Source organism: Balearica regulorum, chromosome 21, assembly GCF_011004875.1.
Source record: "Balearica regulorum gibbericeps isolate bBalReg1 chromosome 21, bBalReg1.pri, whole genome shotgun sequence".
NCBI classification, from domain to species: Eukaryota; Metazoa; Chordata; class Aves; order Gruiformes; family Gruidae; genus Balearica; species Balearica regulorum.
In genome coordinates this window covers 8,695,955-8,766,562 of record NC_046204.1, presented here as the reverse complement: position 1 = coordinate 8,766,562, position 70,608 = coordinate 8,695,955, and the positions used below count along the sequence as shown (strand labels likewise).

The following is a 70,608-nucleotide window of genomic DNA, read 5'->3' as shown; positions in this document are numbered from 1 at the left end:
GGCTGGAGGATGAGGCGCAGTGCATCTCCCAGAGCGACGCTGCCAGCAGAGCTGCTGTTGAGGTCCAGCCAAAACCTAAAGCCGCCTTCCCCAGCTGGGAGTCACACAGCTCCCCTTCCTCCCTCCCTCCCGCCCCGTCCCCCAACACCCGGCTGCAGCTGCCTCTCCCGACACTGAAGGGCGCTCTCTGAAGCCCCGGCTGGTGCAGTGCCGCTGGGAGGATGACGAAAGGGCTTGGAAACCCCCAGCCAGCTCTCACAGCGCCTGTGTGTTTGCCCGCACGTACCCTGGCCGACGTGGGGCTGCATCCATGGGAATGCCTCGGCGGTGGGGGTATCTGCAGGCCAGCTTTAAGATGGAGTCTCATCCTTCTAGGAGGTTTTTCAGCTGGGAGGAAACTGCGTTAGTGGCCATTTCCTTCCAAATCTCCCTTTTCCCTGGAAGCCAGATGTTCCCCTGCAGCTCCCAAAGGCACAGGAGCTGCAGGTCTTTCTCATTCCCTCTTTCCCCACCAGTTGATCCTGTTTCCCCATTTTTTCCCTCATGTCCCATCCCTGTGATGATGATGGATGGGGAGACTGCAAGAGTGAGACGAGGTTTGGTGAGAGGGGGTAGAGCATGGCGGGCAACCCTGGGAAAAGGCAAGTGATGGAGACCATGGGGGAAGGGCAGGGAGCAGGAGAGGAGGAGGATGGGGCAGGGGAGGGCTGCATTTTTCGATTCACTGCTCCACTAACCCCGTAACTAGAGACACTCTGGCCTGGACAGGATGGACAGCTGGAGGTTAAAAAGCACCTTCTCCTCCCCCAGCCAGGGGACAGCAGGGGGGAGGCAGCTGGGGAGCCCTGGCTGTCCGAAAACCCAGCCGCCCCATGCCGCCCCAGCACCATCAATCCTGGGAGCAGCCCACGTGTGCCCATGTCCATCACATTTGTTATGGGGCATGGTCTGCAACCCTCCAGCCCTCTCAGATCAGCTTGCTGTCAGCGTGGGTTGGAGCACCGAGCATGGTGCAGGATTGGGCCCTTTCCCTAGGCTTTGCAGGATCAAGGTCCTGCCGTTTTGAACAGGTAGGGTTTCAGCATCACCCAAGCCATGGTTTGATTGGGTGGGAGGTGGTGGTACATGCTCCCTGCAGCAGATCATGGTACAACAGGGACCACATTGTGCATGGCCAAGGAGATCCCATCTCTGTGGTTCTTGCAGGGTGAGGGCTTCGTCCCATCCAGTCCCACCCTTCTGGACTTAACCTACTTACAGCACAACAAGAAGGTTGGTTTTAGGAAAGCATTCAGAGCTGTCATGCCACAGAGAACAGTCAAAACAGGACATACTCTTCCCCCTGACACCCCAGCGGTAAAAGTAGAAGGACAATGGGACCACTGCTGTAACTTGAACTGAATTTGGAGCTCGACTTCATCTCAGCCCAAGAGATGTTGGAGCAAAATCCTTCTGGACATCTGTGAAGGGGAAAGAAGACTTTTTTTTTTTTTTTAATTATTATTTTAATGAAGCGGCTGCCCTGGCTCATCCTGTGCATGTCCACAGCATGCTTTGGGGCCAGAGCAGAGCATCCCACTGGTGCTGGTAACACCAACCTTGCAGGCTGCAGCCTTTGGTGAACATGTCTCCATGAGACCTTTCTTTTTGTTCTTGTTGTTTTCAAACCCAGAGTTATTTGCTCCAGGGAGCAGCTGGGAACAGCCACGTGGGCAGGCTCCACAGTTCATGTTAACAAGCAAAAAGGGACCTTGCATGGCATCGCCTTGGCATGGGTACCAGGGCAGCCTCTCTCCTACTCTTACACCCACTGGGTCAGAATCTGACAGAGGAGCTAATGCTGGTGCCCCTAATCAGGGAAAAAGCTGAAGAACTGAACAAGAAGGAAAATTTACACCTTGTTCCTTGTATAGCATCTGTAGAAAAACTGGTCAGAAATAATCCGCCAAAGGGAGATTTTCAAGACACAATCAGGTTTTCATCTCAATGCATTCTTTTCATTAAAACATCTGCTTTCAGAGGAAATTTTCAGCATTTCATATTAAAGAAAAAGCATTGAATTTGAAAAGACCACAGCAACATCTCCCAGCAAAGGGAAAGCTGGGTATAGTCTGCTGACTATCTGAATAGCAAAAAGCCAAAACATCTGAAGGGCAAACATCCCTGTATATCTGAAAGGAGTCTGCCCTCCCCAATAGCCAGATTGTCATTTTTTTGCCAAATAGCTCAAATATTCCATAAAAACAAATGTCCTGAACGTGCTCACGTGCCACTGGCCTTTGAACTGTTATGGGCCTGGCAGCACTGACCGAGGTGCAACTAGCAGAGCTCTGATAATTACTCCTATACATGAGGCCACTCTGCAAGAACTTTTTAAGACATAGTAGCATGGAAATAAGCAAGGCCGGGGCATCCAGGGAGAGCGGCTCGCTCAGCATCCCAGCCCAACCATCGCACAAAGCATCTCGCCATCCCCCCCAGCGCTGGGGTCCCACAGCCTCTGCCCCTCAACTCAACAAAAGCTCCCTGGCATGTAACTCGTTAACACGGCACAAAGCTCAGCCCCAAGGCCTGGCGGGGACCCAGGGTGTAAAAGCAAGACCCTGCGACATGCACCAGAAGGACAATCCTGGCTGACAGCACCTGGGGCTTGGCTGGGACCCAGAGATGCTGCTCCAGCCGACGTCCCCAGCAGCCGCCCCAGCAAGACCAGGTTGGGCGCCGCGAGATGCGGTTTGCATGGAGTTATTGTTCCATGGGAAACTGGCTGTCTTCCTGCTCTTCATCTGTCAGCAGGATTTTCAGAGAATATGCTCCCAAATATGAAGTGAATGTGGTAGGCTGGGCTGGAGCCCTTTGCTAGAAAACCTGGACGTCAGAGTGTGTCCGGTTTAATCCCAGAGTCTGTGAGAATCAGTGTAAAGTAGCATATCAAGTGAACTTTTCACTCTGTGGCAGGAGGGATTACCACATCCCCTTTGTTTGTTGTGCACTGCGTAACCGAAAACACTTTAACCCTTTCTTGCAGCTCTTCGGCACTAAGTACCCATGAAAATTCCTAGGAAAACTGCAGCTGTTTTGCTCTCCGCTGGGTGGGGGGTGATGGGTACATTCATTTTCCACAAGCCGTCGATCCTGGGCTCCCTCTCAGCTAGAGAAATGGGTCCTGCTTTAAAATGCATTGCCACCAGACTCCCTGTGAAGGTTTTGCACTGGGCAGTGCAGGCAGCCCCAGCTGCTCCTGACTTCTGCATAACCCTGGCCTTGCAAAGCCTCCACTGGTTACATGTACAAGTGAATTTTGCAGCTACAAAGCAGCAGCTTCAGCACTTTCAGCACCCACACAGCTCGCCGGTCCGTCATCTTTTACAGCCCAGCGTTAGCGCAGTTCCAAGGAGAAAAAATACACAAGGAAATCCTGCCAAAATATTAAAATGAGATCATTTCTATTAGAAAATGTTCCCTGTGGGGAGGCAAATTTTGATGTGAAGCAAATCAGAAAAGTTATTTTGCTTCAAAATGAATGAAAATGTAAATTCTGGTCTCTGAAAAGTTTATTTCTGATAAATCACCAGTTTCAGTCCTTCCTCCTCCTTTCTTGGTTCTTTTCCACTTAAAATGTCTCAAAATTTCAGCAGTGCTGGGGAAGTCACCAGGTGACAAGGTGTCACGGTTTTAATGTTCCTTTTCCTACTTGATAACTTTCCTGCAGTTGGAGAAAATGAAAGGGAAATAAAATGGGGAAAAGGCAGGGAAGAAGAACTCCAGGACATGAGTCATCTCGTTGCCCTCAGCAGCAAACTGAGATGAAAGAGGGAAAATCCTCCTGTTTCCAGTTTCAAAAGAAAGGCTTTGAAACTCAAAAGCTGAGTTTGAAACACAATTGGACTTTCCACCTCATCCAGCAATTTCCCACTGGCAACTGGAGAAAAAAAAAAAATATTTTTCCTGGGGAAAAAAGCATTCAAAGAAAGCTTTCTTGGTGGGGGACTTTGTCCTTTAGGAAGTTGGTGGTGTCTCGTCTGCAGTGGCTTCTCAGCAATCTTGAGCTCACTGTGTTAGCCCCACGATGCACCAATCCGCTCCCCAGAATGCATTTTCAGCTCTCTCCATCCTGCACTGAGGCCATCACCTCCAGTCACCCCTCACCCTGTGCTCAACAATGACATGCCCTCCTGGTCACAAGTAGTCCTCCCTCCAACTCCCTCCTCTGGAGATGCTCACGGGAAAGCAGCTGGGCAACCCCCCCACTCACTCACTGAAAAAAATATCTTTCAGGACAGCTCATGCTAGGAGAGTTTTCAGGGGACATTTTTAGTTATTTCATCCTGATGTTCATGTCCAGCAGTACAAGTGGGTGCTTTCAGGCCAGGCTTCTGGTCCAGCCCAGCACCCAAGCTCTCTAGATAGTGTCTATCTCTGAAGAGCAGTTCAAAAAACTACATGGGGCACCTGCTTCTCCATGGAGCTTAACAGTTTGGGTTATCCCTGCTTCAGGCAAAGGCAAGCCCATCTGTGGGACTGCTTTTGCTCAGGGACCAGGGTGCATTTGGTGGGTGATGAGAAAGGATGGGGAAGTCCGGTGTGTACCCCAAGGGGATTTGATTTTGGGTGAAAATAGCCAATAAATTAAATTGTATGATGTTAATAGCTATATACTGTATCAATGGTATGACCATAAGAATCACCCAAAACTAATGAAGGATGGACTTTGAAACTGAACAAAGTGCCGCGATGATGGAACTAGAACTGCCTTCAACTGGTGCCCAGAAACTTCATCAAAAATCACATCTTTGACATCCTGATTGTGAGCATGGACCATACCAGATAAACCAGCCGTGAAAACTCCAGATGCAGTGTGCAACAATCCAGCAGCACGCACCATTGCTCCTGCTCTGAGAGACTGTAATGGCAGATGGAACCCAAAGCCATGGACTAAATGGACTCGACAGACATTTTAGAGCGATGGCCCATGGAGTAAGGCAATGAGTTCTGTAAAATAATCTGGGCATGATGTAGATGGTATGGAATAAGGGGTGGATAATGTCCTGCTTCTGGCAAGGATAGAGTTAATTTCACAAGGAGCCAGGACAGGTGAGCCAAGCTGGCCGGGGGGGCTATTCCATACCATGTCACGTCATGCTCACCATAAAAGGGGGCTAGTCGGGTAGGGGCGGTTTCAGCGTGGCTCTGGGATGGGCTGAATGTTAAGTCAGTCTCGTTGGATTGGTAAATTGTTCTCTGTTATCACCCATTGTTAATATCTGTTATCAGCACTGTTGTTGATTGTTTCCCTCTCCCTTGCTGTCCCAGCAAACTGCCCTTATCCCAGCCCTTGAGGCTTTGCCGTTGTTTTTCCATTCTCCTCCCCATCCCTCTGGGGGAGGGGTGAGCAAGCGGCACGTGGCGCTCAGCTGCCGGCTGGGGCTAAACCACGTCAGTCCTTTTTAGAGCTTAACAGCCTCTAATGCTGCCTTCAGACTCCCCAACTCTGCTAGGAGGTGCCTAGGACCAGGTCATCCAGAAGGTGCCTCCATCCAGACAAGTGCCTGCAGCCAAACAGGCACGTGTCCTCACATCTTCCCCACCACAACATGGCTGCAGAGTATATTCTCTCCAGCATATGGAGAAATGCATCACTAAGTGGTTCCTACAGCCATCTGCTTCCCAGCTTTCCGGAGCCCAAGCTAGCATCCAAGAGTCCTCGCTGCAGCTGAATCCCCTGCCTAACACAGGTTCTAGGGTAGGTGGATCTTTCTTCTGAAGGACTCAATGTGGGTCCTTTTTCTGAATAGAAGGGAGACAAAAGGGAATTGAGATACCAATTCTGGCTGCAACAGAGGATGGGGAGCTGGCAAGGCAACCCAATGAAGACATGCAGCTGTGGTCTCTGAGAGGTTTAATCAAGTCTGAACATACCCTAGCATTAGGACTCCACTAAATTCCCTGATCCAGAGAGTTTCTGACTCTGCTTAGCATCACCATCAGCTGCTCTCTCCTCTGCCCCAGCCCAAGCACTGCTGACCGGGCTCTGGAGGTTGGCTTTCTCTCAGTGGGGAATGCATATCATTTCCCATGCGCCCTTCAGTAGGCATCAGCCTCACACTGGCTCTTGCTCTGCAGGTTTCATACTGCCGGGGTTGCCACAGGAGTGGAGCAACCAGGTGGGAAGGTGGGGAAAGGAAAGCATCCATCACTGTGAGCTTCCCTTGGAGGGTGAGAGATCAGCAAATGCCTCTGCTGTCCATCCTCATACCTCAGGGAGAAGGTAAGCAAGCCCACCCCGAAAGCGATGTGAGGATGCAGCAATGAGGCCAAGTCAGGCTGTCTCAGACTATAACAATTTTCCTGTCACTGAGACATTAATGTTTAGAGAATTTCATGTAAAAACCACACCAGGCTGGACCCAGGGTGGGGATAAAGTGAGGGACAGCCTGGCCTCCACTGTGCTGGAGGGTCCCTGAATCCCTCAGCGGATTGTTGCTGTGGTTAATCCCCTGGGTGATAACATCTCTTCCTCATTTCTAGTCAGATTTTGATAAGCTTCAATTTCAAGTTGCAAGGTCCTGATATACCCTCTTTCTTTCTTTCTTTCTTTCTTTTTCTTTCTTTCTTTCTCTCTTTCTTTCTCTCTTTCTCTCTTTCTTTCTTTCTCTTTTTTTTTTTTAATAGGATTAAACAATCATCCCCCAGCAGGAATCTCTTCCCTTCAGAGGTGTGACTTGAATTTCAGAGATATCATTTCTTTAACAGCTCCTGCTGTTATGGGTCCTGCTGCTGTTTGGTGGTCTCCTTTTGGGAGGTGGCGGTGGCACCATTGGCACCCACAGTGTGCCCACTCACAGAACACACCGAAGCTGCAGCCATCCCTCCCTCCCTCCCTCATCAACACTCAGTCAGTCCATTTGCCTTTCAAAAAGATTCATGAGAAACTCTTTTACCTTCACAGATCTTCCCCTCTGTTTCAACTAGCTCTGGTTGGTGGACAGCTTGGTTGTTTTTAGGAAGGTCTCAGTTCTCTCTCCCTGTTTATGTTTCTCCCATTCTCCTCTTCTGGAAAAGAGGATATCGTGTTCACACATGGCAAGCGCGGCTGGTCAATAACAGCAGGCACAAGGGCGAGGGGCGAGATCTTGCATGGGTCTATTCCGAGTTAGCAGCAGTATGGGCTCAGCTGACTTCTGGAGGGCTTATTCCTCCATGCCCAGTCAGAGGACACTTCTCACACCCCTGTGGTTTGGTGTTTTAACAAAATCCTACTACTTTTGTCTACTCCATGCTTTTCTGCTTCTCCTTATCCTAAGGGTGACTGTGCCCTGGACCCTCTGGGTCTTCACATCTTCCTGGCAGGATGAAGGGGCACTGGATACCAGGCAATGAATGTTGCCCATGGGCCACTAACTACATCCATCCTCATCTCCCTATTAGCTGGGACCTCAGCAGCCACTGCCAGGCACTGCAGCTAGTGGGTCAGCCTCATGGAGATAGTACCACTCCAAGAAATCAAGTGGCCCCAAGTGTTCCCAGAGATGCTCAAGCCTACGGGACCACAGTGATGCCCTCTGCTCCTAGTTACCCCAGGGGTACTAAAAGGAGTGCCAGACTGCAACAGTGCTAGCAGATTTGTCAGAGGAAGCAGACGGTGGCAGCTCAGCCATTTCCACTGAAGGCTTCTTTACACTGAGATGATACCAAGCCCAGATGTCTTCATGGGTCCTTGTAGTGGGTACCTGCTCAAGCTGTGCAAACTGCTTCTGAGAAAGGATTTGAGCCTCATATGTTGACTCTGGAGCACCACTTCCAAGGTGTAGTTCTCAGTGGGTCCAGCATGCCTAACACACTTAACAAAGAGTGATGGAAGAATGGCATCAGAGAAATGACCTGAGCCCACAGACTACAACAAGAGCAGGCTGACCTTGCAGAGATGAGCCAGTATTTGGTGCAGAGCAGGTGAGGAGGGTGATGAGACTGTGATGGGCAGGCTGTGAGCGCACATGTGAGTTTACGTGAGACATGCATGCATGGGGATGGGTGCAGACATGTCCAAGCCCAGTGGGGTTTACATGATAAAGAACATGTGCATGAGAGCGCACATCAATGGGTTGCACATAAAGTGTGTTAGGCCATGGGGACAGATGTGCAAGAAGTGCACAGTAACTTGGGTGAGCACTGCTTGCAGCATTGCATATGCCTTAGGATATAGGGGTGTGGGATGCGCATGGAGGGGCATATGTCCAAGAGGGTTGTGATGGTGTGAGCTTGTCAGGCAGGACATGAACACACACAAGTGAGCCGAGTATGGGAGCACACGTGTGGGGGCAGCAGGGGGAGAGGAAGAGGATGCCGCACACAGATAGTGCTCGGAGACATTGTGGATTACTGCTGCTAATACCTCTAGTAAGAACAGAAGTTTGCTGGCTGGGAGCGGGAGCTGAAAGCTGAGCCCCTTGTTATGTTTCCCTGTTCCCGCCTGCACTAATCCCTTTGAGCCCCAGGAAAAAACTGCAGCGAAATCAAACGGGCTGTTCATGCTGCCCCAGCGTCCCTGGGATTAATTAATTTGGGATTTGTGGGGAGTCACAAGGTCACGCTCCCCCCACTGGCAGAGCTGGCTCTGCAAGGCAATGGCAGGGCTGAGCTCTGGGTCTCCCCATCATACCGCATCTGCAGCAGGTCCCTCAGATGGCCACCCTGGGCAGGTGCTGTGCAGGGGGGCTGACCCGGGGTGCCAGGGCAAGGAAAAGCACCAAGGGAGGGGGGAACTGACAGGCAAGAAGCGTGTCCACATCCCACGGAGATCAGCCACCAGCTAGAGGCAGCCACTTGGATGGGATCCTGCCTGGGTCTGGCCAGGCACTCGTTGTCGCATCATTCACATGCATGGCCTCCTGTTTGGGCCAGCACTGAAGCAGAAACACACCAAAGGAGGACAGACACTCCAAAGAGATGGCTTCATCCCAGGTGTTACCCTTGCCATCCTATGGGACAAGAGGATGGGGCGAGAGGGGCTGAGGACCAGGTCTGGGGTGAGGAAGGCTGTTTGCCCCGTTTAGCCCGTCCAAGCAGAGAGCTCTGATCGCCTTTTGAAGATAGTGTCTTAGATGCCAGATCCCCAGTTCCCACCATCAGTGGTTATTTAAATGATTCAGAAATTTGTTTTCAGGGAGCAATTGAGCTTTCTATGTGGGTTTTCTGAGTGTTTGCCTAGGAAAGCTCATTCTCAAGACAGCATATTGGCACAAATGCATTTCAAACTGTAATTGAATATTTGTGGTCATTTATTTAGGCAGTATCTGCCCAGCATTTGCAGGGAGCCTTCATTCATTCCCACTCGAAAGTATTTTGGGATCCAGGACCAACATTTGTCCCAGCTGTGTTGAGGACTATGCCTAGATCTGGATGCTTTGCAGCCTCTGGGTACCAGGAAGGCACAGAGGTATGAGCACTAGGCCCCCAGCCATGAAGGAACCATGGAGGAAAGAAAAGAAGGTGATTTCTAGCACCTGCAAAGAAATGTGGGAAGCCTGAGGCCTTACTTTGGTCCCAGGGTTGGAGGGATCTTTAACTCAGTCCTTCAGCTACTAACACTGAAATGAAGAACACAAAAGAGTATCATGAACAGGAACCAAAACTGGTCCAGCAGCCAGGCCTGGTCCTCATCCCCTACTGAACAGCTACTTGCCACAGTAGTACTGAATTTGCTCCAGCAAATTCCTCCTGAAGCTTTCGCATCCAGGCTGCCAGGCTGAAGAGGTCTGCACAAACCTGAACCTTATCCCTCCAAACTGAGACATCCAGCCTTGCAATCACCCATCCCCCTGGCTCCCAAGTCTGTGCTTCCTTCTGTCCCACCTCTGCTCCAAGCCTCCATGAAGCAGCTCAAAATTCATTTTCAGCCAAGCATGGGCTGGCTGCATGGACAGGACGGCAGCTCCTTGCCCAGGTCCAAGGAGTTTTGAGTCAGGCATGGCTCTGGTGGCAGGGGAGAGCCCTCATCAAACAATGACAGTCCTTGATCAATGAGATCCCTGTCCCTGACTTTCGGTTCCATCCAGCCTGGCAGCATCTGCAACCATGATGACTACGGCCATCCAACCATTCCTTGGGGTTATTGCAAAGTGAAATGGTGCTGTATGGTGGGATTGGAAAAATTAGCCAAGACTTGGTGCAGACAGCATCTCTTTTGTTTAGGGTCAGTACAGATTGATAACCCTGTGGGACAGAGGCATATCAGCTTCCCTCTAGCTGTCTTCCCTGCTTTGATGCAATGTGTCCTCCTAAAACCAAAGATCTTGCTTTCCAGTGGTCACAGAGATGTGTCTTTTCTCTAGTCTGACTGAGCTAGAGTGAAAGCTGAGAACATCAAGACCCACAAACTGATGTGTTCCACACCTGGGTTGAGGGGATGATGTATAAAGCCCTTCATTTCTGCTTGGCGTGAGCAGCTCCCGTGAGGTACATCTGCCCAGAGTCAGAAGAATGCCTCAAGTGCAGATGGACAGGCAGCAGCTCTGAAACACAGAGCTCAGTGAGCCACAACTTCAGCCCTCAGCTCAGTGTCAGCCTGCTTATGTGTACATGGTACACCCCGGGTCTGGGTCTCCGTGTCTGGGACCAGCTAGCATAGTTAATTATTTGTGCAAATTGCTCATGTGAAATGGACCAGACACAGGGGAGTGCTTGTAGGTAACTCCATTCTAGTGACTAGTTTGGGGGTGATGGGGAGACATAAAGGCTTGAAGTAACAGAATATTCAGTTCTCCAAGGTTCCAGGCTCCCCATGCCAATCCGGACTTGGATCAATGTGGCCTCATGCTGCTAGTCCACATCTCTGATCACACTCAGCCTTTCTCTGGGCCTTTTTTAGTTCTCCTCCATTCTTTGTAAGACTAAATAATCAACACCCTACACAGCAACAGTGGATTTTCTGCAGAGCTATAATACATCCCATTTATTTTACATTGCACAAAGCTATTGACCTGGTCATTCAAACCTGAATCCATCCCTCCTGAGGCTGCCACAACAGATGCTAAGGGTGTGTTATAGGAAGGGTCTTGTGCAGTATCTAAAGGTGAGGGATGAAACTTGGTGGAGTTCTAAGCCATGACACCAGCAGGTATGTGCCCCACTGCTCCAGACTCTACGGAAACCTGGGCTCACAGGGTCTGCACATTGAACGTGGCAAAATGCATCTAGGAAGGATGACTGGGGGTGACACAAGACAGGGTCTTTTCCCTTGGAAAGCGGCAACACTGAAAGGACCTTAGTCAATTGTGGAAACAACATGAGCTGAGCATAAGCTCCCAGGACAAAAGGGGGCTTAGCTGGCAAACAGTCTTACGGGCTTTAGCAAAGGGGCAGTGAATAGAGGGGAAGCAGCCTATCTCCGTGCATGGCGGGAGCAAGTCCATCACTGCGATATGGGCACAGCTCTGTTGTCTGCACTTCAAAGCAGTTGTTGACAACGTGGAGGAAATGCAGGAGAGGGGCACAGGCACGATTCAAGGTCTAGAAAAGCTGCCTCCAAGCAAAAGGCAGCAGTGGCTTTGGGTTGTCCGAGTGATGCTCGAGGTGCAGCTCAACCTACACACCTTCAAGGAGGCTTTTGAGAGCAGACGGGTTTCAGTTCTGCAGAGACCAGATGGTGAAATGCAGCAGACACACATGCTTGCAGCAGGGAAAGCAATAAAATACAAGAACAAGTGAGCTGGGGACCTGGTTGCTCACTGCTTCTCTGTGCTCAAGGCTGGCCATCTTGCTTTCAAAGTCCTGTCCCAGGTTTTGCCATGGATCTGGGCTGGACACACACTTCTTCAGCAAGGTCCTGGCTGAAGGGAAGACCTGAAGATCAGAACTGTCCCTCCGTGCCACGTTCTCTGCCTTGCACAGCTCAATGGAACAGAAAACTCAGGAGGGTGTGCAAGGCACACACTCATTTTTTTGGACAGAGTCTTAGATAAAGAGCAGGGCCAGGATTAACGCAGCTGCTGCCCCCAGGCCAACTGCTCTACAAGCTTGTCTGCCGGAGTAGAGCAGGGTGAAGCACTCAAACCTGCTCACCTTTGTCTGGCAACTGATTCAGAGGCTCGTCCCTCCCCAGATACGTGGCCCCCCTGGCCCAGCCTGCTTGCGTGTCTTCTACAGCGCCTGCTTTTCAGCTGAGCGTGTCTCTGATGGCTGGTTTTGGGTGTCTGGAAGCCCTCCTGGTATGGCAGTGTCTGGGGCTGGTATTCTGACCCTGCGGCCATCTCCCCTATACTGTTATCAACCCAGCGTGTCCTCGGGTTTCGCAGGGGCCAGTGCTGTCCATCACGGTTTGCCAGGGAAGGAATTGCTGGGGCAGCAGCACTGCCAGTGCTGGAGGGGCATGCATCCTCCACGACATCCTTCCTCACCCCCATGGGACCCCCAGCCCTGCAGGAGCTGAGCCACTGTGTTGTCATGCTTGAGCTCTTCCAGAGGCTCTGTGAGGACCATACCAGCCTGCTCCCATCATCTGCCCACGCATATCCCCTGCCCTGACCCACAGCCACTCAAGTAGCTGAGAGATGCCTCTGCATCCAGCCAAGGACTCAGGCTTGAGCAAAAGGGTCTTTGAGAAAGAGATGCCAAGAAAAGCCCAAGGAATATCAGAATGCAACAACTGCTGGGTTGGGGGAGCACAAAAAAAATCAAGCTCACTTACTCCATCCCACCCCTTCACAGCCAGTAAGATATGATATGGGTCAGCATAAATCGCAGAAATGGAAATACATGTCCCGGCTGTGCTTCAGACAGTGGATGCTGGATGAATCTGGCCCCCATGGCTTTATCTGCTTGCTTTTCAGAGCTTTTAATGAACTTGGCATTCACAAAACTGGATGGCAGGGAGTGCCACTGTTTAGTTACACACTGTAGAAAGATAGTTCCTTTAGCTAGATTTAAACCTGCTAGCATCTCCCCTTTGGTTCTCCACCCATTCCTAACTCATGAAAATGACATTCTTGCTTAGGTTGTGACAAAATAAGAGCTTTTAGTGATGGAGCTTGTCAGGAGCTTTTGGAAAACCAAAGACACGTTTTCAAGAGACTCTCCCTAATTTACACACACATTTCTTCCTTCAGCTAGCTGCACTGGAGAGGCACCACCTTCTGCAGCAAGTCATCTTAACTTTCTTACAGACTAGCATGCACATGTCTATTCATTTGGTCTTTTATTATAATATCAATCATTTGCTCAGTGCAGAAGTCAGATTCACTGACCTTTAGTTTCCCAGGTCATTCTTTCAAAGATCAGTATCATATTTACCAGTTTCCAGTCCTCTGGGACAGAAATTTAGACAGCAGGACCCACAAAACATCTGACTTGGCTCCAACCCTGGTGAGTGCGGTATGCCCAGGTGACTGTTTCTGTCCAGTTTATCAGTTCATTTTGCAGTTTTCCAGCTTGACTCCTCAGCACCAGGCAACTTCTCAGTTATTTTTCCTGGGAAGCAATGCTGCAGACTCCATAGCCAGGCAGAGATTTCCCACACAGCTGTGCCCAGATCTTCCAGTGATGGGCATAGGGCATCTCCCTGCCCAGCCTGCAGGAATTGTGCATCACTTCTGGAATGCCTGATACCCACTTCCTTGGGGAGGGAGCCCCAGCTTCTCCTTGGATCTGCTTTGGGACCAGGCACCATCCCCCACGTCCCTGCCTAGACTCAGGGAGCAGAATAAACCCCAGCAGAGAAAAAGGGTATTTTCCAGGTGCAGATTTCAGCATTTCCCCTGCTAGTGCCCGCAGAGGCAGTGTGTGCTTTGTATTCAAACACCCGGCTTACCCCGTCTCACCATGCAACCCTCTGCTTTACACATCTCTGCAGGCAGTGATGTTTTGGGTTGGTAAGGCAAGAGCACATCCGTGCATGACACAAGTCTGGGTGTGCAAGGTGTATATGTGACCCATCATATATAGATTTCGTATCTAGGCAGGGAGTTATCCAGGTAAAGCCCCTGCTGATGCTTCTCCATGGCTATTACCAGAGCAGAAGCAAGTTTCTGCCATGCCAGGACCAGCATTAGCCTGCAGAAAGCCCTTCCTCTCCTTCCCCACTGGCAGGGGTTTAGCACAGGCCCACCAGCTCTCTGGGAGTAGGGCAGGTGAAGCCAAATACTTTTGCTAATCCCAGCTCCGAAGAGCTGCTCTCAGGTTACAGACGATGTGAATAGGATCTATGTTCCAGGGTGATCAGACTTCCTGGAATTTCTGCAGGACCAGTTATCTGTTCCTGTAACCATCTGCAGCTGAATGTGCTGGTATGGCCCAAGTCCAAAATGCCCCCATCTCTTCAGAGCCCGATCTAATGTCTTTGGGTGAAGCACGGCTGGCAGCAGGAAAACTACCCTGCAGCTTCACACATGGGTCACCCTTATTGAATGGCCCAGAGCACCTCGGAAACCTGATCTCCGCAGCCTTCAACGGCCCAGACGAGAAGAGACAAAGAGCCCCTCGGCCACCGGACGTGCAGAATGTGACTCCCTAACTTAGATCCAGCCACAACCTGACACTGCCCTTGCAGATTCATTTAGGGTTGACTCGGCTCCCCAGCATCACCGACAGCTTGCAGCACTCCTGAAATGTCCCCGTGCCGTCTCTGTCCCTGGAGGAGTGTCTCAGATGAGGAGGAATCCTCACGTTGCAGCCTACTCCTCTCTTAGTAGGTCTGATGCCTCTATTTAGATGGCATGAGGTCCCCAGGGCTGGGCTGATGGTAGGATATTGTCCCTTGCTCAGGGCAGAGCGAACTGCAGTGAGCAAAGCACTCAGGTCATGTGAATCCAGCCAGTGAATTTCTCTCCACACACCTTGCAGCCTGACATTGCAGTGCAGACCACAGCGTTTTCTTCCCCATCACTACCCATGTTGGCTTTCTGGAAAGAGAATGTGTCCCCCGCATCACTGTAGGACTCAGGCACCATGCAGGCTGGCACATGTACCCTGTCCACCGGCTCTTCTGCTGCTGATCAGGCAGCTTTCAAGCCTCTGAGGACCTCCCTGCCCCATGGCCATCCAGCTCATGGCAGCAGAGCTGAGCAGCGGTGTGGTCTGTCACCCAGCTGTGCTTTTGGAGATGATGAGCAGATGCAGTTGAACAGCACTGTGGCATCCACATGAAACACACCTCACGCAGCACATGTGTCCAAAGTTGGGCCTGACCAGAACAGCACCGGAAGGGCAGGAGGATGGAGCTGAGCAGCCATGGTTCACGGGATGGCCTCATCCCTGCTCCCCACTGCAGTCGCTAACAGCGGTACAGCGGGTAGTAGAGCACTGCTGATCCCGATCTGGGAAGGTGCTGTGTGTCCTTTCTGCCACCAGTTACTTCCATGAGGACCCCAGTGCTGTTTCATTTGTGGGTCCCTTTATTTCATTCCCTGCCCAGCTCATAGCTGGCCCTTCATAGTCTTTTAGAGCTCTCCGCTTGCCCCTGAATTCTGACTGCAGTCAGAAAGCGCTGCCAGGGAACCACGTAGCAAAAGTCCTCTTTACCCCATTTCCTACCATCCTGCAGCCCTGATGCTGCGCTTCTCCAGCCTTTGCAGCCATCGTGGTGACACACATCCCTTAGGGACACCTCTGGGTATCCACGGATATGTGCCTGGCAGCACATCAAGCTACCCAGCCTGTCCTCTCATTGCAAATGCTGCCCAGGGCTTCGCACATTAATTGACAGCAATTAACCAGGTGAAAAATAACAGAAAAGTCCATGGAGAAAGCATTGCTTTGATCTGTGCTTTCCTGCTCCTCAGCAAAGCACGTTCCTTGCCAGGCTTTGCAGAGGAGAAAGCACTTCTGTGTGGGAGAAGCTGTGTCTGGCAATAGCAGCCTCAGCAGCATGAGCCTCATAAATCTGATGGCAGAGCATCCTTAGCCAGATCACACCATCCTGTGAGGGCTCTGTCTGCTGCTCCTGGGACAAACACCCATGGAAGGAGCTGGAAACGGCTCATCCAGAGCATCCCAGGAAGAAAAGGGGGGATCCAGCTCCACTACCAGCAAGCCAAAATCCTGGCGCTGCTCTAGGAATCTCAGTCTGGGGGAAGACAAGCAGAGCCGCAGCATCCGAGTGGGGTTTCTAGGAGAGCTCCATCCTTGCCGCTGCAATCCGGCTCCTGGGGAGCGAGCTGTGTCCTGAGGAATGTGGCTCTTGAACTGAACTCCAAAGGCTTTTGCAAGCCTTTCAATCCCAAACACAGAGGCTGAAAAGGGGCGAGTGCCCCCGCGGAGGGGAGAGCGGTGGGGTGGGATTAGAGCCGGCACTATCGCCCTGCTCTCAGCAGCGGCGTCTGAGCAGCGCCGGGAGAGGTCAGGATTAGGGGAAATCCTTTCAGACCAAAGGGGAGTTAAGCAGCTCTCTCCTTGCACTCACAGAGGGGGCACCCCCGAATCTCTCCCCTGCAAAAGGCTGTGCTGGGGGCAGGAGGCAAGGGGCAGCCTTTGTCCCTTTGATTCAAAGCAGAGGGCAATTAGGTGATGGACTTAGAGCCCAGGGAGCACTGCTCCCCGCCTCCGCAGGGATCTCTCCCTCTTTCTCCGCTTTCTTTCATCCTCCACCCCAGCTCCTAAATCCATCTGCGCTAGGCCTTTAATTGAATTAGCCCAGCACCTTTCACTGGGAACAAGTTAAGACGATTTCAATACAGTGTGATTGCTTTTTACAGCCCCACGACGGGTTTGACAGTGACCACAGGGCTGAGTTTAACACAGGGTGATTTATCCTGGGTGCCTCTTACACCTGAAGTACTGTAGGTACTCTTAAAAACCCAGCCTCTGGAGCCCTGCGACAGCCTGGAATCACAGTTTTCATGAAAAGAAAAAAACATATTTCTGGACTTTGTGAGAAGACAGTTTGAAAATAGGAATCCCAAAGGGATAACCCAGAGGCTCTGGTCTCTGCAGAACTCTGAGAACCTGACGGCTGGTGTTTGCAACACTGAACATCACTACAGGTTGCTTGGACACAACTTTGCACCCCCTCGAGCTCCAGAGGCGTTGGTCAGCTGGGCCAGCACAGTGGCTAAGGCAGCCCCTTTGGGGGGGTGGGAAGGTGCTGCTGCCGTCCCCATAATCTCCTCCGTCCTTTTCCACTCCTGTGGTGGTTCCCCCACCCCTGTAGAGATGCACCAACCACTGCCAGGTCTTTCCTGCTCACCCAGCTCCTCTTCCTCCCACTTTAATACATTCACATAAGATACTCTGGAAGTGCCTCTGTTAAGACACCATATTTTTAAGTGAAATCAGTTTCTAGCAGGGTAAATCTCTCTGGATAGGTCCTTCCAGTCCCCAGGCACTTTGAGGAGGAATTTCTCTTGCATATATGTGCACACCATGAGGGAGGGAGGGAGGGAGGCAGGCCAAGGCCATATCAGTATGTGCTACATCTCCATGCATATGTCGGCGTGCTGCCTGCCATGTGGGATGGCTAAACCCCCATCTCCTGCTGCCCTGGGAGCAAATAAAGATGAATTTCAGACCAGCCAGACCCACATGCTGCAACAACACGCAAGACTTCTGTCTTTCTACTGGCCCATGATTTCAGGGTACGTTACAGAGGCGTTGAGATAGGTGTCTTAGCAATCCCTACAGAGACAGCTGGTGAGGAGGTGGGTTGTGAACGAGGCTGTCTGGATGGGTTTGCATGCAGATCTGGGCTGCTCCAGGCCCATCCACTCAAAGACAAGCCTGAAGAGACATGCTCTAAATCACAAACACCCCTACCCAGACTGACGTGCTGCCCACAGGGGATTTATGCTTTACCAAAGAGAAGATGGTATCAAGCCAGCCTTACACTGCCTCCTCTTCCTCCTCTTATTTCCCATGTTCCTTGTCTGGCAGCATTTAATAATGAATGCACCACAACCTGGGATGGATACGGGATGCTCAGCCCATGCAAGTGAAGAGCCTTGCTCTGCTCAGGTCCCGATCTCTGCTCTAATTTGGTCAAGGACGGGAGACATCCCACTGTCTGGGAATGGCCACAGACCCACTCTGTGTCCATCTCCATTCCCAGATCAGAGGCCAGGAGCTCGGCAGGGGCAGGGGAAGCCTCTGCAAATGGCTCAGGAGAAGCAGTCTGGTCTTTGCCTAGAGAATTCACCAGCAGTGCTGCTTGTATCCTTCCCATGAGCTGGTTACATGGAAGCGCCAAAGATATTTTTAATAAGGGTATAGCAAGGAGCAGGTAGACAGAACTGTGCAATTAATCACCCCTTTCACAGGCTGGAAATATCCCTTTCTTTATCCCAGCTCAGAGCTGTTTGTTATGAAAATCTTTCAGCTCTGCTCAGGCTCAGCTGTGTGGTCCTGCACCCCACGTCCTTGTCCTGGCATCCCCAGGGAGGGGGCAGTGCCAGAAAGTGGGTGGCTCTAGTAGGATTTGGGAGCATCTGCAAGTCTTATTGTACAGATGCTATAATGGGGAATGACACATGGTTCACTTGCACTTAAGGATGGAGAAGACCTCCCCACCCAGTCCTTCCTTTTCTACATATAGCTACATGAGAGCCAAGAGCAAGCAGACCTTGGAGGAAATGGAGAAGACACGGCAGACTCAAGGGATTTCACTCTCATCCTTCTGAAGGGTTGTCTCCATGTTTCCTCCAAGGCTGAGATGCACGTCCAACATCTGTCCTGCCACCCAGGAGACAGCAGTGGCATCTCACCCGCCTCCTCCCAGCACCTTGGCCAGGGTAGTGGTGGGTTTGGCTGGAGAATGAAGGCATATAGTAGGAATGCTGAAGTGCAGGAGAGGCAGTTGGACAGGCTTTCCCATATGAAAAACCAACATTTGCAAGGGTGGAGGTATGGCTGATGCACCTGAAAAGCCAACTGTGACTTGAACAGTCTGGGGAAAAAATGTCCAGATATGCCTGTTGTGGTATAAGCTGAAAGGCAGTGAAACAGGCCAGATTCAGTATTGCTATGTTTGTCACAGGAAGGTTATAAGATCTGTAGGATCTCCATTTTATATAAAGACGAGGTGAGGTTTCGCTCCCCGTCCCCATGTGTGTTCACAGCTGCTGGGGAATCTCACCCGTGCAAAGCAGAGCAGTGCATAGGTACAACCTTCTCTCTGTATTGGAGAGGCTAGGAAGATATGTGTCTCCTGATACTCCCACAGTACATTTTCCAGTCCCCTCTGTGCAAAAAAGAATATTCAGGCCTCATTTTTCTAGGTGCTGGAAATGCACTTACAGTCAGTGTAGGGTAAAAAGTACTATTACCTAGAAACTTGTCCAGAATCCCTCAGGGAACAAATGACAAACTCAGGAACTGAATTAAGCTATAGGGCACTCCTGTCTAATACCTTAGCTCCAGCCCATTTTCCCTCTCCTGCTATCTTTCATTTAATGCACACCTTGGAATTGCACTGAGTAATTACAGATGTTCGGGGCAAAACTGCAGTTTATGCCTCTAGCTGCATGGCTTGTGATTTGCAAGGCAGAAAGTGTACAAGCGAAGATACCTGGGAAGAAGCAATTTGCAAATCATTTTCCACAATAAATTATAGAATTGAACAAAAATGTAGGTCAGATGGGCCCTCCGGAGGTCTCTCATCCACCCCCCTGCTCAACGCAGGACTAAATTGGAATTTACATCAGATTGCTCAGGGCCTTGTCTGGTTGCTGAAAATCTCCAAGGATGGAGGGGTTTTTTAACCACAGCCTCTCAGGGTCCCTGTTCCAGTGCTTGACTACTTTCAGGGTGAAGAAATTTTTCCTTATGTCCCCATCAGAATTTCACACATGTTCCCGTTGCCACTGTCTTTTCTCTGTGCGCCTGAGATGGCCTTTTTCTCTATATTGTCATCTTTTGGTAGTAGCACAGGATCCTCCTCAGGCTCCTCTTCTCCAAGCCCAGCAAACCTGGTTCCTTCCACCTCTACTCAGACATGACATGCTCCAGCCCCCGACCACCTCTGTAGCTCTCAGCTGGCCACTCCAGTTTGCAGACACCTTTCTTTTGTAGAGGAGCCTGAAATGGGAGACAGGATCTTGATTTGTCCTTCCCAGCATCCTATTGCATGAGGTTAATCCATCCCAGGTGCCAGGATCTGCATTTTCCCCAACCCTCATGAAATTCCTGCCAGCCTCTTCAGCACAGTTGAGGTTCCTCTGAACAGCAGCTCTGGCCTCTAATGTGTTGACCACTTCCCTCAATTTAGTGTCACCCTTCAATCTGCTGAGGTTGCATTCCCTCCCCTCATTTAGGTCACAGCAATCCAGGGTATCTTCATTTTATCCTCCTATAGAGAAAAACTATATAATTCCAAAGAAAACAGGTCTGTGATGTTAATGAGGCATAGTGTTGGTCAGTGCGCTGCCCAGCCATGCCTTTGTACAGCAGGGATGTAGAGCAGCAGCTGTCGGGCCAGCTTGCCCTCCACCAGCACAAACCATGGGATGAAACTTCTCACCAAGTGGGAAGTCCACAAGTCCGCAAAAGGCTGCTGCAAAGGAAATAAATCCTCTCCCGGGGTACAATATGGATCATAAATTGCAGTGAGGGATATTGGAGGGAAACATTTAGCAGAAGAGTACGAGCAGAAGAGCAAGAGCTTGTTGGCTGATATTTCAGATCATGGTGACCTTCTCAGAAGGAGACCTGGACCATGTGCCTCTTGCCAGGGCCTCAGCTTGGCTTCACCTCTGAGGAGCTGAGGTTGTGCAGGGAGTCCAAGGAAGTGATGGGCTGTAACTCCTTTGGTGTCCATAGGAAGAAAACAGCTTGAGATGGACAGCATGGCCTTCTCTATCCTCTCCTCCTCTACTGGGGGACAAAAGGGGTCCCCAAGGGCAACACGACCTGGAAGCCAGAGACATGCACATCTAGGAGAAGCCCTACAAGGTGCAAAGAAGCCCAGAGGGTAAGCCCTCGCCACTGCTCTCCGAGTGCCTCTACCGCTCCCTGCCCAGATGCCGGCACCTCAGTGCTGGAGCAGCAGCCAACAGCCCCCAGCTCCCGCCCACGGGGCCGGAGCGGGTGAAGGCAGGCTCCTGGGCTGCCAGCGGTGCGAGCAGGGTGCAGGCAGCAGCGAGACGGTGGCAGGGACCGACAGCCGGGCAGCCCACAGCTGAGAGCTGTCAGGCAGCTGCCCGCCGGGGTGGGCTGGCCACCCCCTCTGGCAGGAAGATCAAGGGCTGGAGGGTGGGAGGAGGATAACAGTCCATTTTGGGGCTGAGCAGGAAGGGTCTTTCGGAGGAGAGAGGCTGAGCAGAAAAGGACGGAGTCTGCTGGAGGAGGAGGAGGTTTTGCAGGGAGGAAGAGCCTGCGTGGTGCAACGAGGGATGCGTTGCAATGCGTGGGGAATCTGGGGTCTTCCCCACTGGCCTGGGCAACCACAGGATACTTCTGCCTTCCCACAGATGCTGGAGACAGGGCGACATGAGGCACTGAAACTCTTCTGTGCTATGCCAGGATGTTGTGCTGGGGGGACCCCAATGAGCCCGAGGCTGGCCAGGGCTAAGACTCCGCAAATAACCTCAGAAACCAAGCAGGCAGCCAAAACATGTCGCGTAATCGCAGATAAACACATAATCTACTCAGGTTACGCTGGGGGTAAACCACAAACCACGAGCAGACAGGAGAGGAAAGAAACAAGCCAAAGGGAGAAAGGAAAATCCACCAGGAGAGACGAAAGCAAGTCAGTAAATCGCAGGGGCTGCTGCTCTTCTCCTGACCCTCCCCTTGTCTTTCCTGTCTGGGAAATTTCATCCTTGCAAAATTTGCAATGAAGAGCTCAGAAACTGGAAGCACGAAGCTCAGGCACGAGCCCCACCAAGAGTCTGCATCTCTGCCAGACATCTCTGCCAAGGTGCGTGGAGAAGTGCATGGACATTTACCGCTGGGTCCAGGCACCCAGGGCGACAGGGATGGTGACCAAGCTCTGCACTCCAGCAACAGGCTCTGCAGCTCTCTCCAGCTCCAAGAAACCAAAGGTCTTAGAAATACTTTGGAAATAGCCATACTGGTGGAGAGGATCAGTTACCGCTGCAGAGCCCAGTTCCCACAGAAAGGAACAAGGGAGGATGCTGTGAGCTGGGCTGATTGGAGACAACCACTCTCATCCAGGGAAAACTTTTTCAGAGAGCGTTGGATTGAAGATGTACAGATGGTCTGGAGTAAGAAGACTGCAGGCATTTCCTCCTTTCCTGCCAGCGCCTCCTGACCAGCCCCGTGCTGGTCTGCCGGAGCAGATGAGTGCAGGCACAGGAATGCAGTGGGAGTAGAGGGTCCTTTGAACATCCCGGCCACGGCACGGCCAGTGGGAATGCATACCCGGAGAGGCCGAGCTGGGAGATAGCCACTGCTATGGGATCTGCCGTGAAATCAGTTCCCGGGAACGTTCTGCCAACCAGCCACGGCTTTCCCGGCAGGGGTAAACATCCACCAAAACAAAAGATTTTGCTTTTCTTTTGGAGATGTGGAAGTATGTGCTATCCAAAGAATATCTTTGCCCTTTGCACTTCTGCCCCAGCCCTCCAAGGTCTGGGTGAGCTTCAGCACACCCTTGTAGGGTGGATATTGGACATTGCTCGCTGGAGGAGAGCCCGTCCCAAAAAAAGAGGAGCATCTGGCACAAAAGACCCCACTGGCACTGTTGCCATCCCCTTGCCTTTGGGTTCCCTTAGCTCTTTCCATGGTGCAGGGGTCTCCGGGCTGATCACATGTTGCATTACCCTGACAGCAACACCCCGTCTCAGGGCAATGGTGGCCTGCATGGGAGTAAGTGATGCTCTTCTGGGATCCAGCACCAGTGCTGCAAGAGGGCCGCCCAGACCCAGTTCCTCTGCCACGGTAGCAGGTATACAAAAAAAAACCAGAATACACAAAATATTCCCCAGCCATCAGCCAAACATCCCTTCTGCTAAATGCATGACCTCTCTGCATTACCAGCTTTCTGTAGAGACCACACATAATGCCCGTGGATAAATCTCCCCTCTCCGGTTTCCGTTTCCATGAGGCCAAACTGCTGGCTCACACCTTCCTCCGCTCTTCACGGGGCATCATGCCCTGAGCGAGAAAAACCACCTGCTGCTTCACTTCCCTCCCCGAAAACACCCATGAGGGACCACAGCCCCAGCCCCCCCCGCCCAGGTCCCCCTGCAGCCTGGACAATGCTTACAAAGTTCCACCAGTCCAGGCTGAAGGATACTGCAAGCAGCAGCATGGGGAGGATGCTTGTGAGAGCAGAGGCACTTTTTGCCTGCCCATGGAGGAGACAGGAAAAGTGCAGCTTTCCCCAGCACATCCATAAGTGAGGACTCCTCGCCCTTTTCCCAAAGGCTTACTTGGCCTCCAGGCCAGGTGTAGCCATCCATGGGGCAGGAGGTTGGACCACACAGCCAGGACCACCCCAGGTGGGTTTGAACCCTGTGGGAAATGGATGCCAATTGGTAAGGAGAGGGGATGCAGAAGGATGGCACATACTGGGATAGTAGGTTGGATGAACCTGGGCAGATAACTGGGGGTAGGGGGAGAGTTGGGTGGGTGGACTGGGACCCCAGACCTCCAAGGAAGAGGCAGTCAGACTGAGCATGGGGGTCTCCGGTTGGCAAAGGACCGGAGGTGGCTGATGGGTTCCCTATGCAAACACAGTGGGAGCTGGTGCGGGTGGGAAGGTGTCCCACCGGGGTCTGTGGCTGGAAGCAGGCCTGCCACATCCCCAATTCACAGGAGGGCAGGTGGCCCCCAACCACACAGGCAGCAGTGTGGGATGACACTGGAATATCTCCTGAATGAAGGTCACAAGGCCAGGGAGAGCCCAGCTTCCTTTATTCATCACTGGCCTTAGCCAAGCTGCTCAGAAATAGATGCAACACACCTTCAGATAACCAGGCTGAGCATCTTTGCAGCCTAAATCCTGCCCAGAGGGGCTGCAGGGACCATGAGTCAGCTCTGTATTAATAGCAGGGCAGAAGGCAGGCAGGTGTCAGGGGCTAACAAGGACATGACAGACGCCACGGTCTCCTGGCCTGAAAGTTATTATTCCTCCAAGGAGTGAATATGTCCCTTTCCTCAGCTGTTCCCCACCTCACTCCCTCTCGAGGGGCTGGATGGGTCTCGCTGTCCCCACCAGGTCCTAACTGCTGCGCCAGACGGATGTGGCTTTCCCACAGGGAACGCTGCTGGCGGCATCCCAGACAGCGGAGCAGTTTGGGGATCCGTCCCAAAACAAACCCTGGGGCAGGGGAGCTCCCTGAATGCACAGCCCCCAGCCTGCCCCATCCCTCCCGTGTGCATCCCTCAGAGGCTCCCGGCACGCTGTCCTGGAGGGCTGGGAAAGCCTTGGCTCGCACATGCCGCCCAGAGCAGACTCCCAGCTCACTTCCACCTGTTTCCGATAAGCTCGCTAATCCGTCCCCATAATGATTCTTTATTAATGGATGCTGCTGTCTTCATTACATGCCTTAATTAGTGTTTTGTGAGCAAATTCAAGGGGATAAGAAGCGTGTCACATTTTCCAATGGGGGGTTTGCACACAGCTACCAAAATAACTTTGTCTGTGAAGCTGGAGTTCCTGTTTCACCCTGCCCATGAACCATCGTTGCGAGAGCTGTTTCTGCCTAATCCGGCAGGCAGGCTGGGCGAGCTGATCTGCTGCCTGCTGCCCAGCCTCCCCTCCCTTCCTCCCTGGATGGACTTGCTGAGCTCCCATGAGCCAAGATGAATTTCAGTCATGCACAGACTTGAAGAGAGATTTGTCGCTGGGAATCAAAAAATCCTGGAAAAGTCCAGACCACTGCTCCCCTGCTCGCCGGACGGCTCTCCCCCCGCTGCACTGTCTGTCTGGGGATGGAGGGCAGTTGGGGCTTCTGTGGTCCCTGCTGACCAATGCTGCTCCAGCTGCTCACTCAGGCTTGAAGTATGAGGATGTTCCCTAAGATACCCCCAGCGTCCTTGGGGAAATGGCAAAATACTGTCAGAGTCTGCTTCCTCCTGGCCCAGGGGCTGGAGTGACCTGGGATGGCTCCAGCACAAGAGGACACACAGAGCCGCATCCGCAGCAGGAGCAGCATCAGCCATCACCAGCCTTCCTGGGCAGATGGAGACTGGCAGGGGCTGGTCCCAAAGCACCCACGGGTGCCAGGGACTGTGCTGGCTTCAGAAGGGTGCTGAGTACAGAACAGCCTGTGCCAGGGAAGGACACCTCCCGCCCGGGGCAGGAGCGGCGCTGGTCACATTAACAAATTGCTTTGGCTTTATTCCCTTTCGGGTGGAGCCGAGGGCTGGCCGTGCCAGGTCCCAGCACGGTGGCACTGCCTGCATGGGACCGGCTCCTGCCAGTCTCCCTCCCTCCCTTCATGCAGGTGACACCACAAGCAGGGACACGGCAGAGGTGCCCCAGTCGTTCTGACCCCTTCCCTGGGCCCGGCCACCATCCCACCATCACAGCACAGCAGGTCTGGAGACCCACCACTTCAGGTGGCCCTGACCCAGGTCTGCAAGCCCTCTTTATCTGGATTCCATGGGAGCACTGACACCAGGTCTTGGTGTCAGAAATTTCCTAAAATCTAATTTCATCTTAAAAAAAAAAAAAACAAAAAAAAAGTGTCGCTTGCCATCATGCTGGAGCTGTTTGCAGTAACAGCCCGAGGTTCCTCCTTGCTTGTGACTGATCTGAGGGTCCTTATGCCAGAATAAGGGTGAGGATCCCAGCACCGGGGAAAGCTCTCCCACACGAAGCAAGCAGGGATGCCAGGTCCCAGCGTTACATGGAGGGTCAGCACAGCATGAACACGGATCATCTCCCCAGGTGCTGCAGTCCTTCACCCCTGCATTAACCCCTTGACATCCCCGCCAACACGTTTCGGTTCCCATTAGGGCTTTTCCCACTTTCCTCGAGAGTGAAATGAACCAAAACTTGCCCCTTCGTCATGGCTCTGAGGAGAATTTAATTCCAAGGTTCAAAGCTTCCCCATCCCTTCCCAGATAAAAGGGCGATCAGCGAAAGGGGATGAGCTGGTTAATAAAAGCCGGAGAAGAAAGCAGGACAGAAGGGCTGGCCTATAGAGTGCAACCCAGCAGGAGAGAAGTAGCTTTTCTCCGCGCAAGCCTTTCTCCAGTTAATAATTACAAGCCAGGCCCGCCAGTTCCAACCCGCTGCTTCGCAAGAAAAGGCAATTAATTTAAGACTAATAGGATTTTAAATTCAAAACAATCCCAAGCGGGTTTGTATGGCGGGCTGTGAATGCGCCGGAGAGCCAGCCAGCAGCAGGCGGGACGGAGGCTGGATTTGGCAGAGCGGCTGGAAGAATTAAGGGCAAGGAGATGAAATCTCGTCTCCTGCAGTCGCTGGGCTGGTGATGGCAGCTCCTCATTCACCAGGCAGCTCGGCGGGGGGCTCTCCTCAATGGGAGGATGGCAAGGAGGCGTTTCATTGAGCTCACGCCAGTGGCAGCCACTGGACTCAAAGAGGAGCCACTCGCCCATGCCGAGCCCAGACCACCTCTGATGCAAGGGACTCCAAAGCCCATCCCCACCAGAGAAGGCCCTGTGTTGGCCCAGGGACCGTGACCATCCCCTGGCTCCTCAGCGCAGGTCCTCCATGGGGTGTAAGCATGCCCCAGCCATCTTCCCTCTGACCTGGCAGGGAGTCCTGGGGTCCTGGGAAGGTCAAGGTGGGCCTGGGGCTCTCCAGGGACCTGCAGCTCAGCCCGCAATGGCAGAGATGCTCTTAGCCCCTGCAGGCACCTCGTGTCTGGGTTCCACTTCCCATCCCAGATGGGCTGGTACAAAATTTCCTCCCAGTCCCTGGAGGACTCCCCAACAGCACCCAGCCAGGCTGAGCTCAGAAGTAGGGACCAACGCCAGTCTGTGTCCTAGGAGAAAGCTGGGAGGGCAGGGGCCTCATGGGAGCTGCGTGGTGATGGCAGGGAAGGGACGGGCACGGGGCCCTGCCCTCATCCCCTCCTTGGCAGCCAGAGCCCTGCCGACTCACCAGCATCTGCTGGGAGATGCTGAAGCAAGAATCCATGTGGAGCCACCCAGCACCAGAAGTGTGCGTAGAAACAAGAGGGCAAGGAAAATAATAGTGCTCTGCTATGGGCTGCACTAACAGGGATCTGCAGCCTTGCTGACCAGAGCTATGAATGGGGCTTGAGCCCACGATTCCTCCTTCTTTGCACTGCAACCCTGCAAGGTCTGGGATTTACCATTGCTGAAGGAAAGACTTTAACAGCCTCTCCCAAAGTATTGTAGCATGAAGGCATCTCTTCATTTCACTCCAGAGCAGTTGGAGATGTGGGCTCAGACTCACAAGGGGACTTAGATGTCATAACACACCCAAATTCCCCCGTGAATCTGGGTGCTGGCAGCTGGTGTCATTGGACACATTCCCTGCTGTGCCTGCAGGGACCCCGGGGATCATCCTCTGCATCTTCAGTGACATCAGCCATCATGGGAGTGTCTGCCTCTCAGTGCACGTTCAAGGCAGGAAAAGGGAGGCTGCATTTAGGAACACACAGTTCTTCCACAGGAGCATGAAGAACATTTTATGAAGGTCCCCATGCAAGTCACAGGGATTGGTGTTAAGCCGTCTCAAGATCCCAGGGAGCTCAGCCTGGTGAATAAGGACTGTTGATGTCCGTGCAGTGCCTTGCACCAACCTCAATCCCTCTGGGCTACGGAGAACTACTCACGTTGAACCGCAGCGACCCTGTCCCCTGCCAGGTCCCTGAGGAAGGGCTGTCCAGACTAGGGGCTGAGGTCACGTCTCACACACTGTATCCCTCTCCAAGGCAAGACAGATGGAAAAGATGGCCCTTGCCCAGGCATGGAACACATTCAAGAGGTTGATGAAGAGCTTCCCAACACCAGACTGTTCCTCCACCAAACTTTCCACACCCAGAGGCACTAAGCCTGTTCCTAACCTGGGTCACACAATGCATTCCTCCTGACCTTATTTTGAGAGATGATTTTTACCAAATTTCCCACTTTCTCTAGCAAAACAAACCGCAAACACCAGCCTGGGGGACAACTCCAGCCTCAGCTATAAAAGTTGGCAGCACTCAACGCTGAATCTTTCATTGTGGGAAACACTGAGCAACCTACATGTAATGGGTGGAGTTTCTCCAGGCAAACAGGAGGAACTTATGGACCTGGCCACAGGCTGGGGGAAAGTTCCCATGAAACGTCTTTGTCACTAGCCACAGGAAGGACATGACCTATAGTGCTGCCCTCATGGGCCAAGGATCTGCATGAAGCATGGGGCTGGTCCCACACAGAGGTCCCACATGAATGACATGAAAAGCCAGGGAGGTTCATCCAGTTGTTACCATCAAATGAGTTCCAGATGGACACACTTAGCAGGGAGACACAGTGATGCAGAAGAGTAAGACCCCCAAACACACAAGACTGTAACTGTGGAGGGAGGAAGATGAATGTGGGCTGATATTTTGCCCCGCTGCAAAATGTTACTTGTCCTTGCAAAGGAAGCTGTCAAGAAAGTCGGACAGCAGATGAAGAGGCACAGTGGAGGAGGAAATGGAGGGAGATGCCAGGGGCCTGAGGAAACAGTCATTGCCAAGGGACCCCAAAATCTTGCTGTATCCTCTCACGTGAAGGCAACAGTGAGAAGAGGAAAACCCAGTGGCTTGCTAGGTGGCCAAGAAGTCCAAGAAAAATGGCCACATGATTCTAGCATAGACAAGAAGGAAAAGAAAGACAGACATCTTTGCTGCAGGTCTTGGTGAGGAGGGAGTAGAGCATCATTCTACTAATTCTACTAATCCAACATCAATAGCCAGACAAGGGACCTCTGGTTTGTTTGGATGTCAATGGGACAACAACCAGCTGCTTCTCCTCCACAAGAGGAGTGAAGCTTTGTCCCATCTGTACATCATGGTGAGAGAGACAGCACCCAAAGCCAAGCAGAGTCCTGCTTTGCTCAAACCAGGGTGTGCAGAGGGTGGGGATCCCATACAAGTCTGGGACTGGACGTGAAGGAAGTCTGGGGAAAACACAGATGCAACATCTATTGGAGGAGGAGGACCTCACACCCCTGGTGCAGAGACAGGCCAAAGCATTATTAGAAAGCACCACCCAGCAAAGAATAGCCACTCCATGGAGAAGGAATTCTTTCTAGCTGTGGCTTATGCCACTGTAGGGAAAACTAAAAGCTAGCAAGAAAGGCAGAAAGAAAACACATGGTTGTGCAGTTCCAAGAGCAAAAGCAGCAAGAGGCTCGTGGCTGGTGGAGAAGCCTGTCGGGACATGACGCAGAGCTCTGCCGCTGACATGGGGTCAGCCCAGCTGAGTAGAAGCCCGTTCTCCTGGGTCAATAACGTCGATTGGGTTCGGGATGCTCAGAGGACCAGTGACAAATGCTGGCCACCAGCCATTCAAATAAACAGTAGGCAGCCAGTTGGCCAGTGGCCACTCAAATAACCAGCCCCAAGCTAAAAAAAATACAGTAAGCTAGTAAATTTAGTAACCTAAAGAGAAACATTCCTCTACCAACCAGCATGCAAATAAGCCAGAAGGGGATATAGAGCTGACACAGTCCCCTGTTCGGCTTTTGATATTCGATGGCCCTTATCCAACTGGCTGCCAGTTGGTTATTTGCATTGGAACAGGAAACAAATTTTTCTCCTATTTGTACTGCTTACCTCAGGAATAAACTAATTACTGTTATAAAATCCCATTCCCACAGTGTCCAGCACACATCTGTAACCTCTGGAAGGGACAAATGCACACAACTTGCCAGCTGGACTCTCCCATCGAAACAGCCAAATCCCAACTTGCTTTTTCGCTGGCTCTCCCCTCTGGATGATGAAGCAAAGCCTTCGCTGCAAATACCCCCGTGGCATCAGCTGTTTACCTTGCTCGTAAACAGATCGCTGCTACAAAACACTCTTCCAAAACTGCCCAGCACACGGCAAGACAGCCTGGGAATGGGGAAGAGGAGCAGGGAGCAATCTGCTGGTGGTTTGGGTCCTGTGGCCAAGGACAGGGCCAGCTGGTTGCTCCAAGTGTCCAGGCTGTGGACCGGCTGGGATGGAGATGGTCCAGCCATGCCGAGGCCCAGACGTGCCACTAGATGGAGTTCAACAGCGAGACGGCCCCCGCGTCCCTGTCCAGCTGCCGAGATGGTCTCCAGAGGAGATGGTCTCCAGCTGCACTGGGAGAAGGGAATTTCTGAAGCCCAGCGCTGAAAAAGGACTCCAACCCCACCACAGTGGAAGCCATCCCATCCTCATGCATGCATGCAAGTGTCACACCATGTGCTCTTGGCAGAGAGGCCCTGTGGTGCCCAAAGCCTCTCCTAGTGCAGAAATCCCACCCAGTACCTTCCCACCAGCTCAAACACAAGAGGAAGCTCCAACATCAACCAGTGCCCTGTGTGCATGAAGGGTCCCAGCAGCCATGGCCATGCCTAGAAGCCCTAGTCAGGATGGGCCAAGCAATGCCCAGCAGTGCAGCAAGACACCAGGCTTCCAAGGACCCTGAGGTCTGGCCAACTCTCAGCACACATTTTGCAGGATTTGCTGTTTTCTTCAAGACCCAGCTGCTGGAGTCAGGAGATCAGTGAAGAAAGGCTGCATTCTTCCTCTTTATCCCCATCTGTAAAGACTTTCTTGTAGCATGTCGCTTGCAGATGGCACCTAAGGAGCATGCAGAGTGTATGCTTTGCTCTCATCTCATTTTTAAAGCCAGACTTGTGACTTGCCAGGTCCTAATCTGTGAACACGTTGCAAGTGCATGATAGAGCCACTTTCCTCGCTGCAAACTCCCTGCTGCCTTTGGCTCCCTCCCCACACAGACTCTGCTCCGCCTGGCCGAGGGAAGATGCACCGTGGTTCCCCCTTGCCAGAACCCCGCTCACCTGAGCCAGCAGACGCCCTGATCCTCGTGGGGTGCCATGCCGTGGCATCCCCTCTGCAGGGTCCTGCTGGGCTCCACATGGCTTCTTGAATTTGGAGGCAGGGAAGCAGTGATGGGTGATACTCAGTCCCCTGGTTGAGCTGCCTGCAGGTTCAGGCAGATGTGGCCACAAGCACCAGACACAGGTTGAAGAGTCGCTCCGCAAGGCTGGGAACTGGTGTAATAAAGTGCAAGGGAGGCAGGTTCACAAGGGATCCTTAACTATAACTTAATTGGGATGCATCTCATCTGGCATTCTTCATGCAAGCTTGTGAAACCAAGCTACAGGAACAGACTAGCAGAGCTGAGGTGAGAAGATGAGGAGGAAGGCGGACTGGGGGACAAGGAACACAGAGGCTTGTCCGCTGGGATGTGGATGGAGCAACAAAGATAGTCCTGCTCTGGACTTGCCTGGTTACTGAGAGGTGGTGATTTCCTCACCTTTAGCATTTAAGTACTTTGGCACTCTTTCTTTGTGTGTGAGTTTGTCCCTAGGTGTGACCAGGCAGAAGTGTCCATGCATCTTCAAATACGGCAAAGAGGATGGGGGCAAGCATTATCCGAAACAGGCGTGGTTGCAAATGACACAGTGGCACATTTTTTTGTGAGGGTGAAGTAGTCCCTTCACCTGTTTAGGTTTCTATTCAAATGTTGTGGACATGCTAGGAGGAGATACATCAGGAGAGATCACACCATCATGCCAAGGAGCCTTTTCACATCAGAGCAAACACTTTCTGAAAACATCCAACTTCTCTAACTACTTCCAGGTGTGGGGTTGTGGGCTGTTTTCCATCCTCCCCTCCCCTGGAGTGTTTGTCTGTCTGTCTGCTGCCTGCACATACCCCTCCCGAGTACATCTACCCTCCTGCTCCCATTGCCCAGAGCATCAGCAGAGGGAGAATCAGAGAAACTCATCCAGTCCAGATGAAATACCAGCTATGACCCACACCAGTGAGCCCAGTCTGGATCAACACCCAGCCCTCTGTGACTCTGTCACAACAGTCTGCAGTCAGCCCAGGAAGGTGGCCTGGCACTGGTCCTCACTGTGGACATCAGATCCAAGGTTCATTCCTGCATGTTGAGGCCCCACCTCAGGGGGTTCAGCACCCATAGAGGGTCCTGGAGAGCAGCTCTAAGTTTTAGGGGCCCAGGTGAGAAGAGAAGATGCTACATGGATACAGCTCATCACCCAGTCCTTGTTGGAGGTCCCATGAAGGTTGTTGCCTGCTAGACCCCAGCATCCGCCCAGGGAGAGGCTCTAAGAGCAGGCTGCTGGAGGGGCTTGGAGCTAGTCCCCCACATTTCTGATCTGCATTTGGATTGGCCAGCTCCCAGGGAGAAACCTTTAACATCACTGGGGCTTGTGACAAGTGTTAGATGTGTTCCCTGCGTGTGACAGCTCAGGTAAGGAGCGTCTGTGCTGGAGCAGAATCATTAACCCTGGAAAATAGCTGTAGGACATTCAGAGGGCCACGTGGCCTTGCTGGCTGCCATCATTGGGCCACAATGCCTGTTCAGTCCCCAGGCATCCAGACAGAGGTATTGAAACGAGCTATAAAGAGACTCAGACAGAGAAATCCAACTAAATGGCTTGCTGAGCTGACCGGCAGGCCCTGGCAGAAAGCAAGGCTGACATGAGCTGAAGGGACTGTCCTGGTCTTCCTTGGAGCTGTTGGCATTGCAAGAAGCTGGAAAAGGAGAGCAGAGCTCAGGGCTGCAGAGCAGGACCACCCCTTGCAGACAGGAGAGAGAGCAAGTGGGGCAATGGCAGCAGGACAGGTGGGGTATTGGAGCAAGAGCAACCTGTGCTGGGCAAGGGAGGCAGGAGGGCAGGGATGCATGGGATGGAGTGGGCCAAAGATGGCCTGCAGGAAAAGATGAAGATTTGTCATCGCGGGTGTAAGCAGAGGGGGTTGGACAGGTGCATACCTGGCTCTGCAGGAGGCAAGTGGTAGGTGAACATGAAGTCAGGGTGGGCGATGGATCGGTGAGCTTCCTGGGTCCATTTCCCAGTTATGTGCTTTCCTGTCATACCTCCTATCTCACGTCCACCATCACGTGCTTTCCTATCCTGAGCAGGGCTGAATGAGAAAGGCCCCTCCCATGACCCAGGGCATGGCTGAAGGGTCTCTGTCACGCAGGGCAACCATGCACCAGGTCAGGAGGTTCCCTGAGCTCTGACAGCAGCTTGGAAACTCTGTGCTGCAAGATTTGAGCTATTTCTTAGCTGGCAAGTCCAACTCAGCAGAACGCCAAATCCCCCTCCCCACCTGCAAATCCCAAATCCAGACATGTTCTCTGGGACCTGAGCAGAGACAGCCCCAAGGCCTGGAGTCCACCCAAGATGGAGGAAGAACCTCTGAGGTTGGGAGGAAGCCAGTGGTGCCCCTGGGGATGTTTCCACTGGGCTCCCTGTGCAGCACCACAGCCAGTTTCTTCATGCAACATCTCTCCATAGTGATGGTCTCCTGAGATGGTCCTGAGCATCCCCCAGGATAACTCATGAGAGTCAGATGGACTCAGACTCAGAGCTCAAGGTCCTCTACAGTCACGACTGTCTCAGACAATCCTCAACAAAGAGATAGAAAGCTGGTTGGATTTAGAAGACATCCCTTGTCAGGAGGCCCATGGAAGAAGTGTGCAAGAGCCTTTCTTCTCTCCTGCAGGAGGGACACGCCACTGAGGAGAAAGCAAAGTCTACACATTTGCCAAAAGCCCTTTTTGGAAGGCTGCTCCTGTGGGGGGCTGGCCGAGGTAGAAGACCCAAGTGGCTCACAGCAAGAGCAACATCAAAAGGAGAACTGGTGTGACCAGGCCAGAAAGTGTTCAGAGGCACAGCTCAGTCTTGGGGACATCTGACAGCTCTGTGGAGTCAGCCCTGAACAAAGCAGAGTGGTTGGTGGAAACAGCCATGTTTGTCCTCCGCTTTGGCCATGGCAATATACCTGGTGAACAAGGCTGGGGAGTCCCCACAAGACCATCCAGAGCGTCTTGTGATTACCTTGTACTTGCCATAGCTCACCAAAGACCTTGGACCTCCTGCTCTCTGTAGATCACCTCTCTGTTCCTACTCTCATGTCCCACAGCCATCACCATGGTCTTGGAGGTGGTGGGGTGTGTGACCTGGTCCCTTTCCACTCATGACCTCAGCCTTGTGTCATACCTTCCCCATCCGCATGCTGGTGCAAGGCTGCTGCCATACAAGCGTGTGACCTTTGCTTCAGGCTCAGCCTGCCCCAGCAGCAGCGCCATCACCAGTGCCCCGTTTCCAACTCCTGTCATGTGCTTTATCAGCCAAGTGTCCGACGTCTCCTCGCACATACCTGGAGGCAAGTCACCACCATGTGGAACAGGCAGAGCCCAGGACAGAGAGGCACTCAGAGCAGATTAGATTTGAGATTGGGTTAATTGCGCCTTTCCATCATTTGTTTGGCTTGGGATAGGTCCAAAACATATGAATGAAATCCCCCCATGCACGCTACGCTGCTGACAAGCGGATATTGCATCTGGTTTGAATATGGCAAGTGGCTGCAAAGGCAGAGACAGTGTGGAGCTGCTTGAAATACAACACACGCTTCCTCACGCTCCCGGCCCCCCTGGACCATGTGCCCTGCAGTTACGTTATGCTGCAAGACCCCACCCCGCACCCCCAAACTTTTGCCTCCACCTCCACACACCGTCGTCTTAGGCCCCCGTCACCCTGGCCCACGCCACTGCCAGGCGGTTCATACCCCTGCCAAAAGGCAGGAGCAGGAGATGGAGGGTGAGGAAGATAACCTTTTGGACCAGCACGGGGTGATGTCCGTAGGGTGGGCTGTGATGGCCAGGATGGCTGTGGATGACACAGATGAAATGGCAACATTCCCATCAGGAGAGGGTGGGAGGGGAGATGCAAAGGGAAAAGAAAGCAGGGTGGATGCCAAAGGCTTATTTCTCTAACCCTCCCCAGAGCCCCCTGTCAGCCCGTGAGCCCGGTGTGTGATCACTGCGGGGGCTGCAGCGCACAGGACATGAAAGGAATAACGGCCGAGCTGTCCCCAGGGTGCTGAGGCTGGCTCAGGGGGAGGTGGAGCGGATGCCAGGAGAATTTCAGTGGAAGAAAGTAATCTTTGGTCTAACATCACCGGCTGCAGGGTGCAAGGTGCCGGGGGCAGCCTCCGAGGCAGTGGCACCATCAGCACCCGAGAGCACAGGATGCCCTTATGCCCCCTGTATTCACACCCTGATCTGCAGCTAGCAGAGGTCGGGGACCTTGCAGGATCTCCAGTGAAGCAAGAGAGATCCACCAAGGCTTTGCAATGTTGCATGAAGACATGGGAGCCTGCAAGAGCTGCTTGCATAGAGCCCCTTGGATCATGGTGCCACACAGCTGTGGGAGGCACAGGGAAGGATGCTCGGTGAAGGGGCACCCTGGCAGAAGGAAGCACATGCTAGAGCAGGTACAGGCTGGGAAACCACTTCTCCCAGGGTGAACATACCCAGGAAATAAAAAGAGGCTCTTGTGTTAAGTTGAGGCACAACATCGGGGTTTGGCAAAACAACTTTTGCTCACGGGTGACCCAAAAGTTCATGAATAAACTGAAAGCAAGCCCAAACCCCAGCCCCCTCCCTGCAATGCTTCCATTTCTTGCTTTTCAGGAGTAAGATGGGAAAACATTGGCCTGCGTTAAGGTGTTCCCCATACATTTTCATTTTATTCTACCTTGCCGGGAAAAGTGCCCCTGTCGTGCAGTGATCACTTTGTCGGTGGCTGCAGCAGCACTGTGCCCAGAGGACCAGGGTGGATGCAGGGTCCGGCCATGGAGATGATGGACGTGCACTGGTTTCCCTCCTGGGTATTGCTGCTGGCACGTGCCCCACAGTCCATCCCTGCCCCAAAGCTTCTCACCTCCTCTCCCTGGGAGCACCTGCAGAAGTGGGAGATGAGGAAGCCAGGAGCTTTCCATTCTGCTGGCATGTGGTCCCCAGCCACTGCCTGGAGGGCAAAGGGATTCCCCTGCTGCCACCAGCACCCAGTTGTATCTTCGCTCCAGCATCCGCTGTGGCACAGAGGAATGCCGATGTCCACGTAGGACCGACCCTTCCTCCTCCTCCTTGTCGGACAGCTGAGCCCTGATTTGCGCAGGTGTTGAGCACCCTCCATCCCCGGTGGCCCTCAGGGCTGTCACGATCACTCAGCACCTCCCAGGATCTGGCCTTTTTTCCCCTGTTCTTTTATGAAGACGTTATTTTACGGCTTGTTAATTTGTACTTTTTCAAGCTTTTAACAGGGAGCAGGGGCCAAGTCCCCAGGCAGCCCATTGGCCGTGAGAAATCCCATTTGGTATCATATAAATTATTGCAGATATTACTAATATTGCGTCTATTGTGTAAATACTGACTAAATGTTTGAAAAACACAAATAAATACGAGCTGAGCTGATGGCTGGAGCAGCTGCCTATGAGCCATTCTGGACCCCCGGGGGAAAGAATCCACATTTTAAACTAATGTGTAAATATGTAACCTGCCTCCATCCCCCGCCAGATCGGCGTGAGCAGTCCTTGGAAGCGGCCCAGTCCCTCAGCTGCACGGCTATGATTTAACAACAGCTATAAATGCATCTCATCCACCGGGCAACTGCGCAAACAAGGGCTCACCTGACAGTAAAGGGTCACCGAAGAGTCTCCCACCTGAGACTGCTGCGCATGGGAGGGGTGCATGGTTGTGGGAGATGCTCAGGACTGCCTGGTCCTTAAAGCTTCCCTTGGGTCCTGGACCTCATCAGGCCAACCTAGCAGAGCTCAGCATTGCATGCCACAGCCAGGTATGAGCTAATGGACCACCATCAACTGGTGGGCCACCAGGATCAATCAGGATGCTCCCTCCAAGTCAAGTGAGCTTCCCTTGTTGGGGCAAGTGCCTCCTCTCGCTTGCGAGTTCTTCCCCCCATTCCCCATTGCTGCAAGAAAGTCACAGAGTCCTCCAAAGTTCCAGTCCCTCATCACCATCCAAAGTCCCAGGGCAACATGGCCCTTGCCAGAGGGCAGAAGGATCGGCCAAGGACCGTGTCCCCACGTCCCACTGTCTCCCAGCCTCAGATGCTGGGAGTTTCCAGCCCTTCCTTGCAAGTCCCCAGCTCCTCCCCATCACCCAGGGCTGGTTCTGAGTGGGGTGAGGAACCTTGTTAACCCATTCCCCACCCAAACCAGGGATACTGCAAATTGTCCTCTTGGCTCAGCAGATGGAGTGGTGAACCACAGGCTGCAGACAAGGGAGAGGAGACAACTCACATCCCTGGGCTTTGCTTTTGAGCTTCTCAGTCTTTTCAGTTGAATTTAACCTATGGCCACTACTCAGTTGGGTACAAAGACCTCTGGCTCTGCCCAGAGTTGCAGAGCTCCTGCAGAGGATGAGAGCTTCTGGGTTGGCTACAAGCAATGGCATGGGGCAGATTTCCTCCTCAGCTGATGGACAGCAGCGCGGCAAAGGTGGTGCCAGGCTGTGTAATGGGTCCTTTCACCCGGGACTGCACAGGGAGGTGCCGGCAGCCGCAGGGCCCCCAGCACCTTGCCAGCAGGCGGGTAGTGCAGGCAGGGAGTGAGAGGAGAAGCCGGGCCAGGAAGATGTGAGTCAGGGCAATAAGGTCATTGCAGTGGGAGCCGCTCGAGACACTTCTGGGCGGATCCCTGTCCCCTGTGGCAAAACATGAGATTTAATGCTGTTTCTCTTGAGAAAGGTGAAGATCATGGTATGAGTTCCCACTTCCAAAGCTGCAGGTATTTTTCAGGCATGGGGTGCCAGCTCTGATCTTGGCTGCAGATCACACCCACATGATCTCTACAGGACCAAAAGCTGCAGAGAGACTTTCCCCAGCTTCTTCTGCCTCCTACTCGCTGTCTGGGACAGTCAGAGAGATGTTTCTCCACCGATTTTCTTAGCTACTCCCATGTCCTGGGGATCATCCTGGTACAGAATCTGCTTGTGAGCTTGGACCCTCCTAGGGACCACCATAGCCACAGACTCCTCCAAAACCCAGTTTGGCGCCTGCAAGCCCATGCAGTTGCTGTAGGTGCCCAGGTGCCCAGATTTGGCTCAAAAAGAGCAAGTCCCCTTCCCAAAACTACCATTTTGGCTCTTACATGTCATGTCTCTGAGCCCTCACATGGGTCCTTGGCCATATGCATCAAATAGAGGCAAGGAGGGCGAGGGACCAGGGGAAGGAAAGCGCAGGATTGGGCTGTGCATCAGGGCTCAGTTCTTGCCCTGTAACTACAGATTAAAATAATAAACTCAGAGAGATCCAGCGTTTGGCAGGGCCTATGAAGAACAATGTTTGACTGGCCCTCAGCTCACAGGCACACCCAAATAAATAGCATTGTTTATAAGGACTTAAAATTAAAAATTAAGGGCTGTGATTTTCAAAGCTCCCTGAGGAGCCCTGACATTGAACTCCCATAAAAATTAATGGCATGAAATCCCATCCCTACATTTCTCTGGAGTGATAAAAAGAGCTATTCATTGTGCAATCAATTGCAGAAATTCATAATAATTTATACTAAAGAAATCCTAAGTAATTTTACTGCTATGGAGGGTTTCAGTTAGCAATAAATCTAGTAAATAAAGTACCTACCATGTGAGTAGGAGAAATGGCTGTAAGATTCAGCAAATTAGCTAAGATAATGCAAAGTAATTCACTTATTATCTGCTGGGAATTGCAAACCACCAATTTAAATTCATTTACTCTAGTTTGAGTTTTAAGTGATTTTTGCCTTCAGATGAAAAGCAAAACTTCCATGACTGATTGAAAAACATTTCAGGAAAATGTGTGGCGGTTGCGTGGTTTTTGACAAATTCATGAGCTGTCAATCAAACTGCATTGACCACTGCTTCTTGTAACTGAGGCGTTTTGTCCAGAGAAAAACATAACCAGGAGAGATTTTGATGCAGAGACTGTGGCCTTCCCTAACGTCTCTGCTGAGTGTCTGCATATCTGCATGCACCTGCAGGTACCAGGATCCCCTACCATCATCCCTCACTTGCAGAGAATCGTTTGACACCAGGCACCCTCGTCAACTTTTTGTGTGGTCTGCTGAGGATGAGATGGACAGTGCACAGGACTAGATATGCCACATGAAACGCCACCGATGGAGATATGCCATGGAGTCAGTTGATCCCATCCAAACACACACCTGCAAGTCCCATGTCCACACAGACCACCCGTGTCCATACTGCAGGCGTACAACGGGAAGTCATCAAAGCCACACGTGCCCCATTGACACTCACAAGCAGCTGGGAGGGACACTCCTCCTCGCCCCATCCTCAGGGATCACTCATGCTGAACGAGCATGTGAAACACACCCAGGACATCAAATGCCATGGTTGGACACTGTGTCCTTCTCTGAACACTGTGGTCCTCTCTCCACCATGTGTCTATAGCTGGGCATCACACCTATGGCTCCACTCAGCAAATGGACCCTGCAGCCACGCAAACAGCTACCCCACTTCCAGACGAACAGAAGATCAGCAGCATCATTCACGTCCAGGTGAATCCTTTTTTGGAGAATTTGATCCACAAAATTGTAGCTTTCAAGTTGGCTGAAGAATTAAGCATTGATCCCATAACAATTTAGTAAGAATCATGTCCCATCCTCCTTTAGGCTCCTCTGAAACCCTGCCCTTCCTTCAGGTCTTTACATAGGTGTACATCCAAGATCAAACTAGCTGTACCATCAGAAGTCACTATGGATGACAGTCCCCAAGAAAAGGTCTGTAAGGAAAGAGAAGTAGGAGGCTGCAGGTCACAACACCACGCACACACAGCCTCATTATCCCAAATTAGTGATCTCTTCTTAAAGAGATGCCACAGTAAAGGGAAAGATAAAGTGGAAAACTCTTGAAACTTTTCCTCTCATTTGAGTCATTTTTGGGTCTTCCCCACAGGTCACATCCCACCATGCCATATGTCCACTCCACACACTGAGCAGACCCAGTGCAGGGTTTCCAGGATTTTCAGACCTGGAAAATGCCAGCCAACCTCCAGAGTCATACCAATGACGAGCGGGAAGAGTGAAGAGTGAAGTCCACTCCATCCCACACCACAGCCATTAGCTTCACCATTAACCAAAGGGACAGAGAGCTTTACATGTGCATTGCCTTCCTGTGGCTGGGTATGAGCTGGGCTGTAAGGACCATGGGCAATCGAGGTCCAGAAGGTCCAAGATGGCAATGGCTCACACTGGCCACCCGGTCACTGGGCCACTGAGTCTGCCCCACAGGTCCACGCTCGTGGCCAGTGGCCACATCCCGTTACACGTGGCTGTGTCCCCCTCTAGTGGCGTGTCCCAGCCAGCACGCTCCTGGCCACTGCGGTGAGCTGGACACGCTCACCATTGGCGTGGTCACCACGAATTCTGGCCATTCTTTGGTGGTCCTGTGCTGGGTGGCAGCATAGTCAGACCTGTGATGCACAAAGAGGACCTCCACGAAAAAGTGCTGCTGCTACCATATATCAAGCGCCAGCCTCCATCGGCCGTGGCAGGGCAAGGTTTTCCTGAAGGGAAGGGCTGGTCCATCAAGATGAACATGACGTTCCCAGTCCCCCAAACATCTCGAGCACCTGGACTAGAAAGGGCTGGAGGATGGCTTGGCCAAGCAGGACAATGTTACAGCCAGTCACAGATATCAGAGTTTGTAGTGGCTCCCCTGCCTCACATGAAGGGTTTGGTTTGGTGGGGTTTTTTGAGGACTGGGAGGATTAAGCGGAATTCACTTCTGGCAGCTGCTGCCTGCAGATGAAGAGATGAGTTACAGTCATCCAGACTGCGAAGCTAGCAAGATGCCTCCTCACCGCAACTAGGACGTAGCACTTGGCATCACTGTTAACTTGGACTTCCTCAACAGTTCTGGTTTCATGTTCCCCCCATCCATAGTATCACCACCGGGCAGGATCAAAGCTTGTTTCCTTGCTGCATTTATGGCTGAAGATTGTGTTTAGTCCTGAAAGACACAGCAGGTCAGGCTCCCTGTTAGCTGTGTGTGCACCATGGGACATAGCTGTTCTTGCGTTCCTAAGCCTTCAGTGTTTGTTTTGCTGGTGGATTCTCTTAAGCAACCGTAATTGTTTCACAGCTTTCTGTTTCCATATATCCTGGTAGAGTAAGCAATGCAAACTGCCCTGGTTTGCTCAAGAAAGAAGAACCATGGTGAATCATCACAGCATTTCCTTTGGTAGGAGGACAGACCCACTCTTTTGTTTTGAAACAGTGCTAAAGCAGGTGACCATAAGAGCTCTAAGAGCTGATGGGACACCCTGGGAATCTGCTGATCATGCTGGGATTGGGCCAGATCCTTAAAAGTGCATCTCACCAAAGTGTGTTTCAATTTCTTTCTAAACTGAGGTCCTCAAACTAGGCACCCTTGTACACTTAGTGTCAGAGTGTCTACTGAAAAGGATGCTGTGAGTGCTGCAGGCTCTGCTAACATTCATGGTGACCCTCTTCCCATCATCTCCTGCACCTCTGGAGAAGAACTGCTTGGAAATCAGCACTCTAAATATTTCCCAATTTTCTTGAAAACTAGGAATTTCCCCAAGCAACGGACATCAGTAATTTGAAAAAAATTAAGAAACAACGAAAAAAAGGCACTTTGGGGAGGAAAAAATAAAAATTAAAACTTTTGAGTATTTTTCTACTCATTTCAGCAGACCTGAGTCCATGTACACTGGCCGCTCTGTACTGCTCATTTCAGCTTGGTAGAAAGCCAGAGAGATGGTTAAACATCTTCCCTTTGGACTTCCCTCAATGCCAGACATGCACCAAGGTATTTCCTGAATCATGCAACATTTTGGGGCTGTATGAAGTCTGTCACTCTGTACAGTGTTTCTAAGATGGAAGATGACCCATATATCAATGTCAGCATTTACAACTGGGAGTCTTTTGAGACCCTTGAGTCACCCACGACTGCACTTAGGAATTCTGGCATCTGTGACACCAGCTCTGTGGGCCTGGGTAGCCGGACTTGCTGCTGTAATTTCCCGTTCAGAGACACCCAGGAAAAATGCCTCAAATCAGCAAGCGGTTCACAAATTTCATTTCTGAGTCCTCCCCACATGGGCTGCCAGGGGTGAATTCATCTCACCCACTCACCCAAAAAAGAAGTCCAGTCTTGAGAACTTACTTGGGCTTCTCTACAGCTTTGCCAAGCATTGCCACAGGCTCTGCCAGAACGACCCACTGGGGACAGATGGGGTGAATGCCCACTGGAGAGGCCAGCATTTCTCTATAGATTAAGAAGGGACCTGGCTGATTATCTTACAGTTGACACACGTTTTTCACGTTAAGGAAGATGAGTTGAACCCTTTGTGGTGGACTGCCGTGCGTGAGCTCCCCACAGTGTGCTGGGTACCTGGCCATTGTGGGATGATGCATCCTGCAAATCACAGCAAAGGAGCTGTCTAAGGGCATCAAAGGGGTCCAGCAAGCCAACGATGCCTTCCAGGCTCTCAGGTGTTTCAGAGACTGCTGTCATGTGTTACACATCTCAGCATGGCACCCTCACTTGAAACCTCAGCATCCCCAAGGCCTTCCTTCTCCCCATGGGTTCTGCTATTTCTTCCTCCCCAGGGGAGAAATAGGCACCCATGAGGGGAAGGAACCCACCGGGGACCAAGTCAGAGGACACTGAAGAAATCCTTGGGAGGAGGAACATGGTCAACTTCTCAGCTTCAGTCTCCAGGTTAGTTACTGCCTAGAGGGTCTTGACCTATGACATTTCCCTTGATGCTGAGCATCTGCCTCAGAAAATATATGTGTTAGGAACCTCCTGTTCCCTTAACATCCCTCTTCACTGATGCACTGGTTACCCAGACACCCAGTAGCGATGGATTTCTGTGCTATGCCTTCCTCATCAGCTGTGACTCAAGAGCACCTCTGTTAGTGCATTCCTGGTAGGTATCCCCAGAGCACTGTTCTTCTGTGGCTGCCTTGCTAACACCATCCTGGTAGGGCTCCTGCATCTCAGAACTCAGTGGTTCACCCTGTGGCTTGGACACTTTGCGATCCTGGTAGTCCACAGTGCTCTTCATGTGTCCAGGGCACAAAGCCCAAGTGCTACCCCTTTGATGGGAGAGGACGTTGGGTCTAGCAGTCCTAGAAACAGCGCTCAGGTCCTCCTCACCCCTCAACAGTCATCCCTGCGCTAGCTTTTGCCCAGAACCCCCCCAGGAGTTACTCTGGAGGTGCAGTTCCCCTCGTTAGGAAGACAAGATGTTGCTCCACTATCCATCACCATCTGGTTACTGAGTACAAGAAGCACAGATACATGGACAACACACTCTATCATTTTTAATCTTTTCTCCACTTGCAATTTAACCTTCTGCTAGGTGTCCTGGCTCCTTCCACCTGCCCATGGCTTGTCCTCCAAACATGAAGAGTTTCTCCTCTCTTTCCTCCAGCCATTTCATTCTTTCTCACTAACCTGAGTGAGACTGTGAACAAGTGCCTTTCTGATCCCGTCTCCTCCCCAAATTTCCTGTGTCTGAGCCCCTCTGTATTTTCCCTGTTTCCCTGGTTCTGCAGTATTTACAACCTATCTCTTTGTTCTGCTCTGGAGAAATCCCAGTGCTGCAGACCCGGCTGGCCAGGGTCCCCAGGCTGCAGCCACCATGTTGTCCCCAGGAGCTTTCCCCTGAACAGGGGACAGGCGATGGATGCAGCACTGCCAGTGAAGGACTGATTTCCCATCCCCTGACTCATGCAACTTCTTCCTGACTTCAAGCTGAATTCACAGATTTATATGTGTGTATATATAAATATATATGCATATTCACAGGTCAAATATATGCAAGTACCCACAGCCATTGCTCACCTCAACAATCCCATTCTTGGTGATTTTTGTTATGAGGTTTTCTGGAGCACATCTGCCCCATGACTCAGGAACCCCTCTAAATTCAACATGCGAAACAATTCATGTCTCACTGATTGACTGTCTCCTATGTATCTCTTGGATCTGCACTTTTGAACCTCTGATCCGCAAATCCCTACTTATGCGGGGTCCACAGAAAGTAACTCATCAACCTGGAGTCTGTTATCAGTACAGTTAAGTTGCTTTAGAAGGGGCTGCATTGCCACAGGAAAATTTTTCAGACTCAGCAAACCGAAGCAGGTTGAAAACCACCGACCAGAGGTTTTGGGATTCTGGGGAATGTCTTAAGACGATTCAGAGGCTCTGCACTTCTACAGCTGAAATGTTAATAAGAAACTATTGACTTTAGTTGGGATGAACACTGCTATATTGACGTGAGAAGGAAGTAAAGACGGAGGAAAAAAAAAAAGAAGTCAATATTTGCCAGGTGGGATAATAAATCCTGATTTATGATCAATGCAAAATGCAGTGGTTGTGTTGCTATATACAGTCCATCAGGTAAACCAAGCCACTGCGTTTCCTTTATTTCAATTAGCTGCAAGTAATTTGCTGAGATATTCAGGGTAATGTGTAACCGAGATGTTCTGGGGGCCGTTCCCAGCCTACGGCTAAATAACCTGACACCTCTAAGTGATGTGGAACATTTTTAGCCTTTGCTGGAGGCAAAACTGAAAGTTAGACAGTGCGACCCTAATTCTTCCCCACATTGCTGGGATGATTTCTGCTGGGTCCCTGCCCCACAGCGGCACAGCCTGGGTGGGAGTCGGGGTAAGGAGTCTGCCCGAACACCCCGCGGGACATTGGGTGCAAGAGGGGGTCCTGTGCTACAGCTCCTCCCAGCCTTCACAGCCAACCCATGCCAGCATGGACAATTCACCCCCTTGTCTCTGCCCACGAAGTGACTTTTAGCAGAAGGGAGATCAGCGGTTGCCTTCCTCCATGTGCGTTAGGCAGCTTTGTTGTCCGGTCTTCTGTACACCTCCACGAAGCCATAAAACTCTGCCTTTCTTCCCTGCCACAGACATTTCAAGCTCCACTGATTAGGTTTGCATTGTATGCAGCTAGCTATTAAAGCCAAGCATTTACGGTCCTTCCAGTTTTGCAGGATAATTTCAGAAGCGAGAGCCCCAAAGAAGTCCTTTGCTGTAGTTGAATAACCTGATTTGTACAAATATTTTAGCAAAAATCTGGACTATTCTGATTTCTACGTGGCTTCCCTCCCTTCCTAAGAATAATTGCGCCAAATCCTCCAAGACACAGCATAAACACAGTGGTTTCACTTTATTATAACAAAGTATAGATGTTTCACTGCTGCGTCACCAGGTCTCTCACTCGCCTTTGTCTCCAAAAGGTTTTGTTTGCATCATTTTACCACCATATTTACGTAGAAATGCGCTGGACAGCTGAGGGGATTTTACTGTCTCTTACATTTCCTGTTCTGTTGTTTTAGTCATTTCTGAAAAGAACATTACTTAAAATAAGAAGTTTCCCACTACAAGAGAAAATTAAGTTGAAGAGCCCCAGACAGCCCAACACTGCTGTGCAAGCTTCATTCCTGATGTGTTTCAGGAGAAACAATGATTCAGATGATAGGGAATCAGATTCAATTTTCGATTGCATTTTGGCGAAGCAGTGGCCTCAGAGTCGGTCTGAGTGCAGGAACCTGTCCCTTGATTATCTCCCAAAGCCCAGCCCTACATCTTCCTCCCAACCAGGAGACAATGCCCTATCCATGCTCCCTCATCAGCCACCAGCAGGAAGAAGCTGTAAAGCTACAGCCAACACTTTGCTCCATGTGCATCTGAGAGGCCTCATTAAGCAAAGGACCAGCTCTCCAGAAGATGCTGTGGGGTTCTCATATCTCAGGTACACTTTGTGGATGAACATTAAGCCAATAGAAGAGATGGTTCAGCACAAACATTGGGACCTCCTGGAGATGGGTGTGGAGGGGAAATGCTGTCCTCATTTAAAACATTCCCCACTCAGGCAAGGGGAAGACAAGTTGATGATCTCCAAACATAGCCATGCTCTGCTGTAAGGCTGGTGTCTTGTCATTTTTCTGATAGCCAAAGATAGAAAAAACTCTGTTCCTTACTGATAGTCCATACAACTTTCAAAGGGCTTTGCCAAGGCAGCTCCACAGCCTTTTTGCTGAAGAAAAGAGGGCAAATTTATGCATGGAGAAAGCGGACACCTTGGCAAGATGTGGCAGAGAACTTTGGTCCTGGACTTCTCCACCAGCACAGACAAGCTCACTTGTCTCTGCCCTCATCCCAGGAAGAAGCTTGGAGGCTCTTTCCAGGCTCTAGTGCGCAGCTTTTTTTTGCTGCCTGAGATTTAGAAGATTTTCTCCCGCACCATTTTATTCACCATCAGTAGATCCAATAACCCAATCAGCATCTGTCTTCTTGGTTTTCCTCTGTTCCTTTCCACCTCTGGGTTTGTGTCCCAAAAAAGCTATGCCAACAAAACAAGCCAGGGAACGATGGCACAGAGGGTTAAATGGTATGGACCTGCTACGGACCACATAGCTAAGCCTAAAACAAAGCTGCCTCATCTAGCCCATTTCTTGGGACCAGACCTCCCTTGAACTTTGCCTGGCCACTGCCTGGTGGCTGCAAGTCGTCTGGGCCAAAACCACACTGGCAAGAGCACTAACATGCTGGGTGGTGCCAGGAGAGAGCTGGCGCAAAACACGTCCCCACAACCTCCTTTGAAAAGGATCACACATGGGAAGATGTGGACATCACTTAAGCTGAGCACCTTGGCATTGATAACACCACTTGGTGTGGGAGTAGGTCTTATCTGCAATGTGCTGAATGTGAAGACAATGTGAGCACAACTCCACCACAAGTCAGAGGTGTGCATCCCTGCCCAGACCTTTCCTGGCCATCACCAGCCTGGAAGACCCTTTGTAATCCTGGTGGCCACCATCCCTCCTCCCACCCTGCCCAGCTGGGCACGGCTCCTGCCCAGCTCCTGTGACAGGGGATGCAGTCTCGGTGCTCCCGAATGCCTGGAGGTATAACAAGCACTGAAGACGAGTCAGTCGGGGTGTTCTGTGTCCGACCAGCCTGCAATCTCATTTTCTCCCTGGGCAGGGTGAGTAGGGCAAAGGTTGCAGTAGCTGGCTGTCACTCCAACGCTGGCTCGCTGCACGTGCACCGCCGTTTATGGCCACTTGTCCAGCACCTGGATCACAATTTGTTTCAGCAGTGCTACAATCTGTTTGGTTTGGACGGCACCTGAGTGAGCGGTAAAGTCACTTGTAATATATTTTAAACCCCGGAGCCCGGAATCGTGATATAATCTCCTTTGAAGATAGCACAAGCTGGAGGACAATTCATTCACAGCCCCGTGAAAAAGGATGTGTGTGGCTGGTGGAAAACTTGGCTCTTTCTGCAACAGTATGGTTTGAAAACATTCACCATATTCAGGGATGCTCTTAAGTTCCCGCGTGGACAGCACCCACAAATTCACTTTTCCCAGAGAAACTTTCATGGTGTGTTCAGAGGCAACATCTAAAAGCAAAGACCTTAAATCCCAAGCCACTCTGTTTTCTTTTTCAATGCCAGATTTGACAATAAACTCAGAGGAGTGAATTTTTCCAGCCTTGGCGCCGGATTTCAGGTGATGGCACGGCAGATTTGTTAGGACTGAATGCCTGCGCCTGTGGTTTCTGAAGACTCACACAAATAAATGCACATCTCCAAGCACGCATGCTGAAGTGCTCTGCAACCCACACGGAGCTAAAGGCTTCCTGTTGCAGCTGAAAAAGGACCGTCTTGATTTTCTAGTGACCATCGTGTTGTGTTTAGCCGACCAGGTGAGCACGGGTTACAGCAACCGCTTGCTTTCTGTTTATAATACACTGGACACAGTTCTTTTGTCAGAGCAATTTTCATCTTTGCAAAGCTGCTTCTGTTTGTGAACTGCACTCCTATACAGCACCTTCTCTGAGCAGTCATCAGCGCCGCTCTGAAATGTTTGGATAGTTTGAAATAAATTTCATCAGAAAAACCACAGGTTTCTATAAAGGAGTACAATTGTCCTGTGTTTTCTGGTATGGAGGCTCTCAGAACAGCTTCTCCTTTCTCCAGGACAGGATTAATACATGTACTGTTGCTAAGTGTCCGATATTTATGTTCCATTAAGTTCAAAACAGAATTTATTTCTATTCAGCATCAACCCCAGCAGTCTCAGATTCAGCCCTGAGTTTTGCCTCACTCCTCCTCGCAGCTCTTTGCCCCATCGCGTGGCTGAGACCACCGTCCAGATGGCAGACTACCCCGCTTTCAATCCAATTCGGTAAGTCCCAGGGCACCAGAAAGTCAAAAAGAACCTGTAAAACATCTCCCACAACCTCTATGACTAATAGCACTGGTCAAATCCAGGAACTGAGCAAGAGTGCTACCTGCCTGCACTTATCATTCAGTGTAGTCGTATTTATGTCACTGAAATCCAGAGTCTGGCTACACCTTTGCATGGACCTTTGCAAGCTCTGTGCTTTCACATTGGCCGCAGAGTTGGAAACCCCCTTCCTGCTCCCACCACTGGGACCTTTTTCTCCCCTGTGATATGGTGATGGTAATTTCTCTGCAGCCTTTGAATAGAGAAGCACCTGGGCAAGCCTATGAAACACTCCTCAGGTGCATTTTATTCCTCTCCCATCCTCTGAAATATTTACACATCAAAGGGAGCCTTCTTATCTAATGGGGTTTTGATGTTCATTAAAGCAACACATGGGCAGTAATAAAGAGCGATGCCCTGCAGCACTGGGGTCGTCAGCAGGTGCTGAGCTCCAAGCCGCACCAGGGGTGACAAGGGCTCTTTGCCTCCGGCTGCTGTCCTGAGAGGGTGGCAAAGGAGTGGCCCCGCTGTGCAGGATGCTCTGCACCAATGCACAAGGCCAGGAGACCTGGCACCTCCTTAAATGCTCTCCTGGATCTGGACCTTCCTCTCTTCCAAATCAGCTGTGCTTTGAAGTCTTTACAGCAACCTGGCATCTTCTGAATAAGAGGCCAGCTTGCAGAAAGCACCTAATCTGCAGGTAACAACAGAGCAGTGTTTCACGGGCATCTTTGAAAAGGCCAAGGGACCTCCCTGTCCTGGTGAGTGCCCATTTCCATGTTCTGTCTGTTCACACTCATCATCTCCTCCACCACAGGGGCTGTAAAATAAACACCCCTCCTGCCCTGCCGTGCTGTTATCATCTCCGCAGACAGCTCATGCAGCACTTCCCTTCAGGGTGACTCACTCCAGATGTGCTACATCTGCCTTCCCTCTGGCCTGGGCTCCCACCCCACAGATGCCGTAGCCCCAACACGATGGACGTGATCCCACACTGTGACTGCTGCAAACAGCCCAGCATTCATGCCCTCTGCATCTACCACCCTTCCTTCTGGGTCAGTGGGGATGTTCCACTCTGCTCTACCTGCTAGGCTGGAGTCAGTGGCTTGAACCTCTTTGCAGCAGCAGGTGGACCTGTTCTACAACTCCTCGCCCAGACCAGGAGAGGTGTCAAGGTAGGCATGGTGCACCGGAAGGTGGGAAGTAAAAGTGGGGAGGGAGCAGGCCCAGTGGGAAGCATCTCCAGGGGTGTGGGGCCAAATGGCTGGCAATGACCGCTGCTGCTAGCAGGACAAGGAGCAGAGTGACTGGAGGACCTGCCTTCCCAAACACCTCTTGACCCAGCTAACCTGCCCTTAACACAGGGCCAGCGAAATGAACCTGGAGCCAGGTGCTGGGAGGGGACATCATAGGGCAGAGGAGCATCTCACATCGCCCGGAGCACACAGGGCCCATATGAAGGGCCCCGGGAAATCAAACTATGGCATCTCACAGAGGTCTTCCAGCTCATCTCAGGCACCACCGCACTGTCCTGCCATCATAGCTACCCCGGCAAGAGCCGCAGGGTGCCCTGAGCCTGCAGCAGCACCGCCAGCCCTGGCACCAGGAGCATCTCTGCAGGTGTCCGCACCAGCCAGGGGGCCCCGGGGGTCCATGCAGGAATCTGTGACCGTGCCCACCCCTCTGGCTTCCGTTGAACTCTCTGGTGTTTCTCCTTGGGGGGGAATAAGGCATCTGAGGCCCAAAAATATGATATTGCCATGGACCCACGTGGCTCTGGCCAGCCAGCCATGGCCCTCTAACCTCTCATTCCCCTTAGCCTTTCAATTAGCTTTTGCCTTCCTGACGACTTCACTCAACACCCAGAGAGATTAGAAGCCAGAGGAAGGCCACGGCTTTGTCTCGAACGATGAGCCAGATTAATCAGCTCCAGTTGCACTGAATTACCCAGTCAGGGCTCACAGCAACAACCTCCGATTCACCAGCAAAGCAGCCAGCATCCCGCTTTCAACCGGGATAATCAGCAAGGACGTGAAAGCCAGATGAATGACTAGGTGAGGGTGGGCTGCTGCCTGTCAGGAGCTGGAATATAAGTCAAAGCACTTTGAAATTAAATCCTCACTTTGACAGGGAACTAACGCAGAGATTTTAAAGTAGGTGTAATACACTTAGACAGGCATGTGTGCAGCCCAGTGCAAGTTGCCGTGCTTTGAATAAGTGTGTCCGGGCTACACTGAGAGCAGGAAAATGGAGTTGAAAAGACAAAGGGAATTTTGAATAGCTCCAAACCAGCTTAGCAAGATTTTAGAGATGGTAGCAAGAGGTTTTAGTAATGGACCTAACTAATAACATTGTCAGGAGGAGATTTGGCACACAGTTGTTGGCTGCCTGGGATCTTGGATTTCACACCAAGCAGCCATCTCGTGTCGCTCCTGGCTTTAAATTAAGTCATTTGTGCCCACATGGACTGTGGGGGATAGATGGAGGCATGGTGGGTGGGGGAGGAGAGAGGGATCCCCACTGCATCTCTTGGCCTCCAAGGTGGTCAAGCCACGCCGCTAGTAGCTCCTGGGATTCCCAAGAGTTGACCTTTCTAGACAACTTCAGAGGTGGATCTAAGCCTCGATACTTGACCAGGCATCACCCTCCACATGCACAGCCAGGAGCCCATCACCAGGGCACTGTGGCTGGATGCTCCCCGCGGGGGCAGCCCTGCGGAGATACGGACAGGGTTTGCGATCTCGTCCCTGCTGCCAGCTCCGGATGCTACTCCCTCCTGATAGAAACTCCCCAGACCCCTCTCCTTGTTCGTGAATTTTCAAATGCCAAAATTTGGCATTTGCATTGAACCCTCAGAAACTGGGAACTGGGAAATCCCTCCGGATCCAACGGGTGGTGGTTAATGGGGCAGGCAATCTCGGCGATGCCTAGGCTGCTCCCAGCAATACAGAAACCCCAGGCAGCGCCATGCTCCACCCTGAGGGCTCTGCTTTTTCACAGCCACGGGGAAATTACCCTAAAAGCATCAAATGCGAGAGGAAAAAACCCTCCTCCCCTCTTCGAGATGTCCCCATCTCTCCCCGCACCTCCAGGGAGAAGCAAACCCCCCCGTGCCCCGATCCCACCGAACCCATCCCGGGGGGTCGTGGAGGTCGCTGCTGGGGAGCGGGGGGGAGAACTGCAGCGGGGCAGGGGGCGCCGGCAGAGCCCCCGGTGCCCTCCCCGCCGCCGTCCCGCCTCCGGGGGTGTCCCCGGCGGCGGGTCCCGCCCAGGTAGCGGCGGAGCTGGGGCGGCCCCCGGGGCTGCCCCCGCCCCCGGCCCGCCCCCGGCCCGCCGCTCCATCCCGGGATGGGCCGGCCGAGCTGACAGTCGGGCTCGGCGGCCGCCGCGGGCGCATCCACCGGGCAGCGCCCGCCGCCGCTCCTGCCCGGCGCCCACCTGCGGCGGCGGCTGCTCCCGGGGGGCCGGGGGGGGGCTGCCGCCGCCGGCTCCGCTCGCTCTTCCCCTGCCTGCCCTCCAGGATGAGCCCGGAGTATTTCCTGCGCTCCTTGCTGCTCATCATCCTCGCCACCTTCTCGGCCAACGCCAGCAACTGGCTGTGAGTAGCTGCGGGGCGAGGGGGGGGGGACGCCGCCGCCGCCGCCGCCGCCGCCGCCGCCGCCGCCGCCGCCGCCGCCGCCACTTGTTGCTGCCCCCCGGGGGCGGTGAGCAGGTGCCGCCGGGGTCGGGCGGCATCGGGGCGCGACCCCCCGTAACGATGCTGCTCAGTCCCCGGCGCGGCATCGGCTGCCGACCCCATCGCGCTGGGTACCCGCTGTCCCCACTGACCCCCCGAACCGGTGGCAGCGGGGGTCGCAGCCTGCATCCCCGGGCAGGTGGGCTGCGGGGGATGCCGGCCCTCCCCAGTTGCTCTGGGTTCGGCGTGTTACCGAGGCTGGCTGGACGGGGGCTGGTTGTCAAACCCCCGTCCCCTTTCTGTCCTTAAGTTATGAATCCAGACCACGGCGGGGAAGGACGGAGGTCGGGGCATCAGGTCAGAGCAGGGCCCAGGGCTGGCGAGGTGCCGTGCGAGGGCCAGCGGTCCAGGGAAGGACTTGGCAGAGCTGGGGCAGCCAAGCGTGCCAGCCCCGGGGTTTGTGTCGGGCAGGACTGCCCACGCCTCAGACCCCCACTCCCGGTGGGCGGACGGGTAGCGGGGGGCTGTTGCACGTTGCAAAGGAGCCCGGTGACATTGGGAACCTGCTGAACAAACAGTGAAATAACGTCTAAGGTAAACAGGGGCGGAAATCATTCTGGAAAATTCCTGTCTGTTTGCCAAGGCGGTGGGACTGCCTTCTGGGGAGACCCCCCCCAGGGCAGAGGGATGGAGCATGACAGCACCTAACTTTGAACGAAGGCACCAGTTCCTCCTAATTAATCTTGTCTGGTGGGAGATGGCACTTCCCCTGTTCCCAGCATCGCCGGCTGCAGTGAGCTAATTAGTTCCCGGTGCACGCACCCAGCAGACCCGCTCTCAGGCTGGGAACGTGGGCCACCTCCATCTCACCTCCCCGGGTCTCCATCAGCAAGGGCAGGTACGCCACAGCTGGGCAGGGAGTCCCTGGGGCTGCTGGCATGAAAGATCCCGAGTGGCTTCTGCCTCTCCCGACACCTGCGCCCTGGTGGGCACGGTCCCACAAGCACATCCCCTGTACAAGAAGTCCTTCTGCGTCCGGCTACGGCTCCCATCTCTCCTGCCTTTAGGTTTGGCTCACTGGAGGCTGTGGGACGCGGGCAGGTTTTGGAGGATGCTCCCTACGCCCGGGGAAAGCACCAGGTCAGCAGTGTTCTCCAAGTGCCCTGCCCGTGGGAAAAGGTGCTCACCCATCGGCAGCTGCCCGGGATGTGTTAGCACTTAGTCCTCCTCCCCTCCTCCTTTGCCAGATGGAGCGACTTGCACGCCACGCGTCTCTGGCAAGTGGTGGGTGGATCATAGCAGCTATCAAGGTGGTCTTTTAAGCTGTCACGCTTCTGGTGAAGGTATATTTGGAACTGTGGGAGTGTTTTTCCTGCAGGAAGAATGTCCTGCTGAGGAAGCCCTGTGGGGTGATGGCAGGTCCCTGGAGAGGAGCAGCCTCGGCTGCCCCGGGACGGGCACCGGGGAAATGCCTGGCAAAGGGGGATTTCATGAGCAAGGTCGACAAGCCACCTGGTGTGGATGTGCAGAGATGAGACCCCCCCCCCCCAGTCCCCGGTGCCGCACGCAGCTGGGATCGTACTTGGGAAGCCAAGGCGGAGGGGTGGTTCACCGCGATAGACGGGGAAGGCTGTGTGCAGCCGTCCGTGCTGGCGAAGAGAGGGGTGGGCGCGGGGGGCTCGGCCGCGGGAGAGCGGAGGGCTCATTCCTGCCAAGAGGGGAGGAAAAGCAGATACATTTCAGTGCGTTTGAAAGGAAGGGGGTCAACTTTTTTTGATGTTGCAAATGTATCGTGATAAAAGGATCGTCCCCCGCTCAGTGCTTTTTATTCTTTGCCTTTAGGATTAAGACAATTCCCATTGTTTATCTTCTCACATCAGAAACAAAGGCTGCCGGAGGCAATAAACAGAGTTAGAAGGATCCCAGGAGTTATCAGATATTCGAGGAATGAGTGTGCCTCGTTCGTCTTCGAAGCCTCACGCGTGTGGGCTCCAGCGTGCTCTGCTTTATCACAGAGCCGCCCGGGCGCTGCCAGCCTGCGCCCAGCACGCTGCGGCTGAATTCGGCCTCGCTGGGCGCATATTTCTGCACATAGGCGTGTGCGCTGGGTGGCAGCGCGCGGTGAAGTTTGCTTTTCCAGAAACCTGCTGGATTAGTGATTAAGCTCAGTTGTGACTTTTTTTTTTCTTTTTTTTTTTTTTCCCCCCCTAAAGCTTCTTTCGACCTGTCCAGACTCGCATTCCCCCGGCGCTTCGGAGAGATGCTGCTTGCAACATTTGAGCTGAAGTTTTTCTGTAAGCCTGGCTTTGTGGGGAAAGGCTCATTTTGGCCATGGAAATGGTGTCCTCTGAGCCACCCCATCCCATAGGAAAGGGAGACAGCATAGGTATTTCTGAGGGATTGCCCTGCTACAGTGACCACTGAGCTGGAAGGGACTTTGCCAAATGTTTTCATTAAACAGATCAAGCTACCTCCTCTCTGGTTAGGAAGCAAACCTCAGGTGTGTTTTCTCAGTGTCTGAGTTTCGCAGTTGCCACTTGGCTTGCTGCCTATCCAGAAAACCTCTGTTCTCCAAATCTGAAGAGATGCTCTGTTCCCCTTTCTTGTGAAAGCCTCAGGCTCGCTCTTCCTCCTGCCCTTGGAGGCTCAGGGAGTTTTAAAGCTTTTCCTCCTGCCTCTTCAGGCGTAGGATTGTAAAATAAAATAAAATAAAGGGCTGTAGTTAGTGCCTCTTAGATCAAGCTGGTTGTGCACAGGAAGGTCCCTCCAGCTTCTGCTTTATCTCTGGAGGAGTCCAGGGACATCCTTTATACAGGGGAAACAGCCAAGCTGCTTTCCAAAGCAACTCACAATTCACAGCCTCGATTCAGCTCTTGAACGCGCAGTAGTGCGACTGAATTCGGAAGCATGTTCTCTCGGTGGTCCAAAACCATCCCAGTGCTGGGGGTGGTTTTAGAGGGTTTCAGCCAAACGAGCACCTCTCTGAAGCTGGCATAGGAGCACCAGGCTCCAGTTTCAGTGGGAGGTAAAGGGTGAGATGTCATTTAGTTATTCATTTATTTCTTTATTTTGGAGGGAGGGAAGTCCACCTGAAGAGGTGAACTACAAAATCTACAAAGTGGGGTGTGAAAGCAAGCCTCCACCAACTGCACGTGGCACTGGGGCTGCTGTGATCTGTTCGGGTGGTCTGAATGATGAGAGTCAATTCCCCTGCCTGGAAAGCATCGGATACAACAGGGCAGGGGTCCTTTTATGGGTGAGACCCCTGGCTATCAACCTGTCTGGGAATCATTACAGCCTCTCTCCGTTTTCTTGTAGCTAAAACTGGCTTTGGAGGAGGCTCTCCATATGTACGCTGGATAGTCTGAGATGCGGTTATGCCATTGCAGAGCAGGGTGTGCCACCAGCAGCTCCGTCTACCCCCTATTTACAGGGGTTTAAAACTTCCGTCTGGGCTTGAGACTTGGCTTAAAGGGCCAGGAGCACAGATGAGCTTTTCAGCCCTTTAAAAAAATCGAATTTGAGCACTCTGGGAAAGCTTGAAGACCTTGCAAGTGTCCAGACAAGCCTGGCTAAGCAGTTGCTCTCTAACGGTAACCACTTTTGAGGGCTGGAGAGGGAGGGATAAAAGGAGTTTGGGTTTCTCTGGCCCCCTTTCATCTGAACATCACAAGGTGCTTTGCAAAGGCAGGGCCCGATTCTCTGTGTTCGTCTCTGCCAGCTTTGCAGTGGGGATGTTGCAAGAGCAGCCTGAACACTCATTTTGTGCTGGTTTGGGTCATTGTGCAACGTAGAGGATTTGGGAAGAAGCGTGCCTGGGTCCTACACTTGCATCCCTCTGTTTTTAAACTAGACGTGATTTTTTTTTTTTTTTTAAGGTGAGTGTCCCCAGCTTTGCTAGTGAGGAGAGCTCACTTCACCTTGAGCCTGGCTTGCTTTAATTTTGTATGAGATTCTTTGCATTGTCGTTGTGACTCTCCCATTTTTCACCTGGCGAAGAACCGGTCCAGCATTTTCCCTGCTCCCCTCTCTGCGCTCTTGCTTTTTGGTGCAAGGACAGCGTCAAGAAGGTTCCCTGATTACATCTGCTCTGGCAGACAGGATGGTGGATTGCACAGATGGGGTTTGATGGAGAATTTCCTTGCTTTGAGGGCCACTGTGGGGGTGGATGAGTTCCTCTCCACATTTGGGGTGCCCAGAGCATCTTTGCGTTACTCTGGGGATCCTGCCAGGTCCGTGAGGTTGGTGCATGCAACCCGTGTCACCCATTCCCTGAGGGCGTGGGGAGGGAGAGCTAAACCAGCAGCCTCCATTGCAAATATTTTTTTATTTATTTATTTATTTATAAATCTTGCCACTTTTGACAAAATCAGCTCATTTTAGCTAAGCAATGAAAATAGACTGGCTTTAAGGGGTGCATCCTGCAGAGGCAAGAGACCTCCGCCAATCTGGGTGCTGGACTTCCATCCAGCTTGGCTTGTCTCTGAGCTCTGGCCCTGTCTGGCAGGAAGACTTCAGGGCTGCGTTTGCCAGGGTGCAGGAGGGATCCATGCTCTCTGGCTCCTCAGCGGTGATGGGATTTTTGTCTTTTCCGAAGGAAACTGCAAATAAAACTATTCCCCAATCTGTAGTAGCGAGCCTTATTCTAGGGAAGATGGACATGAGGGAGATAAAACCACCCTGCACCCCAGGTTGTGCAGAATTGGATCAGCTCCAAGTATACAAGCTACAGCAAGAAGCAGGTTTCTTTTTTGCAATGGTTCGCTACAACTCCATGAGTCAGAACTGGACTTTTGCATTGAAGCAAAAAAATTGTTTATGTTACTATGCTGAGAGCTACTGTCCTCTCAATTAATTCATCCTTGTAGATGGAGCGAAATGCATTACAGCCATTTATCTGGGATTTCTGAAAATGATGAAATTGCTGAGCAATCCTGGAGGTTAAGAGTTTCCAGGAGGTTCTTCCATATTTCCTTACAAGTGCAACAACGCTGGCTCTTACAATACTTGATTTCTTTTTTTCTTAAAGCTTGAAAGCCTTGCAAATCCACAAAAATCTCAGTCATCCAAGGCTGCTCGAATGACAGACTCTTCTCCGGATACAAAGTGCAGGTAACCTTTGTTTGGCTCCAGCCCCAGGGTGTCTGCCCCCCATGCCTGTGGGTGACCCCCCAGCTGCATCCTCCAGGCTCTCCAGGAGCTGCTGCCATGCAGCTGGGAAGATGATGTGCAGGATCTGGCTGGCTCAGCAGAACTGGAGCCAGTATTGTGCTTTCATGAAATTACTTGGGGAAAAAATTAATTGAGTATCTTGGCCGATGGAGAGCAGCCTGGGGTCTGTTGCAAGTGGGCGAGATCAAACTAATCCTGCAGAAGGCTTCTCGCCACGTATTTGCAAATTCTGATCAAAACTAAAAACTCATCAGATTTGCCTCAACCAGGTCTAGCCTGAAGCGCTGCATGAGGGGAATTCCCACAGAGCTCAGCCCAGTGGCCTGTGCTTGCCTCCTCTTGCAACAAGGCATTGCTATTGTACTCAAGCCCAGGAGTAGCTTCTGTTGACTTATAAAGGAAGATGCAGTAAAGGATGTTTCCTACACATCCAAAGCAGATTTCCAAAGTGGATGCTGTTCTCAGGGTCTTCCCAGCCTCCATCCTGGCCGTCCCTGTCACAAAGTGGAGATGTTGCCCCTGGATGCTCAGAAAGCCAAGAAGCATCTATGGCTTGGGACCAACAGTGGGGCCATCTTGCTGTCCCCAAAGACTTGTATTGAGGGAGGCAGTCCACCACCAATGATTGGCGCATGGATAGATGGGTGTTTGCTAGGTGCACGTGGTGTTAGGTGCAGGGTCCAAGGTGTGGGGGGACAGGATTTGAGCTGTATGTTCACCTTTCAGCTCAGACGGTGGAGCTGCACGCTCAGGTCTGTAGGCAGGTAATGGTGAGCATGGCAATGCCTCCTCCTCCTGGGAGGCTGTTTTGGCAGCTGTTAACTGGGTGTGAAAAGCACGGTTTCAGCCAAGAGATGAAATGTGCAGTAACTGTGGCAGGAAGGACTGAGCCAGGGAGCTGCTTTTCTTCCAGGGAAGAAACCAGACAGGCTCTCAGATGATGACTTTGTAAATCATGGTTTACACTTAGAGGGGCTGGAAAGGCAGGATATCTAATCCCAGGAGGGGGAAGCCTAGTCTCTGGGAGGGATGTGTCCTGCTGCAGAGCCATCAGTGGGATAAGGGCAACCTTGCAGGTCTCCAGCAGATCCTGCCGGGACCGTGCCCAAGTGGCCAGACCTGCCGAGCCATGCCAAGGATGCGTGTGGTACCTACGCACTTGGCCATGTTGGCACAGGGGAAGTGGCACTATGCCCAGTGCGGGACACCATGGGAAAGCACGTGGGCTCTCTGGCCGACCTAGAGCATCCTTTGACCTGCTGATCCTGGGATGTCTTCCTATGCCTTCTCTCTGCTCGGAAGGAGAAAGCAACATGGAAAAGATGATCCTCTTCTCCATAGCCGCAGGATGGCTTCTTGCAGTGCCTAGTCCATACCTCTCCCTGCATGCCATCTATCTGTCTACCTTCATATACTTTTGTTTTTTTCATCCTCAACAAGTCTTTTCTTCTTCCTCAGAGGAAACTTCTCTGCACAAGGCAGTCTTGATCCTAAGTACAACCCCGAGCCACTGACTGACCATAGGTCCAGCCACAGGAGGCACAGAGATGCGCTGCTGATCCAGGCTGACTTTGTGACTCTGTGAGCTGGGAGGATGTTTGGTTGAAGCCTCTCTGCAATTAAAGGCTTGAACAAGCCTTTTGTGGCCTCAGCCAGGCAGGCATCCCAGGCAGGTTGGGTGTTTGCTGAACAAGGTGAAGCTTCTGAGCTCACCTGACTTATCAGCATCTCTGAGTGATATATCGGTGATACCACTGGGCTGTATCCGACTGTTACCATCTTCAGGAAAATATTCCCAAAATGAGACAATACAAAGAGTTCTCACACTTGAATCTCATTTGTTTAAATAAAAGAAACACCAGAGATTTCTGCGTTCTCCAAGATATCTGCTACATCTTCCCTATTCCTCAAATTCTCTATTGAGAATTCGTCAATGACTCAAATTTCCACACCTTCCCAACGGCAGGGAATCCCCTCCCCTTTACTTCTGGCTCAATCTGACAACTGCCATGGCTCTTCCAATGTCTTATTCTACCAATTATTCTTCCTCCTGAAATAATTATTATTGTCATTTTTATTTAAGTAGGGGCTATCCCCCTTGGCCTTTCCAAAGCTCCCTGGGTTTGAGGTTTCCTTATTTGTCATCATGCAGGGTGGATCAAGTGCAGCTGTTTAAATTATGGAGCTTCAATCTTGATGTATATACTGTGGATGAAAAAAAAAAAAGGAAGGGCTTTCCATCAGTTCTGTGTTAAAACAGTGACTTCTGTTAAAAGGGAGCTTGTTTTGTGGGTGACTCATCTGGATTTAAAGGCAGGGGAAATTAAACCTAAATGCCACGATGAAGCAAGAAGATGAAACTTGAACAAATGGCCTGGGCAGCAGCTCACCCTTTGAAACATTCTTTGCCCAATATTGGAAAAGGAATAAAATATGTGATTATTTGGGGTTTTTTTTCCACAAGCAGGGCTGTTTTGAGGCTCCACGTGGGATTTAAGTCATAACCTAGAGCTCTGCGCAGCAATTGGGATGTGATATCAGGATGGAGATGTGCACAAGGACCTTGCAGAAGGCAGGGACTGTTGGGTTTCCCCGTTGTGCCTGTCTTGCTGTGTGTGTGGGTAGACAAAGGCTTTGTCTGTGGTTTCTACCACCTCAGTCCAGGGAAATGAAGTTTGGATCAAGGTCCTCATTAAGAACAAGGTGCAGTGCTAGAGCCAGGTTTCCATGGTGACTGTGGGATGCTGCGGATGGGTTTGGCGCCTTGCTTGGGCTCCCCAGCCCTGAGAAACGCTCTGTGGGTTGCGGGGTGGAAGCATCTTTGAGGGCAGAGCACGCTTCCCAGCTCTTATCTCACCTTTCAGCTGCCCCAGAGAGAGGAAAGGGGGTGAGATGTTCCTGCCCAGTGCCCCTGAATGTGGTGTGCAGAGGTGCCATGTGAAAGCCTCAAAGCTGAGGTCCTTCAACAAAGATCCTTCCTTACATTCTTGACTCAACCTCTGGATCCCTTCTGGACCAGGATGGGAGTCTCCCCCCCAAAAAAAATGCTTTTTTGGAAAGCAGTGATGGTACTCATGGCATGTACCTGGAGACTGGTACCAAGCTGGGAGTCTGATGGGGCCATGGCATTTTAGGCACAGTTGCCTCCATCCCCAAGTAGAAGCAGACACGCATGGGCTGAGAAGGGATGATGGCATACAGAGGACCTGTCATGGGGGAGAGAGGCCAGAGCACCGTTCTGGATAGCTTCATCTTACTTGCCTGCCTTGCAAAACAAATGACCAGACCTGTTCTTGGAGAGCTGTACCTATCTTTGAAGCATCCTTGGCCTTCATTTTATCATCCCAAACAGCATTAAATGCTTGTTGGGGAGGCATCTTATCAGGCGCATCTACTTGGAAAGGCTTGAAAGGCTCTTGTCATGCTTTTCTTCATGTGTGCTTTGAATTTATAGCTCCCCATTGCCTGGAGAAACCCATCGAGCTGGGAAATGTATTAAAAAAGGAGATGATGCCCCCATCCTGAGCAGAGCCGATGTTAACGTGGCTGTTACACCTGCGGCACAGCTTTCTCCTGCCAAGGTGCCTGCAGTAGGACCGGGCACTGACTCATTGGCAGGACCGGCTGTGCTGCTTTGCAGGAGCTGGTTCCCTGGTATGATAAATGCTGCTTAAGTTGCAGGAGTGGGGAAAAGCCAAATCAACACAAAGGGTTAGTACTGGAGGCAGAATCTGGTTTTCTTGGCTTCCAGGCTCAAAGTTGATCAACCGACCCACAGTGTCTTGGGGTGAAACTTGTTGCTTCGCTGTGTGTCAGCTTCTCCATGCTCAAACTGAAACGATGCCTGGGACCTGGGAGAGGACAGGGCCGTCTCAGTCACCATAGGTTTGCTCAGCATCAAACATCCCCAGAGCTCCTGAGCTTCGTCTTGGGTCAGCCGAGTGCAGTGAGATGAGGGAGCAGCAACTGTTGCACCCCGTGTCCAGGACTACAGCACAGGGACCAGGACACTCATTGCATGGTGCAGGGACCAGCAGAAAGGTGACAGCCCTGGCTTTGGCCACGGTGGGGTTTCCAAGCCAGCCATGTGCGTCAGGGATGCACAGCCAGTCCTCTGCAAACAGGGCTGTGCCCTTGGAGGAGCAGAAAGCCTTGGGCAAAGATGCTTAGCTGGTATAAAGGCTAGAAAAGAGCTTGGCTCTGAAACCACGGCAGCCTGCCACTTCCCGCTGTCTGAGAGGCATTGCATCAAGTGATCTCCACGCACAAGGAAAGCTGAATGCTTTTGACAGCTAGCCATGCAGACTCCCCACGGACACTGCAAGCCAAGCCGGCTTTCTCACCATCTCCCACGGCCCCCCAGTTGTAAGCGTGAAACCAAGCTGGTGAATAATTCTGCTGATGCACAAAAGAGAAAATCCTGTTCTCTCCTCCTGGGGCAGACTGGCAGGGCTAATGGGAGGAAGAGGCTGTGACAACTTGATTTTGTGGCTGAAGTCAGCAGATCTGGCTCCTGGGACACATGGGAACAGGCAGGGAGCAGGAGCCACTTTTGCACAGTCACTTCTCGGAGGCGAGCAGGGCTTCAAAGGAAAAATCCTTAGCAGGATGTCGCAACTTGGGAGGAGGAGGAAAAAAAACAAGCAAACAAAAAAACCCACAAGCTCTGTAGGGCTGGGAAATGCAGAGTCAAGGAATGAGGTTTCCAAAAAGCCTTTGCTCAGTACTCACATCTCTTGGTGCAGATGAGGTAGCAACGTGAGCTGACACTGGCGATTCCCGAGGACGTTAAAGCTCAGTGTGGTCAGCGGGAGTTTCGCCTGCTCAATGCAGGGGATGCCCCTGCTCCGCGGCAGGACAGCGGGGGCTCCACCAGCAGCAGTGTCACTTAGAGCGGCCAGCAGCCACGGGAAGGAGGGAGTCTCAGCTGGGCGCAGACAGAGGACCTGGGATTATCCAACAGCCTGACTGAGCTGTGCGGGTCTATCTCAAAAACCCCTCTGGAATCCAGAGGCTGGGGCAGGAGGATGGACCTGGGAAATGGGCGAGCAGGCACACACGTGGGTTGTGGTGGGTTGGGTTACTGGGATGTGCAGGATGGACCATCGTACTCATGTGCTCAGTGGGAGATGCCAAGAGCTTGCAGGGTGCTTGCCCCAAAAGGGGCAGCTCCCTTTTCCCCTAATGCCAACACTCAAGAGCAGCTCTGTGACTCCTTCTGCTGAGGATGGGGTGACAGAAAGCAGAGCACATGGTCACCTTCACACACGGCCAGTCTCTTCCAGGTCAGCAAAGACCTCACGGCCATGTTCACGAGCCAGGCTGCTGGAGGAGGTGCCCAGCGTGTGCGGTTTTGCCCACGACAGGCTCCTGACTCTGTCCTCCCCACTTCAAGCCCTGCTTGAATCCCAAGTGACAGGAAACCTGGCAGCTCCCAGAGGCCATCCTTGCCTGCTGGGGGCCGGGGCAGCTAAAAGCAGGCTCCAGGAGGGAAGTGGTTTGGAGGGCGATGTTTGTCGGTGACGAGCACACAGCCACGCTGTGGGAGCCGTGTGGCAGCTGGAGCTGGCAGCCGAGCGCCTGTCCTGCTTGTTTTGGCTGACTTCAGAGACCTCTGGCTTTTCCTAGTAGCACTTGGATGTGCCGGTACTCAGGAGACCTGACCGGGCACATTCAGACAACGCCGAAAATATCTTCCTTGCAGGCAATAGAGGCAAAGGGGAGCCAGCAGCTGGGCTCCCCAAGAGAGGGGGCACTGAGCTGCGGAGGGATGGTTGTTTTGCTTGGGCTTGCTCTCTGCCAGCCAAAAGCGCATCCTGTACAGCCACCGCGGTGGCACATTTAAGGTGACCTCAGATGGGCACCAGGTCTCAGCTATGGAGGGGATGAGAGGAAAGGTCTCCTCGCTTTCTGCAGTGCAGGGTGTCCCAGCTGAACATGGGTTCATGCTCCCCCAACCCTTTCCTCCTAACCAGTTGTGCTGGCTGTTGTGGCAGGTACCTGGCGAAGCTGTCTTCAGTGGGGAGCATCTCCGAGGAGGAGACCTGCGAGAAGCTGAAGGGCTTGATCCAGCGCCAGGTGCAGATGTGCAAGAGGAACCTGGAGGTGATGGACTCGGTGCGGCGTGGAGCCCAGCTGGCCATTGAGGAGTGCCAGTACCAGTTCCGCAACCGCCGCTGGAACTGCTCCACGCTGGACACCCTGCCCGTCTTCGGCAAGGTGGTAACACAAGGTGAGCTGGGAGGACGTGTGCCTGGGGTGCTGCTGCATGGGGGAATGGCCACAGCACCAGTCCAGTGGGCTGCAGGCGGGTTTTTTTTCTTGCTTGCCCCTGAGCCAGCAGCTGGGGAGAGTAGGGGACAGCCCAGTGCTGGATCTTGGGCCTGATGGATCTTCCCTGGGCATTTCAGCAGGGCTTTTCTGACTGTGGTGGGCAGCATATCCAGACCCCTGCAGTTTCTCAGCTGCTGGGTGCTTCCTCTCCTGAACCTTTTTCACACCCAGTGGGTGCCCATCTCATGGAAGCACCAGCCCAGGGCATGTGGAGATCCTGGACCTTTTACAAGGACATGCTAAATTTGAGCAGGGCCCTAAAGTCACCCTGTGGTCTAATCTGTGCCCCGCCAAGCCCAGGAGCTTTGCTCTGCAAAGCCATGGCTGCAGCGGGATGCTGGATTTATTCAGTCTCCTCGGGCAGCACCGAAGCGGTGACTGCTGCCAGACTGGCGCGCCACTCTCGAGCGGAGCCGTCTGTGGGCGAGACCTTGGGAGGACAGCCCTCTGCCGCCCGATGCGAGTAAAACACATGGCGGCTGGACCCTCCGAGGACACCATCATCATCTGCCACCACCCAGCTGCCAGTCTTCAGGGAGGATTTATGGCCCGGACGGCCCCCAGCCCCTCCGACTCCAGCTGCACGCAGGTGTCCTGGAGGCACAGGGCTGTCATCAAACCAAGCAAGGACCCAGAGTGTCGGGGTGAGGAGATGGAGGGAAAAGCCCCTCTGCAACCCCTGGGGACCACTGAAGCGGCCCTTGCCTCCTCTCGGGTGCCACTGCCATCTCTTATGCACCGTCTCGCTTCCCATCCCAGGACCCATAGGTCAAAGCCTCCCCCCAACTCCTTGTTTGATTCCTCTCCCTCAACGCAGGGGTGAAGATCTCTTCTTGTGAAGGTTCAGGGACTGGAAATACCAGAAATACCAGAAACTAAAAGTCTTCTCTTTTTAGGCAGCCACAGCACAAACCGACCAACACGATCCTACTATTAACCTCGATTAACTTGGAGGCGGTTCAGTCCCCACGCTGGCTGGGTCCTCCCCAGCCACTGCCGCCCCGGGCCAGATTACAGCTGGGCCACCAAAGTCTAGGCTGCGACCACCAAAGTAGCTGCCCTCCGTCTGACCGGCAAGCTGGGGTGATGTCTGCTCGCAAGCCATCAGTCCTCTACCCCTAGCATGGGACTACCCCAAATGCCAACCCTCCTTGCTCGGAGACGGAGGGGCTGTGTCCTCAACCAGCCTCGGAGGGTGGTGGGGATTTATTTGGGTGTTGCAAGAGCTGATCCCTGACCACGCCACGCTGTGTGTTTATGCCTAGGGATGTCCCCTGACTTCCCAAATGAGCTCTGCCTAACCATGTGGCACCGCACACGTATATGCAAGAGCTGGGAAGGGGCTGCACCCTGGGGACCAGTGTGGTTTTGCAAGACACTTTGGGAGTGGAGTGGGGTTTTTGCAGGATAGTTTGGGAGGTGCTGGGAGCTACAGGACCCTCCATGAGTGGATGGCAAGGATGTGCAGCTGCAGGGGATGTGGAAAGCAGCCAACTATTTTGGCTGCAGGAGGGATTTCATGGCAGAGGTGCCCTGCAAGCACCAGGCAAGACAGTCTCTGTTTAAGTTCTGGAGAGCTTTCCCCACATTGGCAATACAGCCTTTGCATCTCCCTCGTTACCACGTTATAATTTGCCCATCCCACTCACGTTTTTAACCTCGTGGGGCAGTTCCCAGCTCCTTCACTATTGCGAGGCAGAGCTCTCATTGCTGCAAATGATCTCCCAGCACCGAGGTGTCTCTGCTGAGACTGGTCCGGGCTTGGCACTAAGCAAACAGGAGGGGGAAGGATGACTGTCCTGCATGGGGTTCCCCATCTTGGGAGGAAGAGACGGAGCAAAGGGCTTGACTTGATAGCTCTGCATAGCATGTTTTGCCAAGAGCCAGTTTTCAGACCAGCTTTTTAATGGGGGTTTATGTGCAACACCAGCATTGGGAGGGAAGAGGAGCAGGGACACACACAACAGCCCACCAAGGGCCTTTGGCCACCTGGCCACACACCCTCCAGAAAACCCTCTCTACATGCCTCAGACTTGCTGCCACATTTCCCACCATCGTTTGTGCTGTTGCAGGGACGCGAGAGGCAGCGTTTGTCTATGCCATCTCTTCGGCAGGGGTGGCCTTCGCAGTGACCCGAGCCTGCAGCAGCGGCGAGCTGGACAAGTGTGGATGTGACCGCACGGTGCAGGGGGGCAGCCCACAGGGTGAGCGTGCAAAGGGGCAGGGGGCAGCCGAGCGGGGGTGCAAAATGGCTGGGAGCATCGCACCTATGGAGCAGAGAAAACACCTTGTGCATGTCCCTCCCAGGGCCACATTCCCCAGCTTCCCCAATCACAGAATCCCAGACCGGTGGGGGTTGGAAGGGACCTCTGGAGATCATCTCGTCCAACCCCCTGCTAGAGCAGGATCACCCAGAGCAGGTTGCACAGGATCGTGTCCAGGCGGGTTTGGAATCTCTCCAGAGAAGGAGACTCCCCAACCTCTCTGGGCAGCCTGTCCCAGGGCTCGGTCACCCTCAGAGGGAAGAAGTTTTTCCTCATGTTGAGATGGAACTTCCCGTGTTCCAGTTTGTGCCCGTTGACCCTTGTCCTGTCACTGGGCACCACAGAGAACAGTCTGGCCCCTTCCTCTAGACACCCACCCTTTAGATATTGGTAAGTGTTGATCAGATCTCAGATCAAGTGTTGATCCCTCTCAGTCTTCTCTTCTCCAGGCTAACCAGCCCCAGCTCTCTCAGCCTTTCCTCATACAGGAGATGCTCCAGGCCCCTCATCATCCTCGCAGCCCTCCGCTGGACTCTCCCCAGTAGTTCCCTTTCTGTCTTGAACTGGGGAGCCCAGAACTGGACACAGAACTCTAGATGTGGCCTCACCGGGGCAGAGTAGAGGGGGAGGAGAACCTCCCTCGACCTGCTGGCCACGTTCTTCTGAATGCCCCCCAGGACACCATTGGCCTTCTTGGACACGAGGGCACACTGCTGGCTCATGCAGCCCAGCCTAGTGGGTAGCAAGACAGAAGGGGTGGCAGGTCAGCTGTATTTTAGGAAGAGGAAGGCTAGAGAGGACGAGCAAGATAGGCTGGCTATAATCTGTCTCATCCATGCTCTCTGCCTTAGGCTTCCAGTGGTCGGGCTGCTCTGATAACATCGCCTACGGCGTCGCCTTCTCGCAGTCCTTCGTCGATGTCCGTGAAAGGAGCAAAGGGGCTTCTTCCAACAGAGCGTTAATGAACCTCCACAACAACGAGGCAGGGAGGAAGGTAATAGTGAAGGGGAAACCGAGGCAGCCAGTGCAGCTCTGCAGCATCCCAGCTGGGCTCTGCAGGAATTGCTTGAGCCTTTTTGGCTTCATTTAATGCCATCAGCTGATGTGTATCAGCATTGCTTTCTGCACAACCCTACGTTGCACCCTTCTTGCTGCGTCCATCCCAAGCTGATGGTGCTGTCTTGTTTCTTGTGGTCTTCTTTCTGGTGCTCCAGGCGATCCTGAACAACATGCGAGTGGAGTGCAAGTGTCACGGCGTGTCAGGCTCGTGTGAGTTCAAGACGTGCTGGAAAGCCATGCCCCCCTTCCGCAAAGTGGGCAATGTCCTGAAGGAGAAATTCGACGGTGCCACAGAGGTTGAGCAGAGCGAGATCGGATCCACCAAAGTGCTGGTGCCCAAAAACTCCCAGTTCAAGCCGCACACAGATGAGGACCTTGTCTACCTGGACTCCAGTCCCGACTTCTGTGACCACGACCTCAAGAACGGGGTGTTGGGCACCAGTGGCCGGCAGTGCAACAAGACCTCCAAGGCCATTGATGGCTGCGAGCTGATGTGCTGCGGCCGGGGCTTTCATACGGACGAAGTGGAGGTTGTGGAAAGATGCAGTTGCAAATTCCACTGGTGCTGCTCCGTCAAGTGCAAACCCTGCCATCGGGTGGTGGAAATCCATACGTGCCGGTGATGCACAGAGGGGAGCGCCCATCCATCCCCCTCTCTAACTGACCCTGCTTCTCCCTTGCCCCATGGCCAGGACTGAGGAAGTAACCCAGACGCTGCAGGGAGAGCGCAGTTCTTTACAGAGACAGAGCCCCAGAGGAAAACAGATTTTAAAGAAAAAAAATATTTAAAGTTTCAAAAAACTGATCATTGTTGGCTTTTTTGTTTTGTTTTGTTTTGTTTGCTTGCTTTATTTATTGCTGAAGCCAGAGCCCCTCAGCGTCCTGCGCCAGCAGACCCGTGTCTGCTCTCGGTGGCTGGCTGGGGACCTGCGTGATGCCTGCTCTCATCGGATGAGTTCCTGCTGACTCCAGAGCATTGCAAATGGGAGGTGTGTAAGCCGAGGCTAGTGTTAGGTGCTCGGTATCTTCTATCACAGTTATTTTTATTTGTTTAAGGCATGCGCTGAGCATCCCAGAGCACTGCTTGCCTTGGCTGAGCCTCAGGAGGGGATGGAGCACAGCCAGCATCTGCAGCCAGGTGCATTGCAGAGGATGGGCAGATGGTGACAGGGTGGCAATGTCCCCAGGAGTTAAGCTCAATGCGAGGAGAGTCCAGCCAGGGTGATCAGTATATGAGGGGGACGTGGGACACTCTTGCATCCCACCATTGTGGGATGCTTGATGGCCTCCTGGGCACTGGATGGATTTTGGAGCAGCTCCAGTGGCAACTCTGATTTACAGAAGCTCCTCAGCAGCTGCCCAGGGCCATCAGAGGATGCAATGTTCCGACCATACTCCCCTTCCCCTTGCAAGCCCCCTCCCTCCCTCACCTCTCCAGCATCTTGTTCAGCTGGAGACTGTGAAGAGGGTCCAGGGAGGCCATGGTACCTGCAGTCCAGTGACCCTTAATGGAGCTGGGAGCTGATGGGAGGAAATCCCAGGGGATTTTTTCCTCTGTCCCATAATTGCCCCCACCTTGCTCACCAGCATCCCACAACCAAGTCTCTTCTTCCTCCACATGCCTGTTCTCCACACCCAGTGTGGGCTCTGGGGACAGTCCCCATCCCTTTGGCTGCTGAGAAAAGCAAAATTATAAAGTGGAGCAATTGCTGTGGGGTGGAGGAAAGATGCTGCTGGGGGGAAAGGCAATGCTCATGCTCTGCCGCTACCCTCAGGCAGCGGGAGAGGAGGGTTGAGGCCAAGGGACGCTGCCATGCTTGCTCCAACCACTGGGATTTAGTGCAGCAGGGCCCCAGCTGCCCCGTCTCACTCCCCGCAGGCTGGCCTGGAGCGATGCCATGAGGATAACGCGCTGTCCTACCCACTACGGCTTCCCCTCTGCCTGGGATCGGGTTAGTGCAGAGTCCTTGCTGCTGGGCTGCACGACGAAATATTTGGAGAACTAATAAGCAGAGGGGCACTGCGAGGGGAGGTGGAAAGAGAACCAGTTCCTCTCTCCCTCACCCACTTGTCTGTGAGTCGAGAGGCAATAGAGGAGTGGAGAAAAACCTCAAAATGGCACCTCGAGCCAACAGGAACATCTGCCCGTGGCATGGCGAGGTGTCGGTGTGGGGTGGCATTGCTGAGCTCTCCTGTACAAGCTGGGAGCTCCCTGCATGGTAAAGAAAAGCCCAGAGCTGAGACCATCACCCTCTGGGCTGGGGGGCAGTCTTTGCAAACCTGCAGTCTTGTTTTTTCTTCCTTGCTTAATCTTGAGAGGGGAAAGGTTGGGGGAACACACAGACATACGTTAAGTCCCATCTGTGCTGTGGCAGTGATGGGCTGGGGGAGAGTCTGTGGTCGCTGGAAGGTCTCCAGACACCGTCCGGCTGGAAGGCTGCTGACAAGCAGTACAGGGCGAGGGAGGTTTGCACCAAGGCATCCCCCCGCCCAGTACGTCCCAGCTGCCTCCATCCTGCCTGCCTGGCCCCAGATCCAAAAAAACATCAGCAAAGGGTGCCAGGTGGCAGGGGGACTGACACCCGGGAGAGACCCCGAGGTGGGGCCACTGTGGGTCGATCCACGTCAATGCAAACCAGAGATCTCCTCACCAGAGCAGCGCAGAGCAGGGATTGCCTCTCTCAATGGCCCAGTTGGCCAAGGGTGCAGGATTAAATCCTCAGGGGAGGAACCAAGCTTCGCCCCCTCCAGCTCCATCTCTTTAGCCCCCTAAGGCTGCAAGTTCTCAAGCACCCTGGAGACTGCTCCTCCTCTTCCCAGCTCATGCAGAGGAGGCCACAGACCTCAGGCCACTGGCCAAGTTTTCTGCTCTTTGTCCATCTAGGATGAGGGCCAAAGCTGAACACGACAATCCAGATCAGTGTGGAGATAATCTCTGCACAAGGGATTTTTTCAAGCTGTGATGAAAGCTGAGCTCTGTAAATGTCACCCAGAGATACCCCGGGTCCACAGCGCTCTGGCTCTTCTCACAACTGTAAATTTCAGCACCAGAGGGGGGGAAAATGCCTTTTTTTCCTATTTACTTTGTCTATTAAATGAGTTTGTGCTGAATGAGCCACAGGCTTTTCTTCTCCTAGCAATCAGGCTCCACTGGGCTGTATAAAACCAGCACGTGCTGCAAACAGCTAACGGTTGTTGGTCTCCTCCCAAGAGTCCTTCGCTAGGAGGAGAGGTGCCCAGGCAGTGCCCCTTGACAGTGTAAAGGAGACACTAAGGCTGTCCTTGTTCCTCCTCCTGTCTCTCCTCGGGTGATGCTGGTTGGACCACAGGCTGCATCCCTGCTTTCCCATCAGTGGAAGGAGAGCTTGCTCGCTAATCTTCTGCCTTAACCACTTGACGCACCACTGGCTTAAGAGGCCACTTATCTTAGATTTCAGTAAGTCTGCGACTTCCTCCTGTTGAGAGGGCGCTGATATTCATCTGCTTAAACCAGTGCTCTCCTCCCCTGCACACAGCCAAGGGGCCACAGCTGCTCCATGTGCTGCTGGAAACAACTTGCCAGTGGTCTCGAGGTGCATTTGAGCTGGGAGGAGGCAAGAACTGCCTGTAGATGCAGAGTCAGGGACCTGCCACTCTTGCCTCCATCCCCGTGCTGCGGGGGTGCTGGATTTGGAGGGGATGCAGTGCCAGATGCCCGGCATGCTCCAAGCTGCCCCCAGCCAGTACATTTCACTTGTCCCTTGTCCCTCCACAAGCCAGGGGCACTCAGCTGCATCCTTTTCATGCCGTTCCCTGTGGTCCAGACCTGCTCACTTCAGCACGGGCTGCTGCTGGGTCCGCCTGCACTAATGCTCTGCCCTGTCTCCTTTCTTTATTTGTAGCTCTCTGGTTTTGTAGTCTCCAAGGTCACCTTTCCGCACGGTTCATGGTAAAACCAATGGCTTCTCTTACTGTGGCCTCCACGGG

The 70,608-nt window shown here is 52.6% G+C and overlaps 1 protein-coding gene across 1 annotated transcript; it reads left to right on the top strand.

Annotated features, from left to right (window-relative positions):
• The first annotated feature begins 51,483 nt into the window (after window positions 1-51,483).
• WNT4 (Wnt family member 4) lies at window positions 51,484-67,448 on the top strand. The gene is made up of 5 exons (XM_075773452.1): window positions 51,484-51,736; window positions 62,983-63,218; window positions 65,392-65,523; window positions 66,435-66,577; window positions 66,798-67,448. Exons 1-5 carry the CDS (start codon window positions 51,660-51,662, stop codon window positions 67,263-67,265), a joined length of 1,056 nt encoding a protein of 351 aa, XP_075629567.1. The 5' UTR covers window positions 51,484-51,659; the 3' UTR covers window positions 67,266-67,448.
• The last annotated feature ends 3,160 nt before the right edge of the window (window positions 67,449-70,608 follow it).

What these genes read in the sequence shown, in the direction of transcription:
- WNT4 (XM_075773452.1), top strand. Translation starts at nt 51,660, where the DNA reads ATGAGCCCGGAGTATTTCCTGCGCTCCTTGCTGCTCATCATCCTCGCC. An exon ending in CGGCAAGGTGGTAACACAAG is followed by an intron (nt 63,219 to 65,391) that starts GTGAGCTGGGAG and finishes GTGCTGTTGCAG; the next exon opens with GGACGCGAGAGGCAGCGTTT. An exon ending in GCAGGGGGGCAGCCCACAGG is followed by an intron (nt 65,524 to 66,434) that starts GTGAGCGTGCAA and finishes TCTCTGCCTTAG; the next exon opens with GCTTCCAGTGGTCGGGCTGC.